Source organism: Quercus lobata, chromosome 1 (genome assembly GCF_001633185.2).
Source record: "Quercus lobata isolate SW786 chromosome 1, ValleyOak3.0 Primary Assembly, whole genome shotgun sequence".
In the NCBI taxonomy this organism is placed as follows: domain Eukaryota; kingdom Viridiplantae; phylum Streptophyta; class Magnoliopsida; order Fagales; family Fagaceae; genus Quercus; species Quercus lobata.
In genome coordinates, this window is record NC_044904.1 from 21,579,869 (window position 1) to 21,651,957 (window position 72,089).

The 72,089-nt window shown below is 35.2% G+C and overlaps 3 protein-coding genes across 3 annotated transcripts in view; all 3 read left to right on the plus strand.

Moving 5' to 3' along the window:
• The window catches only part of LOC115950774 (protein CNGC15b-like), a 15,135-nt gene extending 7,490 nt beyond the window's left edge, over positions 1–7,645 (plus strand). The window contains 6 exon segments of the mRNA XM_031068018.1: positions 1,379–1,898; positions 2,034–2,246; positions 5,431–5,732; positions 6,218–6,329; positions 6,486–6,722; positions 6,995–7,645. Of these exon segments, the coding sequence (XP_030923878.1) occupies positions 1,379–1,898; positions 2,034–2,246; positions 5,431–5,732; positions 6,218–6,329; positions 6,486–6,722; positions 6,995–7,645 (2,035 nt within the window).
• A 12,932-nt stretch (positions 7,646–20,577) lies between these two features.
• On the plus strand, positions 20,578–26,258 carry LOC115950792 (protein CNGC15b-like). The gene is made up of 7 exons (XM_031068040.1): positions 20,578–20,606; positions 20,721–21,270; positions 21,414–21,626; positions 23,903–24,192; positions 24,675–24,789; positions 24,946–25,182; positions 25,444–26,258. Exons 1-7 carry the CDS (start codon positions 20,578–20,580, stop codon positions 26,092–26,094), a joined length of 2,085 nt encoding a protein of 694 aa, XP_030923900.1. The 3' UTR covers positions 26,095–26,258.
• A 10,784-nt stretch (positions 26,259–37,042) lies between these two features.
• LOC115950800 (secreted RxLR effector protein 161-like) lies at positions 37,043–37,678 on the plus strand. Its single transcript, XM_031068049.1, has one exon. It carries the CDS (start codon positions 37,043–37,045, stop codon positions 37,676–37,678), a length of 636 nt encoding a protein of 211 aa, XP_030923909.1.
• Positions 37,679–72,089: the final 34,411 nt, after the last annotated feature.

Genomic DNA, 72,089 nt, shown 5'->3' on the forward strand with positions numbered 1-72,089 from the left:
TTAAAGTCACATAAAAAAAAAATATATATATATATATATATCATCTTCTAATTATTATACTAGATAATAATATTTTATCAAACCAGCTGTGACATTATTTACATATACGTACGAGCTACTCTTTTGTTTAGGATCTCTTTCTAGTTTCTTCTTAATAATATTCATTTACTATAAAATAAAATTAAAAAGAAAAATATATATTTACGTGTGTACGGTAATAATCACATTACCTGGTCTTAAAAAAACATAAAAGGTGACGTTGTCTGAAACATGGACAGAGACATCATTGGACGGGGAAATGGGGAATGGCCTCTCAATTTTTATTTTTATTTTTAAATATTATACATATTAATTTTAGTAATTTTATTTTATAAAATTATATTTTATTTTTCATAAGTAATATTTTTGATTTTTTTTAAAAATAATATGATTATAAATTTTTATATAAATTGTTTTGGTAGCAAATTTTTATTGGTTCGCATATAGACCCATTATTTATATATATATTTTTTTACTTACCAGTAATCACTTATCATATTATAATTTAATAAAAAAAAAATTTTAAAACTCTAGGCATTTTTCTCATTTTTGTGATCATAAAAAATTTATAAATCTAAAATCTAAAACAAAATATACAAGTCCAACAAAATAGCTTAACAATAAAAATTATCAATAATAAAATTAGAAAAATTAACTCAATTAATCAATTTTATCCAAAATAAACAACCTTACCTTTTAAAAAATTCTAAACAAAAATAATTTTGTTTCCGTCCATAAACTTTTCTTTTTTTCTTTTTTCAGCAGTTAAGTATTAACTGTGTTAGAGATTAAAGCTGCCCCGCATTAGTAAATCCATCTCCTAACTCAAACTTCTGGCACCGTACTAGATACGAAAAACATGGTTTTGGACCTTTTAGATTGGAGTTGACATTTTCATGCGTATGCACATGTAACATGTGTATACAGTACGTGTGAGCACGACATTAGTTACATGTTTTACCTTTGGCCTTTATATATTGGCGTAGTCTGAAAACTTTCATGGTCGAGTTGTCATCTTTATGTAAAAGACACTTACAAATTAAAGGGTTGAAATTAGAATTAAGAAGTCATTATCGATCTTTGATCTTTCTTCTAGATCACTGCAATCGAATCAAGGAGACAGCATTCTCTTCACAATTACTTATATGCTTTTTCTGATAAACTAAGCGATCGATCGAGTTCATCAATTGAACAAATGGGTCACAGTAATTCAAGACTCAACAGGTCTGTACTCTACTTAATTTCTTGCATGCAATTTTGATTTGTATATCAATGTTAGTAATGAATACTTCAGTCCCAGTTTTTTAATCAGATTATTTACTTCATACTTGTTATTCAGAGTTCAAGTTCTAGATGATCTTGAAGTAGCTGACCTCCCTAAAGCCAGTGAAAATCATGTGATTGAGAACTTCCCCAAGATAGCCACTGCTTTTTCTGAGAAGAGAACAAGTTTTAAAGACAAAGTCCTGAGAAGAGTATTTTCTGAGGACTATGAGAAGGAGAAGAAAAGGATACTGGATCCTCGAGGAAAAACCATTAGCAACTGGAACAAGATTTTCTCACTCTCATGCCTATTTGCTTTATTCTTGGATCCATTGTTTTTATTGTTGCCTGTAATCAATGGCCAAGGTTGCGTAGCTAGTGGAATGACTGCCCAAGTTGTCCTCACCATCCTAAGATCAGTGACTGATGTGTTTTATTTGATTCAGATCATTGTTCGGTTTCATACAGCTTATGTAGCACCCTCTTCTCGTGTTGTTGGAAGAGGTGAGCTTGTGATTGATCCTTCAAAGATTGCAATAAGGTACCTTAGAAAAGGTTTCATTATCGACCTCATGGCTTCCCTGCCACTCACTCAGGTATTTATGCCACTAAAACCTTGTGTATCATAGCTAGCTAGCCAGCCTTAATTTCCAGTTTCCATGGCATCAATGGAGTTTTGAGTTTTGACTTCTTTGTTGTTAATTATTTATTTTTAATGTACATTATTTCAGGTATTACTTTGGGTAGTTATACCCAGTGTTGAGGGTACTGTAGTGACTGTGAGAAAAAATGCCATGTGGTTTATCATGATAGTCCAATATATCCCAAGAGTGATTCTCACCTATCCTCTCTCATCGAAAATTATTGATGAAAGTGGCATTGTGGCAGACACAGCATGGACCGGAGCTGGTTATAACCTCATGCTTTACCTAATGGCTAGCCATGTGAGTAGAAACAAAACTCATTTCTCATTTGAGCTTCCTACTGTACATTTACAGCTCAAAAATTAATAGTTCTATCTCTTTCTAATTTTCATTAAAAAATAAGAGAGGAAAAATTACAAAAAACCTCTATGTAGTTTAAGCATGTTTCATTTTACCATTTTGATAAATTATTAATTGTTCCAAAAATTTAAATTGTTATAAAATTATTAATTTTATTTGATCATAATTTTAACATAATTCATATTAAACATTTTTCTTTTGCTAACTTTTTTAACATTTGAATTTATTTTCTAAGCAATTATAGTCTCTTTGACTAAACAAAAACTGCTATACTGATGACACTGTCTAATACAATGTTGAGTCACAATCTAGTCTTGTGTTAAAGAAAACCAGTTAAGAATTTGAATTAGTCATCAAAAAATATTATTACAGAATTTATCAAGCCAAGTTATCAATCACATATAAGAACACAAATATTTATATGGAAAACTCTTCCTTCATAAGACAAACTCTAAATAAATCCTCTATATAATATTAATTACATCATTTCTCAAGTTTATGACTAACTTGAGATTCACACCAAACACAAAAACTACTCTCCATGGTTGTAGTACTGTTTCTCTTCGCGGGGAAAACCTTAAACTTATCTTCCCTTGTGAATGTTTCGTGATTGAAGAAAAAACCTCTTACTTTTCTTTGCTCTCACACGTACGCACTATTTTGTTTTTTCTTTTTGTTACTTCACTTCATTAATCCAAGCCCCATGAATTCTCCATGATTTATTTGCAATCCAAAAGTTTTGTAGAGAAAACTTAAACCTTGTCTCTCTTCTTGCATTACCACTCAAGTGAAGGTTCCTCTTTTTTCTCCATCGGTTTTGTGCTTAATTTTATGATTATTTCCCTTGTTGCATAGGGAAGAGCCTCTAGTCCAAGGCCGTCAAAACCTTTGCAACACTTTCTATTTATAAAACTTCAATCTCTATTCCTAAATGGACAAAGAATATATTACTTTTTTATCAAGTAATACTAATTACTTCTTTAACAAGCCTTTCCTTCCACATCAAAGAATAGACTTTTCTTACACACCATCCAAATTAATTTTCCTTCTTCAATAAAGAAACTCAACTAGCTTTCCAAATCATAAAAGGATTGTTGGGCAATTTTTCCCAACATAAAAAAAAAAATATATATATATATATATATATTTTTTTTTTTACTTCTTTTCCCCAACAATAGAAGTCCTAAATCCTCAAATCCTCCTATTATACATCAAACCTTGGCCTCTTCATTGAAAAAGAAGGAAAGTAATTAACAAGTAATGGTTTGTTGTTGGTGGTACATAATAAAAGTGATGGATCTATGTGGAAACAATATTTCTTCAATCACAGCTTGCTATATTAAGTTGTGAAAATAATTATAAAATTTTTTTGTGTCACTTACATTACTCAAGTGTGCTTACATTAGTTTACAACTTTCATGTTCACTTGGTCATCTTTCTCTTATAGTGTACCTATTAGGTTCTAAAGATTTAGGTTAAAATGTTTAGAATCATATTTTTAATGTGTCGGCAAACCGAGAACAAAACATGTCTGGTCTAAGTGTTAGGCAATGCTTAAAAGTGTTTGTTTCAAGATTCAAGTCTAACTGACTGCAGAAAAAGGAAGTATGGTTCTGCCTTGCTTGACTGATCAACAATTAGGCTCGACCGATCGAAATTTGCAGGTCTAGTTTTTCTGTAAAATTTTTAAACAGGCCCAAGCTCGTGAAAATGTTTAGGGTTTCATCTAAATTTCTCCATATATAAAATAAAAACCCTAACCACATTTTGAAGACTTCTAAAAAGACCTGTGTGTTACTCTTTGTGAGATCTGAGTGGTTTTTGTACCTTCTAACTACATAAGAATCTACTGGAGCAAGAACTATAATCAAGTGTTGGTAGAACATGGTTGATGCATCAAGATCATTACTGATGGTGATCTAAAACCTTTGAGTGGGATCTCAAAGTCACAAGCAAGACAGCTTGTGTTGTTGTAAATCCATAAAGAGAAAGAGTCCATGGATTCAGAGCTTGCACGTGGTCGTGTCAGTAAGTTACTACTGGAGGTAGCAATTGATTTAGGATTAAATCTGATTGTAAAAACTTCAATTCTCTTATAGTGAGTTTAGTTTATCTTGAGGATGGTTATGTCAAATTCTCTCAAAGTTTTTACCTTGAAACGGTTCATTTCATTGGCTTTCTTGGGTTATCAAATCGTGAGATTATTTACTTTTCTGCATCCATGATATGATTTATTTTTGTTTAACCTAGATCTGAATAATTAATTTAAGTAATCACTTGGTTAATATATTAGGTTAAACAATCTTTTTATGGGGTCTAAACGAACAAACAGTACCCACACCCCTCTCCCAATTTTTTTTTTTGTTTTTGTTTTTGTTTTTTTTGGCGCTGAAATGAAACATGCGGTTCTAGATTATTCATGATTTGTGATTTTCCTTCTAGCTACCTTTTTATCTTTGTCTTTTTGTCAACTAAACAAGATTTAGTTTCAATTTCTTAAATATTATACCATAAAATTTTTAATTAAAATTATTAAATTCATACATGTTGCGTTAACTAATGCAATACAAATAAAGTTATATTTTTAAAAAACAATTAAATTCATTGCAACTTTGTATTTAAATTTAATTATGGAATCTAAAGTGAAATACATAAGAAAGTAAATCTAACTTTTGCCATTTTCAAGTACATGACCAAACCTTTTTACTGGAAAAATTTATTGGGTATTTCGGGAGCAATGCTCTCTCTTGTCACATGAGTTGTGGGTTTGGAGTACCCAATAAACAATAACTTCCCCTTTGTTGGTATGTTTTTATGTTCAGCTCAAAAAGTTACTGGAAATTTAAAAAACAAAGTAAGCAAAGAAAGAAATTTGTACTAATAAATTAAAAAAAGAAGATCAAAGTTATGGCCTTAATACACACATTCATTACCGCTACTGCAACAGAACTAAAGCTTACCCACCATATATAACTGGTGATTGATACTACGTTTTACTGATTTACTTTCAATGGATTAATTACGCCTCCATCTATTAAAAAAACTGATAAATTTTGCCTACTTTTATTCTTTGTGAGGTGAATAAATTAATTCCAAACCTATTATTTCTATTCTTCTTATGAAGATTTCAGGATCTTGGTGGTACCTTCTAGGAATTGAGCGACAAGAAGCATGTTGGAGAAGTGCGTGCAACCTTGAGTCGGCTTGTCGAAATGAATACTTTGATTGCCATACCGTTAATGACGATGCTAGGACCAATTGGTTCAGCTCGACAAATGTCACAACTCTATGCATTCCAAATGTAACAGGCGGTCCTAGCTTTTACCAGTACGGGATATTTGGGGATGCAGTGAACTCAAATGTTATAGGTTCTCCATTCTTCAACAAGTACTTTTACTGTTTATGGTGGGGCTTAAGGAACCTAAGGTATAAGATTGTCCTAGTTATCCTAATTACTTATTCAGTTATTCCAAGATTAAGATATCAAAACCACTCACAGAAACAACTTAGTGATAAGAAACCTTATGACCTATTATACTTGTTAGCTTAGGAATTATGGATTCGAATAGTGGCAAATCTCATTATTGTATGGATGGTCCCATACCATACCTTAGTCGGATTTAATTAAGTGGGGAGCAATGATCACACCTACAAAATCTTTTATTTTTATATATAAAAAATAAGAATAAAAATTATAATATCAAAATTTTGAGATCTCAATTACCATTATCTTGCAAACTTCTTTTTAAAATTCAACTTACAATTTCCTTCGATTTTCATAGCAACTAAATTGAGCACCTAATGATTAAACGTAAGAACATCATGTCATGTCAATTCACTGGACACTATCCTGTATTCATAGGAAGTCGAACAAATTTACTATATTTCTCATCTTTCAACGATTTGTGTAGTTCTACGGGACAAAATCTTAGTACAAGCACTTATATGGGAGAAGTTGTTTTCACCATCTTCGTTGCCACCCTTGGGCTGTTTCTGTTTGCACTGCTCATTGGAAATATGCAAGTAAGTCCTTATGACAATGTCTATATATAAACCATTATCAGAACTGCATGTAAATACTCAGAGAAATATGCCTGATTTTGCAAATAGATGTACAATTGCTACAATAATCTTCTTTAGATTTTCATAGTAATAATTTTCACCCATTTGAACGAGCAGAGATACCTTCAATCAGCAACACTGCGATTAGAAGAATGGAGGATCAGGAGAACTGATACAGAACAATGGATGCATCATAGGCAGCTACCTTCAGAACTAAAGCAGTCTGTTCGACAATATGATCAATTGAAGTGGTTGGCTACAAAAGGTGTCAATGAAGAAACACTTCTTGATGGCCTCCCTATGGATCTCCGGAGAGAGATCAAGCGCCATCTTTGCCTCTCTCTAGTCCGACGAGTAAGTTTTATCAATCTCCGTGTCCTTGTAAATTCATGACATTAACATACTTTTCGTTATTTAAACAATACAACACGTCATAATACTTTTTCATCTACACATATTTTAATACTTAAACAACGTTACTAGAACAACATTACCAAATGTACCCTATATAATTTGTTGTCAGATTACTGAAATACAATCTTAATAGTATAATAAACTCTTTCCATTTCTCTCTTTGAGAACCAGTATCAGAGCTGATGTGCTACATTGATGACTTAATTGAACAGGTCCCATTGTTCGATCAAATGGATGAAACACTGCTAGACGCAATATGTGAGAGGCTTAGACCTGCATTATGCACCAAGAAAATGTTCATTGTGCGCGAGGGTGACCCTCTCAATCAAATGATGTTCATAATTCGAGGTCACCTTGACTCTTACACCACTGATGGTGGGCGTTTTGGGTTCTTCAACTCATCAAGACTTGGCTCAGGTGACTTCTGTGGTGAGGAGCTACTGACATGGGCTTTGGATCCACGCCCAAATGTCATACTCCCAACTTCCACACGCACAGTGAAGGCTATAACTGAAGTGGAGGCGTTTGCTCTAGTAGCAGAGGACTTGAAATTTGTTGCATCACAATTCCGAAGGCTACATAGTAAACAACTTAGACACACGTTTAGGCACTACTCACACCAATGGCGAACATGGGCTGCATGTTTTATACAAGCTGCATGGCGTAGGCATAAAAAGCTAAAGGAAATGGCTAAAAATGGAATAAGTGAGAGTGCATTGCCTCTAAAGGAAACCTTTTGGTCAAAGTATGCAGAAGCATTAGTTGAGAAGACTAGAAGTAGAAGGTTTGTCCTTGAATCTGCAGAATCAATTTCCAGCACTATCAACTCGCTGCAAAAGCCCGTGGAGGTAGATTTTGATTGAATCTGATTCTGTATAGAACCCAAACTATATATGGAACTGATCTTCAAATGAAGAGTTGTTTGTGTATATCCTCTTTTTACTTGTTTTGGATATATAAATAATTTTACACGAACTGGACATGTAGATTGTGTTCTATATATGGTGCTTTTGAAGGACTTTAAGGGTGGGAGGGGTGGCGCTACATGTACTCTAGGAGGTTCAAATGAACCCATGACTTGGAAAAAAAATATAGCAGTTTAATTACTATAAAAGACATTTTTGCATACCCTGACTTAAATCTTATATACCCTAATCACTAATTATATATTTTATATTTCCAACAATGTATATGTCTTGACTGGTATAATAGTTGGAGCCTGCTATTACCATAGGGAGTGGACACATGGAGTTACCATCCTTTACCATATATTTGACCGTTATCCCCCTAAATCATTTTGAAACATAGTTTAAAATTTGTTAAGTTGATCATAGTTTAAAATTTGTTAAGTTGATTTATTTTATTACTTTAAGATTTTTTTGTGATAAAATTAGATTACTAAGACCTATTATGTAAATTGCAATCATTTGTTAAATAATGGATTTAAAATATTTAAATGAAAACCAATTTTTTTTGGAAGACTTAACAAAATGGCCCAATCTGACGATCAAACTCAACTCAACGTAACCCAATCCTTGTGAGTGAAGTTGGGTTGATTTTTAAAATTGTCCTGAGTTGGGTTGGGTTGGAGATTCTCAACCCAAATAAAGTTGATTGGATTAAAAAAAATCTCAAAATTAACCCAACCTGATCTATGCACAATTCATGAATCATGGCTTATAGAACTCTTCACAAGTTAGATGTTGGACTCATTTTAAATTGTGGTGTGCATTTTAAAGTGTTCTTCCATAGTTGTCTAGAGATCCTCTACTATATTGTTTAAGGGCCAAGGAAAAGTTTCAATTTGTCCGGTGAGTGTTCCAAATTATGGCTAGTTCTGCTGGGTTTAGGTCTTAGGGGAGACCAAGGCCGAATGACATGGCTTGGACTCTGGAGCTAAAACCTTCTTGTTTGTTTTTAGACCCCTTAAAATATATTTGGATTAACCTAGTTAATTAGCCAAGTGATTACTTAGTCCAAATTTCAAATCTAGGTTAACACAATCATATAATCATATCAATGTAAAGTGTGGAAAATAAAGAACATAAAGATATGATGACCTAGGAAACCAAACCGGTAAAAACCTGGGGAGGATTTAACCTAATTATCCTCAAAGTAAACCTAAATCCACTATGAAAGAATTGAAGTTTTACAATAGCGACTTAGACCACTAACATCCTATTGCTATTCACCAGTAGAAACTTACTGACACGACCACGTGCAAACTCCGAAACCATAGACTCCTTCTTTCTTAGATTCTCCAGCAAGTACAAGCACTCCCACTTGTGTATCTTTAAGCTTTTACAGCAGCAACTGAATGATCATCAAGTTTTTGAATCGAATTCTCCTTCTTGATAATCTTAAGTATATGTGAAGACAAATACCTCTAGATCTCACAAAAGATTCACACACACAGCAAAAAGAGCAACCTAAAACGTGGTTAGGGTTTTTCCTTTTATACTTAAGGCAAAGCATAAAATCCTACACATCATATGGGCTTAGGGTTGAGTTGGAAAATTCTGCAGAAAAACGTTCTGCCCGAATTTCGATCGGTCGAGCCTAATTCTCGATCGATCGAGCCAGGCAGAATCATACTATAACTTCTGCAGCAACTCAATTCCAACTTTACATAAAACACATTCACTTTGAGCAAGTCTAAACAAGACTGTAAAACCTATTTTGATCATGGTTTGCCAACAATACAAAATAGAGTTCTAATATATTAGTTCCTAAGTACTTAGAACCTAACAAACTCCCCCTTTAGCAATCTGTGACAAAACAAAAACTAAAATGCTCAAAATTTACAAAGAAAAGCCCTTTACAAAAATAATGCCCCTTACAAGAAATCCAACCTAACTACTATCTATCAGTTGCAAGAGTAGACAGCAGCACGACTGAATCAACCTGTATATTTCTTGAAATACTCAATAAACGCATAAACGCATGTGTGGAAAATACAAGTAAAACAAAAATAAATTCTTGACTTCACAATACACAAAGCAAAGACATATATCATGAATAACTCATAAATATAAATCAATAAGCAGTGAAACAAGAAACATATGAACAAAAAAACAATGTATCTCCCCTTATCAAAAATACATCAAGAGCCAAAACAAAATGTAAATACACAATGAAGCACCTAGATACAATCTAAATAACTCCACAAGATCCAAAACATAAAAAAACTCCCCCTAAAACAAAAATCTCCTCTACAAAGTACTCCTCAAATATACTCTCCCTTTTTGTGACGGAGTGCCAAAGGGCAATCAGAATCCATCATCAAAAGGAGGTGGTGAAGGCGAACGTCAAAGATGCTCCAGATCAGTTCTCAAAGCATGGATCGCATCAAGCAAATCCAACAAAAGCTGACCATGAGCCGCTTGAATGGTCATGACAGTCTCCAACGTACGATGAATGTCAAAGTCATCCGAAGTAGATGGTGGAGGAACAGCAGCAGCAGCAGCATCTATAGGATCAGCAGACGCCTCACCAGAAGTAGTACCTGTAGCAGAAGAAGGAGGTGGTGCAATACCAGAAGGCTCAACCCTAGGGCATTTAGAGCTCGGTCTCAATTAAGCAGCCTTCTGTCTAAGAAAGTTGGCACCTATGGGAGCTACTATGTAAACGGGCTTAGAAGTAGGGAAGTCATCTAAACCTAAAAACAACAAGATCCTATGAATGAAAACAGGATGAAAAAAAGCATGAGCGGTAGAGGAACTCCTATGAACTTCGTTCAAAGAAGGAAGAAAAAGATGAGGAAAATAAATAGGAGCATCCGTAATAAGAGCATCTGTAATAAGAGCATACAAAAATGCACATCGCTCCAAAGGAATGGTGTGCAAATGAGAGATAGGGCACAAGGAATGACACGCTATCCTAAAGAAAAGATAGGTAGTCTCAGTGAGCACAACAGAAGTGATCCGAGTATCAGAACCCCACCGGATAGAAAAACCAATGATGTAAGACATGATGTCATCTAGGAGAGGAGACTCATCATAAGGATAAACATGGTTTGGGACCACGGGTACCCCCAGAGCATCAGCCACTATACAAGAAGTAATGGTAAACTCTACACCTCGTATCCAACTCTTTACTAAAGTGTTGAAATCATAGACATGGATAGAGAGGTTTGAGTAGAACTCTCTAATCAGGGTAACAGGAGGATGATGGTCTATATCCAAAAGAGGAAACCAACCTCAACGCTCAAAATTAGCCCTAATGGCTGGATCTATCTCATCTAGCAAAACCTTCTCAGCCCAAATTTTTCTCTTAAGGTTTAGTGTCTCAAACAAGTCTTGGTTTTTCACGCTCGAAAACCTATCACTCTCAAAAGATGGATTAGAAGAAGTTGAGGCTTTCCTATTAGCTCTAGTCTTCTTAGTCATGGTGCTAGGGTAAGGACAAGGCACACAAAAAAAACCAAAAAGAACAAAAGAAAAACCAAGGGCAGACTGCAAGTTAGCACAAAAAAAATATAGAAATAACAATCTATATGATGCATGAACAGATAAATGTCATGATGCATGCTCTAATGCAGTTATAACAAGTTCAATTTAAGTTTAGAATCATAAAATTGGCTTGAGCATAGAGTTTATAACAAAAACCCCAAAATTTTGAAAAACTACTTGTTCAATTTGTAGTAAATTGACCAATTGATCATTACACAAGTTAGAAAACAGTTTATAATGATCAAATTAATCAATCCAACAAGCCAATTTAATCAATTAAACTCAATTTGAACAAAAACCCCAAATCAGGTAGATTCAAACCCTAGAAATTTCAATTTCTCACAATCCATCAAATTGATCAAATTAAACCATCAAAATCAGTTATATAACAACTTATAACAAAAACCCATTGACCAATTTCAAGAAATATGGCTTGTCAACAAAAAACCCAAAAACTAAGAGGTTCAAAATTTTCCCCAAAAAGCATGATTTAATGCATGAAAACATAAAATAAATGAAAAAGAATGGGCAAAATAGTCTTACCGGCCTTGTAGAAGGAAAACCTTGCAAAAATTATGGAGGAAAACGACAAAAAAAACTTGCTTGGAGCCTTAGACTGATCAAATAGAGAGAAAAAGAGTTTGAAAAGTTTTGAAAAAGTGTATGAACACGTGAAAAACTCAGGTTTTAATAAACTCTTCATATGATTTTCGATCGATCGAAAATTAGATTCGATCAGTCGAAAATGCTTTGATTGATCCAACACCAATCGAGCACCGATCGAAACAGACAGAGACTCATAGCAAATTTTAATCGCAATTTCAATCGATCAAAAAACAGGTTCGATCGGTCGAAATTCTGGAAAAATCAATTTTTTGAAAAACACAGCATTTTTACGCAGAAACTCCTCAAAGCATTGAATTATATGAAACACATGCATGAGTATGAGATAAAATGCTTTTCAAAAACACATGTTTTAAACCTAGTTCTCCCAAAATTAAGATTTTCAAACCATTCTCCTTAGATTCTCAAGCATCAAATATGTTTTGTATAAAACTTAAGGAATTTTTCAAACTTGGTTGGTCAAACCAAAAACACACACAATAACATTTACAAAGTTTAGTAAAGAGTAACTTGTGTAATATGTGCAACTAGTAAAAACTTGAGATATATGTAAGGTGATATGTGAATAGAAATCGAACACAAAGTCTACAAAATTCATCACATATAATTTGAAAGAGACTATCACCTAAAGAGTTACATCATATAACTCTCACATCTCCTAGATCATAAGCTTGCAATCATGTAAATTTCTTGATTTGCCTCATATTGTACACACCAATTTTAATTGAGCATAAACTTATTAAAATAGCCAAGATAATGTATACACCAATTTTATTTGATTGATTTAACTTTAAGTCCAATAATGTACACACTAATTTTAAGTATTTAACCGAGGCTACACCTTATGTTCTTTTTGTGCATGTGCTACACTTTCTCGAGCACAAAATCTTACGATATGCACTAAGGTGTTCATGATTAGTTAGTGAATAGTGGTGAGATGGTTGTTTATGCCTTTCTCAAAAGGTTCAAGTCTGACAGTCAAAGATATGTGACTTCAAGATTAAGACAAAGTGATCAAAGAATATAAACATCTTCCCACACAACATGCACTTCAAAACTTCAACTTGTAAAGTGCAATAAATAAGCTCATCCAAGTTAAATAAGGTACAAAGACATGTTATGTGAAAATAAATTGATTAACCTTGTTTTCAATAACCAAGAAAATAAATGCAAAACATAATTTGCTTTTTTTTTTTTTTTTTTTCATTACTCTACTCTTTGTGTCCATTGTTCTTTGGTTTTTGTTTTTTTTTTTCTTTGTTTCTAGGATTTTAATTGCATTACATTCATGCATTTCATTTTAGGTTTTTTTTTTTTTTTTTTTTTTTTTTTTTTTTATAATTAAAAAAAAAAAAAAACCTAAAATGAAATGCATGAATGTAATGCAATTAAAATCCTAGAAACAAAGAAAAAAAAAACAAAAACCAAAGAACAATGGTCACAAAGAGTAGAGTAATGAAGCACAAGGACCATGTCAGAAAGACTCACTTAGATTGAGCATTTTGCATCTAAAACTTTTTAGATGTACCTTGAGCATTGAAGTTCTTATTCACATGAGAATGATTAACAACTCCAAGATTTGAATAAAGGTTTAGAGCCTTTACCAATTCACCAATAAGTACCATAGGATCTTGTGTGCTTGAGGCACAAATACTTTTGGTTTGTTTGCTCGATTAACAGCTTGCAACTTGTAACAGTTTGGATGAATGTGTCCAGACTTTCCATAAAAATGACAAACCTATGCAAGCTTATTGTGTGTCTTGCCCTTAGGAGGGTTAGGAGCCTTAGGTTTAGACTCATGAAGATCAATCCTAATCTTCCTAGGAGGTGTAACTTCTACAGATTTAGCCCCACTCATAGAGGATTTGACAACTTCACTTACAAGGGGTTTAGAAGAAAAAGAAGGAACAAATTTTGTGGAATGAGGTGCAAGCACAGAGATGCTTTCTACAAAACCTAAGCCAGCTTTGTCACATGGAGACTTTTTAACACTTAGGATGTGATCAAATTTGGAGCTTGCAGACCAATCAGTTTGTTCTCTAGCAACAGATAATTCAAGTTCCAAATTTTTAACTTTATCAAGCAAAAGCATGTTCTCAGTCTTCACATTATTCAATAATTCATTAGCATCAAACAATTTTACAAGCAGATTATTCTTTTCAAGTTCAAGAGATGCAATTTTCTTTAAGCCTAATTCAATACTCATGGCATCCTTTGCAGCAACTTTGCAAAGTTTATTATAGGCTTCTTGTAAATCTGCATCCTTAGAGAGTTCCCCATCAGAAGGGTTCTCCTCAACAACAACACTTTCATCAACTACAGTAGTAGCAGTGAAAGTAATGAAGTTTCCATCCTCATTGCTACCAGACTCATTATTAGAAATTTTATCATCACTAAAGGTTATAGCTATAGCCTTACCCTTAGACCTCAAGTATGCAGGACATTCGGATTTCATGTGACTATACCCTTGACATCCAAAACATTGAGGACCTATAGAATTATTAGAAGATTGACCTACTTTTTCTCTAGGTTTTTTAGTGTTGTTAACCTTAGTGGGATCATTCTTTCTAAAATTTCTAGGTTCAGTAGTGTTCTTCCCTCTTCCCCTTCTGTTGTTGTTTTTAAGGAAATTCTTAAAGTTCTTGGCAAGGTAAACAATCTCTGTAGTAGAGAGCTCATCATCAAATCCACCAACATCAACATCATCAACAGAGTTAAAGGCCATTGATTTGGATTTGCTAGTTTTGGGTAGGTCCAACTCATAGGATTGAAGAGATCCTACAAGTTTATCAACAGGGATGATGTCCACATCCTTACTCTCAATGATGACAATTACTTTGGGTCTAAAGTCTTCAGTTAAAGATCTAAGAATCTTCCTAACAATTTTAGGTTGATCATAGATTTCAACCAAGTTGTATGCAGAATTAACAATGTCATTAAGTTTAGCATAAAATTCATCAAATAATTCATCATCAGACATCCTAATACTCTCAAATCTAGATGTTAATCGCTGCAACTTATTAATTTTGACAGCCTTTGTGCCTTCATGCACAGTTTAGAGAATATTCCAAGCAGTATGAGCAACCTCAACATTAGAGATTCTCTTAAATTCCTCCATAGAAATAGAATTAAAAATTGCATTCATAGCTTTGCTATTGAAGGCTGCTACTTCTTTCTGAAAAGGTTGCCACTCACTAACAGGAGTAGTGGGCTTCTCCCATCCGTATTTAACAAAGTTCCAAACTCTCTCATCAATTGATTTCAGAAATGCTTTCATCCTTACTTTCCAATAAGTATAATTATTCTCATCAAAGTGAGGAGGAATAACCAGAGAGTGTCCGTGTTCCATGACAACAGGGGTCAAGGATCAACTCAGAGATCAAAAGATCTTCAACAAAAGAGCAACTGGCTCTGATACCACCCCTTAAAACACAATTGAATTAACCTAGTTAATTAGCCAAGTGATTACTTAGTCCAAATTTCAAATCTAAGTTAACACAATTATATAATCATATCAATGTAAAGTACGGAAAATAAAGAACACAAAGATATGATGACCTAGGAAACTAAACCGATAAAAATCTGAGGAGGATTTAACCTAACTATCCTCATGGTAAACCTGAATCCACTATGAAAGAATTGAAGTTTTACAATAGTAACTTAGACCACTAACATCCTATTGCTACCTACCAGTAGAAACTTACTGACACGACCACATGTAAACTCCGAGACCACGAACTCCTTCTTTCTTGGATTCTCCAGCAAGTATAAGTACTCCCACTTGTGTATCTTTAAGCTTTTATTGTAGCAACTGAATGATCATCAAGTTTTTGAATCGAATTCTCCTTCTTGATAATCCTAAGTATGTGTGAAGGCAAATACCTCTAGATCTCACAAAAAATTTACACATACAGCAAAAGGAGCAACCTAAAACGTGGCTAGAGTTTTCCCTTTTATACTTAGGGCTAAACATAAAACCCTATACGTCATATGGGCTTAGGGCTGAGTTGGAAAATTTTGCAGAAAAACGTTCTGCCTGAATTTCGATCAGTCGAGCCTAATTCTAGATTGATCGAGCCAGGTAGAATCATACTATAACTTCTACAGCAACTAGATTCCAACTTTACATAAAATGCATTCACTTTGAGCAAGTCTAAACAGGATTATAAAACCTGTCTTGATCATGGTTTGCCAACAATACAAAATAGAGTTCTAATACATTAGTTCCTAAGTACTTAGAACCTAACACTTCTCCTCTGGCAAGAATGGGTTTGGGGTTCAACTTTCAAGTTGGCAGGTTTTCACAACTTGGTCTCTGCTTGTTGAGTCGGACTGATCTAGGTCTAAAGCTCACTCTATTATATAAGCTCAGCATTAGAATAAGACTTGTTATGGTTAGAATTACAAACCTAGCGCACTGGGCTGGTCTAGTTCCTACAAATTTGGAATCCACGTTCATTTCGGACTTGGACCCTATTTGATTATCAATCCCACACAAAGTTCACAATGTTTTCACTCTGACACAGTAACCAATATTACCAATGGTTTCATACTACCATGCATTTAAACATATAGACCTCTGTATTAGTGTCTATATAAGCTCAAGAAAAAGTAAATGAAAAAATAAAAATAAAAAGGAATGCTAGTATATCAATCTTCTATGAATGCGTATTTTAAATGGGTTTTAAGTTCTACGGAAAATGGTTCAAATATGTAAGATCCTTGTTATAATTTGAAAGATATGATAAAGATATGATTCTTCAATTCCTCGATATTGCGTGCATTTTTTATTTTAGTGGTTTTACAGTGGTGGAAAAAAAGGATATCTTGTAATCACCACATGTAACACCCTTCTTATATGGGGTGGATCTCATAAGCGCGTGACCACTCTATATAAGAGGGGTGTTACATATACCTATTTACACTATATCGGCATATACCCTTTTTGAAATTGTGCGACTACTCCCACAAGATCAAATAGACAATGCTCCTTTTTATATCCTTTTGCACGGATCATACACATGACAAAAACGTCCCATCTCACCTGCCTTGTCTTGTTTCATCCTAGGTGAATTGTTTCGCTCCTTAAAGAGGTGAGGAGGCGGGGACAGATTTTTTTTGCCTCAATCTGTATTGAAAAACTCACCCTCTTTGAAATTCATTTTAGTGTTCTAATTTTATTTTCATTTATTTCAGTTCTCTAAATTTCAAATTTATTCAATTAAAGTTTCATCATCAACTTTTGTTAAATGTTGTGGTTAATTTTTTGAATTTTTAATTTTTTTTCTTCAAATTTTATAAATTAAAAAAAAAATCAATTAATGATAGAAAATATTTTCCATTTTAAAAAAAATTAACGGAAGTTATTGGAAGACTTTTTTTTTTTTTTTTTTTTTTTGAGAAGCCAGATCAAAGACCTGGGAACTTTAGTCCACAAAACAAAACTTAATGAACATCGTACAGTAGCAATGAGGCAATATCAGCTGGCAAATCAGATAGCCAAACCTGAACCCCCCTAACTGACTTTGCTTTCTTAGCAAGCGCATCTGCCACAACATTACAACTACGATTAACAGAAGCAAATTCTACGAATTGAAAAACATCAGAGTGCATCCGAATATCGCCTAAAGTATTGCCGAAACTAGCCATACAATCCGCACCATGAAGGAGAGCATTAATGATAACTGTAGAATCCCCTTCAACCACAACACGAGTGAGACCAAGCTCTAGTGCAAACTGAACAGCCTTCAAACAAGCTAAGGCTTCCAAATCCGCCACTGAATGGGCCAAAGGAATGGACACAGACAGAGCACCCACAGCCTCCCCTCTGTTGTTATGAACAATGACACCTAAACCCACCAAACGTGAGGCACGAAACACCGCGGCATCGAAGTTTACCTTAAAACAATGAGGTTCAGAAGGGCGCCACTGGTGCCTAGGAGGAGGATGAAGTGGAGCGGGCTCCTTTGTTTGTGCTTGAAGAAACTCTTGCAGGTAGCTCCCTGCTCTACTACAAATGCTCTGGACAGGAAGGGCTGGGCGGCCAAAGTGGATCGCATTACGTCTATTCCACAAGAACCACGCAATGGTAACAAAAATCTCAGCTCTGAACTCTTCACGACAAAACAAGAACCTGGAAAGTAAATCATTGAAGGAGCTTGGTTCTGCCGGCACAGATTGGTTGAACCAGTCCAGCGTATTCCACACACCCGAGATAACTTCACAAGCCCAAATTGCATGGATGGAGTATTCAGGATGATCCTTGCACAGTGCACAGTTTGCATTTGGAACGATGTTACGCCGATGAAGGTTCACCATTGTTGGCAAGGCATTATTGCATATTCGCCACACAAAGTGCTTTATTTTGTTAGGGACCTGTAACTGCCAAATACCCTTCCAAAATTTTTTCTGAGCTTCCGGGTTTGAGCTACCTGCACTAGAAGATGAATCACAGGAAACTAGCAATTTGTAAGCACTACAAGTAGTGAACATACCAGACGGCGTGAACGCCCATGTAATTCGATCATCGGGACGTCGAATGCTCAAAGGAATTCCCAAGATAGTCTCGGCTTCATGGGGTAGAAACAGTTGCTGCACAACCTCCATTTTCCATGCCACTCTTTCTTGATCAATCAAAGAGGAAACTTTCGCATCAGGAGCCAAAGATGGAAGGGGAGACTTTAATTGAATAAACTTGAAATTTAGATAATTGAAATGAATAAAAAAAAAAAAAAAATTAGAAGAATTGAATGAATTTTGATAAAACTTAAAGCGTTGGTTTTACATTTTAACCTAAAAATTATTTTGTTTTCATATCTTAGTTATAATTACTTTTTTTTTATATACATATTCTATTATTAAACCAGCTAGAGACTTTTGAATGCGATCTGTGAGGCGTACTAGATGGGCCAAGACCAAACCAATCCGGTCTGTTGTTCACTTGTTCCTAATTAATTGGGACCTCTCGGAATTATGATTAATGCTATCACGAGGGTTGTCCAATTGCTATGGTAGTAATATTGAAGATAATAGAGCTGGCTTGATTATGCCCATCAATTTCTACCTCTTTTCACGTGCTGTTTGTTTTCATTGAGCTTATTTGCTCCATTTTTAACTTTTAGTTTTTAAGTGCAAATTTAAAATATTAATATTTTTTATTTTATCAAAGTACAAGTATATTTTAACACATTTTCAATCAATTTTTATCTTTTAATAAAAAATTAAATTAGTTGTTTCGGACATAAATGCCTTTCTTCCCTCTAATATTAACTTCCTTTCCAATGATATCACACTTTTGACTTTACCTTTTATTTCTCTTTTAAATTAATTTGGATCTAGTTTATATAATAGAAATATTATAGAAGAATACGCAAACAGTGGGTATATAAATATATTAAATTAGGTTAAAGTCACATCAATATATATACGTGCGAGCAACTCTTTTGTTTTGGATCTCTTTCTAGTTTCTTCTTAGTGATATTAAAATAAAATTAAGAAGAAAAACATATATTTACGTGTGTACGGTAATAATCACACGTATTTGGTCTTTAAAAAAAATAAAAGGTGACGTGGTCTGAAACATGGACGGAGCATCATTTTTTTTTTTTTTGGTTAAAAGGACATAGATAAAACAAACTAGGAAGCCAAAATGACTAGGTTCACGGCAGACAGCCTACAAAAATTAACCCCATTAACATCAGAGCATAACAACTCCTTAACATAGTTTGGGGCTGAATCAAAAATACAAAATTCTTCCTCCATTGTGCTACCATTGAACAGGGGGTAATGGTTCCCAAGTTTTTAAATATATATATATATATATCAATTTTAACAATTTTTTTCTATAAAATTACATTTTATTTTTTTTAAACAATATTATTGATTCTTTTAAAAGTAATACTATACTCACAAACTTTTTTATAAATTGTTTTGGTAGCAAATTCTTATTGATTCGCATATGAGCGTACTACTCACATCATTGTTTTACTTATAAGTAACCACTTATCATATTAGTAATTTATAATAAATTTTTTTGAAACTTTAGCATTTTCCTCATTTTAGTGACTATAAGAAAAATTTATAGATCTAAAATCTAAAACAAAATATACAAGCCCAAAAATATAGCTCAATAACAAAAATTACCAGTAGTAAAACTAAAAAAATTAAGCTCAATTAATCAATTTTATAAAAAATAACCAACTCTATCCTTTAAAAAATTCTAAATAAAAATAATTTTGCCCTTGCCCATTAAAAAAAAACTCTCATCAACTAAGTTGTACCTGTGCAAGTGGTTGAAACCGTCCCACATAAACAATAATAAAGCTCCTAACTTAAAGTTTTGGCTGGTCTGAAAAACTTGGTTTTGAACCTTTTGGTTTGGAGTTGACATTTTCATGCGTATGCACATGTAACATGTGTATACACGTGTGTGCACGACATTGGTTACATGTTTTACCTTTGGCCTTTATAAATTGGCGCTGTCTGAAAACTTTCATGGTCGAGTTAACATCTTTATGATTCTCAAAAAAAAAAAAAAGAGTTAACATCTTTATGTAAAAGACACTTACAAAGGGTTGAAATTAGAATTAAGAACTCATTATCGATCTTTGATCTTTCTTCTACATCATTGCAATCGAATCAAGGAGACGGCATTCTCTTCACAATTACTTATATGCTTTTCTGATAAATTAAGAGTTCGATCGAGTTCATCAATTGAACAAATGGGTCACAGTAATTCAAGACTCAAAAGGTCTGTCCTCTACTTAATTTCTTACATGCAATTTGATTTGTATATCAATGTTAGTAATGAATACTTTAGTCCCAGTTTTTTAATCAGATTATTTATTTCATACTTGTTATTCAGAGTTCAAGTTCTAGACGATCTTGAAGTAATTGATCTCCCTAAAGCCAGTGAAAATCATATAAAAGAGAACTTCTCTATTGATGGGAATATGACACCTAAATCAAACTCCAAGAAAGCCACTGCTTTTACTAAGAAAAGAAGTTTTAAAGATGAAATCCTGCGAGGAGTATTTTCTGAGGACTATGAGAAGGAGAAGAAAAGGATAATGGATCCTGAAGGAAAAACCATTAAAACCTGGAACAAGATTTTCTCACTCTCATGCCTATTTGCTTTATTCTTGGATCCATTGTTTTTATTGTTGCCTGTAATCGATGGCCAAGGTTGCGTAGCTAATGGAATGACAGCCCAAGTTGTCCTCACCATCCTAAGATCAGTGACTGATGTGTTGTATTTGATTCAGATCATTGTTCGGTTCCATACAGCTTATGTAGCACCCTCTTCTCGTGTTGTTGGAAGAGGAGAGCTTGTGATTGATCCTTCAAAGATTGCAATGAGGTACCTTAGAAAAGGTTTCATTATCGACCTCATGGCTTCCCTGCCACTTACTCAGGTATTTTATGCCACTAAAACCTTGTGTATCATAGCTAGCTAGCTAGCCTTAATTGCCAGTTTCTATGACATCAATGGAGTTTTAAGTTTTGAGTTTTGACTTCTTTGTTGTTAATTATTTATTTTTAATGTACATTATTTCAGGTGTTACTTTGGGTAGTTATACCCAATGTTGAGGGTACTGTAGTGACTGTGAGAAAAAATGCCATGTGGTTTATCATGATAGTCCAATATATCCCGAGAGTGATTCTCACCTACCCTCTCTCATCGAAAATTATTGATGAAAGTGGCATTGTGGCAGACACAGCATGGACAGGAGCTGGTTATAACCTCATGCTTTACCTAATGGCTAGCCATGTGAGTAGAAACAAAACTCATTTCTCATTTGAGCTTCCTATTGTACCTTTACGGCTCAAAAATTAGTACCTCTTATCTCTTTCTAATTTTCATTAAAAAATAAGAGAGAGGAAAAATTACACAAAACCTCTATATAGTTAAAGCATGTTTCATTTTACCATTTTGATAAATTATTAAATGTCCCAAAAATTTGAAAAGTTATAAAATTATTAATTTAATTATTTGATCATAATTTTAACATAATTTATATCAAACATTTTTCTTTTGTTAGCTTTTTTAACATTTGAATTTCTTTTCTAAGCAATTATAATCTCTTTGACTAAACAAAAATTGATATACAGATGACACTACCCAATACAATTCTAAGTCACAATCTAGTCTTGTGTTAATGAAAATTAGTTAAGAATTTGAATTGGTCATCAAAAAATATTATTACCGAATTTATCAAGCCAAGATATCAATTACATATAAGAACAGAGATACTTACATGGAAATTCCTTCTTTCATGGGACAAAGTCCAAATAAATCCTCTATATAATATCAATTACATCATTTTCTCATGTTTATGACTAACTTGAGATTCACATCAAACACAAAAACTACTCTCCATGGTTGTAGCATCGTTTCTCTTCACTAGAAAACCTCAAACTTATCTTCCCTTGTGAATGTCTCATGATTGAAGAAAAAACCTCATATTTTTCTTTGCTCTCACACGCACGCACTATTTTGTTTCTTTTTTTTGTCAGTTCACTTCATTTATCCAAGCCTCACGAATTCTCATTGATTTGTTTGCTTTCCAAAAGTTTTGTAGAGAAAACTCAAACCTTGTCTCTCTTCCTGCATTACCTCTCAAGTGAAAGTTCCTCTTTTTTCTCTATCAGTTTCATGCTCAATTTTATGATTGTTTCCCTTGTTGCATACGGACGAGCCTCTAGTCCAAGGCCGTCAAAACCTTTACAACACTTTCTATTTATAAAACTTCAATTTCTATTCCTAAATGGAAAAAGAATATATTACTTTTTTATCAAGTAATACTAATTACTTATTTAACAAGCCTTTCCATCTTCGTCAAAGAATAGACTTTTCTTACACACTACCCAAATTAATTTTCCTTCTTCAATAAGGAAACTCAACTAGATTTCCAAGTCATAATAGGATTTTGGGGCAATTTCCCAACATACAAATATTTTCTTTTTCTTTTTTTACTTCTTTTTTTTCCCAACAATAGAAGTCCTAAATCTCACAAATCCTCCTATTATACATCAAACCTTGATCACATCATTGAAAAAAAAGGAAAGTAATTAACAATTGATGGTTTGTTGTTGGTGTTACATAATAAAAATGGTATTAGTAGTGGATCTATGTGGAAACAATGTTTCCTCAATCACAACTTGCTATATTAAGTTGTGAAAGTAATTATAAAATTTTTTTGTCACTTACATTACTCAAGTGTGCTTAGGTTAATTAGTTTGCAACTTTCATATTCACTTGATCATCTTTCTCTTATAGTGTACCCCCCCCCCCCCCACCCTTCCCTTTTTTTTTTTTTTTTTTTTTTTTTCTGCTGAAATGAAATATGCGGTTCTAGATTATTCATGCATTGTGATTTTTCTTCTAGCTTCCTTTTATCTTTGTCTTTCTTTGAACTAGACAAGATTTAGTAACATTTTCTTAAATATTATAGCATAAATTTTTTAATTAAAATTATTAAATTCATACATGTTCGTTAAACAATGCAATGCAAATAATGCTATTTTTTAAAAATTCATTGCAACTTTGTATTAAATTTAATTATGGAATCTAAAGTGAAATACATAGGAAAGTATACCTAACTTTTGTCATTTTCAAAAACAAGGCCAAACCTCTTTACTGGGAAAACTTATTGGTTATTCTGGGAGTAATGCTTTCCCTTGTCACATGAGTTATGGGTTTGGAGTACCCAATAACTTTCCCTTTGTTGGTATGTTTTTATGTTCAACTCAAAAAGTTACTGGAAATTCAAAAAACAAAACAAGCAAAGAAAGAAATTTGAAATAAATTAGAAAAGAAGATCAAAGTTTTGGCCTTAATACACACATTCTAATACTGCTACTACAATAGAACTAAAGCTTACCCGCCATATATAACTGGTGACTGATACTACGTTTTACTGATTTACTTTCAATGGAATAATTACGCCTCCATCTATTAAAAAAATGATTAATTTTACCTACTTTTATTCTTTGTGAGCTGAATAAATTAATTCCAAACCCATTTTTTCTATTCTTCTTATGAAGGTTTCAGGATCTTGGTGGTATCTTCTAGGTATTGGGCGACAAGAAGCATGTTGGAGAAGTGCGTGCAACCTTGAGTCCGCTTGTCGAAATGAATACTTTGATTGCCATACCGTTAATGACGATGCTAGGTCCAATTGGTTCAGCTCGACAAATGTTACCAATCTATGCACTCCAACTTCTAACTTTTACCAATACGGTATATTTGGAGATGCATTGAACTCAAATGTTATAGCTTCACCATTCTTCAACAAGTACTTTTACTGTTTATGGTGGGGTTTAAGGAACGTAAGGTATAAGATTGTCCTAGTTTTCCTAATTACTTAATTCAGTTATAACTTAAGATATCAAAACCACTCACATAAATAACTTAGTGATAAGAAACCCTTAGAACCCATTACACTTGCTAGCTTAGGAATTATGAGTTTGAATAATGGCAAATCTCATTATTGCACGGATGGTCCCATGCCATGCTTGGGTCGGGTTTAATTAAGTGGGGAGCAATTATCACACCTACAAACCCTTTCATTTTTATATAGAAAAATAAGAATAAAGATTATAATATCAAAATTTTGAGATCTCAATTACCATTATCTTGCAAACTTCATTTTAAAATTCAACTTACAATTTCCTTCGATTTTCATAGCAACTAAATTGAGCACCTAATGATAAAACGTAAGAACATCATGTCATGTCAATTCACTAGACACTATCCTATATTCACAGGAAGTCGAACAAATTTACTGTAGTTCTTATCTTTCATTGATTTGTGCAGTTCTACAGGACAAAATCTTGTTACAAGCACTTATATGGGAGAAGTTCTTTTCACCATCGTCTTCGTTGGCACACTAGGGCTGTTTCTGCTTGCACTGCTCATTGGAAATATGCAAGTAAGTCCTCATTACAATGTCTATATATAAACCATTATCAGAACCGCATGTAAATACTCAGAGAAATATGCCTGATTTTGCAAATAGATGTACAATCGCTACAATAAATTTCTTTAGATTTTCATAGTAATAATTATCACCCATTTGAGCAAGTAGAGATACCTTCAATCAGCAACACTGCGATTAGAAGAGCGGAGGATTAGGAGAACTGATACAGAACAATGGATGCATCATAGGCAACTACCTTCAGAACTAAAGCAGTCTGTTCGACAATATGATCAATCGAAGTGGTTCGCTACTAAAGGTGTCAATGAAGAAACACTTCTCGATGGCCTCCCTGTGGATCTCCGGAGAGAGATCAAGCGCCATCTTTGCCTTTCTCTAGTTCGACGAGTAAGTTTTCTCAATCTACATGTCCTCGTAAATTCATAACATTAACACATTTATAGTTCGGATTAAATATTATAAATCTAAAGGTATACTGTCATGTTCTTTAAAATTTTAAATGGTTCATTGTCAGATTATTGAAATACAATCTTAAAAGTTCTCGTTGAGAACTAGTATCAGTTATTAATGACGAAATGTAATTTTTGTTATAATATATGATGTGATTCAGAACTGATGTACTATATCGATGATTTAATCGATGAATAGGTCCCATTGTTCGATCAAATGGATGAAACACTGCTAGACGCAATATGTGAGAGGCTTAGACCTGCACTATGCACCAACAACATGTTCATTGTGCGAGAGGGTGACCCTCTCAATCAAATGATGTTCATAGTACGAGGTCACCTTGACTCTTACACCACTGATGGTGGGCGTTTTGGGTTCTTCAACTCATCAAGACTTGGCTCAGGTGACTTCTGTGGTGAGGAGCTACTGACATGGGCTTTGGATCCATGCCCAAATGTCATACTCCCAACTTCCACACGCACAGTGAAGGCTACAACTGAAGTGGAGGGGTTTGCTCTAGTAGCAGAGGACTTAAAATTTGTTGCGTCACAATTCCGAAGGCTACATAGTAAACAACTTAGACACACGTTTAGGCACTACTCACACCAATGGCGAACATGGGCTGCATGTTTTATACAAGTTGCATGGCGTAGGCATAAAAAGCTAAAGGAAATGGCTAAAAATGGAATCAGTGAGAGTGGACGGCCTCTAAAGGAAACCTTCTGGTCAAAGTATGCAGAAGCATTTGTTGAGAAGACTAGAAGTAGAAGGTTTGTCCTTGAATCTGCAGAATCAGTTTCCAGCACTGTCAACCCGCTGCAAAAGCCCGTAGAGGTAGATTTTGATTGAATCTGATTCTGTATAGAACCCAAACTATATATGGAACTGATCTTTAAATGAAGAGTTGTTTGTGTATATCCTCTTTTTACTTGTTTTGGATAAATAATTTTACACAAACTGGACATGTAGATTGTGTTCTATGGTGCTTCGAAGGACTTTAAGGGTGGCAGGGGCGGTGCTACATGTACTCTAGGAGGTTCAAATGAACCCATGGCTTGGAAAAAAAAATTATATAAGTTTAATTTAACATAGGACATTTTTGCATACTCTGACTTAAATCTTAGATACCTAATTTGTCACGCCCCAAACCCCAAAGGGTCCAAAACATGAGAGAGACGTCTCAAGTACTTGTAAATTTTTCCTTTTTGACAATTCAATCCACATAATTATTATCAAGTGCCAACAACAAGAATTATCATAATCATCCCATAAAATATACTTTCAGAGTAAGTCAGAGCTCTAAGCATTAATTACAAGGACCATAGGCCACAAAAGAATAGAGGTCTAAAAACAACAATTACATAACAACAGCTTGTCCCAACAGTGGAAATACAGTCATAACCACTATAATATACAAAAGAATGAGTCAATCCTAGTCTAAGATGTACACCATCTAATATATCCATTACACAAAAATTCAGCCTCCATCAGTAGTTAGTCTAACTACTATTAGCCACCAAAAAGCTGTGTCAAAAGATTGTTGCCTACTTTGAAAAGTTATAAAAATAATGGAATGAGACAAAACCCAGTAAGTAGCATAATTAAAGGGGGTGGGGGAAATGCAAGTTTCATGATGGTAACAATTTACAAATCATGCTTTTAATTCGGGAGTTTCCAAATAGTTTCAACAAAACCATTTCCCAAAAATAATATGACAAGAATGAATAAATTGACACAGCACAAAACTTCTCAAAATGTTCTCATGAGATTACATACTAAATATTCCTCAAAATATCTCAACATGAAACTACTTACTATACTGTGAGCAATAACAACACCGTTCCAAACCAGAAAATCTAACCCAAGACCACATGATAATCGCCGACACAAAGCCGGAACTCATTGCCGACACAAAGCTGGAACTAAACTGCCGACACAAAGCCGGAACTCATCGCCGACACAAAGCCGGAACTAATAACCATCACAAAGACGGGTGCTAAGATACTAATGTCACACAGACTATAGTATCTAGTTAGGTAATCACTGAGTAATCACATGTCACAGCACAATGGTAGAACATAAAGAACTCACATAACTTTAATTCAAAATACATAATTTCACTTCTAAGTAGTTTCATAAAACATTTGAATGCCCAAGATATTCACAAGGTTCTCAATGCCTTCAACTTATTTCTTGCCAAAGAGATTTTGTATTAACTTCCCAAATAACATAGGCCAAGATAAAGCATCTTTATATTTTTGCAAATAATGCAATAAATCCATAATACGCATTTTCTAGAATTTAATCAAAGATGCTAGTCTTTTATTTGCTAACAAATCATGCAAATCCCCCATATGCAATAAGAATATGCATTTTCATATATAATCATATATATAGTAGGGTCATAACACAACACCTTTTAGAAAAACATAGTTCCACCATTAATTTTCCAAAATGTGTTTGACCCAAAAACAATATTTATAAGATATGGTTATTTTTCAAAAATACCCATTAAAAAGCTACTTACCTAGCAACCGCAAAATCCTAATTCTCCAAGCTCCAAGGGGAGATTAGCTAGAACCTAAACAATGTCAAGCAAATCTATCACAATGAGCACAAAGCTTGAAATTGTATCTAGCTACATATTAGGAATTGCCAAATAAGCACTAAATTAGGCAAGCCTAGATTTAGCCTCACAAATAATATTTTCCATCTCCAAAGTTTCTCAACCAATTACTTTACAAGACATAGACTCCCATTATACTTATGAATCATACAAGGTATTATTTCTAACATCAAAACCTCAATAATTTATAAATAGTTTCCACATGGTTTTCACAACATCATCAAGAGACCCATGACACCAAAATCACAATATCCTTTCAAACAAACAATTTAGATCTTAAACTAGCTCCAAATAAACCATAAAATTATATTCACAATTTATTTCACAAAATATACCTCAAAACCCCTAAATTTTCACCATAACAAGCCTTAGATACCCAACATTGTAAAAATCATGAACACACTCATCAAATACATCCACCAAGACCAAAACCCATATGTATAACACATGAATATCATTTCCAAAGCTCTTAAATCACATGAAAATCAATATTAAAGCTTAGGTAAAATAACCTCAAACAAGAACATAATACTCATCAAAAGAGATTAAAAATTCTACCTCAATTAACTTGTGTGAAGATGTGATGTTCTTGAGGATTTTCTAGTGATTTTGCTAGAAAAAATGGTAGGGGTGATGATGAGGAATGTACCGGTGGGAGGGTGAGGGAGAGGAGTGTGTGTATGTGTGTTGTGTTGACTGAAAAAGAAAAAGAAAAGGAGAACAAGAGTGGGAGTGACCGGCCAAAGAGAGAAAAGAGGGAGTGGATTGTGTGATGGGTAGTGGGGTTAGGTGGGGGCACATTTGGTCCACAAAAATTTTGACTTACCTTTTTTTTTTTTTTTTTTTTTTTTTTTTTTTTTTTTTTTTTTTAAACTCATGGGATGTTACATAATCACTAATTATATATTATATATTTCCAACAATGTATATGTCTCGACTGGTACAATAGTTGGAGCCTGCTATTACCATGGGGAGTGGGCACGTGGAGTTATTATCATTTACCATATATTTGACCATTATCCCTTAAATCATTTTGAAACATAGTTTAAATTTGTTAATTTGATTTATTTTATTGCTTTAAGATTTTTTGTGATAAAATTAGAATATTAAGACCTATTATGAAAATTGCAATTGTTCATCAAAAATGAATTTAAAATATTTAAATGAAAACCGTATCGCTGCCTGGGGAAGAAATCCCCGAAGACTCAACAATCGGGGACCCTGAGTAGATTGTCGGTGATATGTAGGAGAAACGTGAGGATGACGTCAAGTCATCATGCCCCTTATGCCCTGGGCAACACATGTGCTACAATGGCCAAGGCAAAGGGTCGTGATCCCGTGAGGGTGAGCTAACCCCAAAAACCCATCCTCAATTCAGATTGTAGGCTCCAACTCGCCTGCATGATGCTGGAATCACTAATAATTGCCAGTCAGCCATACGGTGGTGAATTCGCTCCCGGGCCTTGTACACACCGCCCATCACACTATGGGAGCTAGCCTTATAAGGCGCTTAGGCTTTGCTCATCAAACAAGTGCGCCAAAAGTCGGACTTCTCCTGTCAACAAACAAGAAAATGGATACCGTGTAGGGGCTTTTGCGTTAGGTTCAACCTAGTTTGATTATACACGCTATTAATGAGCCTAAACTAGAGGTTACTCAGTGTAACCCAATCCTTGTGAGTGAAGTTGGGTTGATTTTTAAAATTGTCTTGAGTTGGGTTGGGTTGGAGATTCTCAACCCAAATAAAGGTTGATTGGATTAAAAATATCTCAAAATTAACCCTACGCGATCTATGCACAATTCATGAATCATGGCTTATAAAGCTCTTCACAAGTTAGATGTTTGTACTCGTTTTAAATTGTGGTGTGCATTTTAAAGAGTTCTTCCATAGTTGTCTAGAGATCCTCTACGATACTGTTTAAGAGCTAAGGACGAGTTTCAATTTACCCGGTGAGTGTTCCAAATTACGGCGAGCTCTGCTGGGTTTAGGCCTTGGGGGAGACCAATGCCAATTGACATGGCCTGGACTCTAGAGCTAAAACCTTCTCCACTGGCCAGAATGGGTTTGGGGTTCAACTTTCAAGTAGCAGGCTTTTCACAACTTGGTCTCTGCTTGTTGAGTCGGACTGATCTGGGTCTAAAGCTCACTCTATTATATAAGCCCAGCATTAAAATAAGACTTGTTATGGTTAGAATTCCAAACCTTTAGTACCTAGCGCACTGGGCTGGTCTAGTTCCAAAAAATTTGGAATCCACGTTCATTTCGGACTTGGACCCTATTTGATTATCTAGTCCCACATAATGTTCACAATGTTTTCACTTTGACACAGTAGCCAATATTACTAATAGTTTCATACTATTATGCATTTAAAAATATAGACCTCTGTATTAGTGTCTATATAACCTCAAGAAAAATTAAATGAAAAAAAAAGAAAGAAAAGAAAAGGAATACTAGTGTAAGGACACGTTTTGCTCCACAACCCAAATGGATGGACAATGGCCCAATGAGCCAAAAAACAATGAATTTGTTAGAGAGTGGGCTTGAGACTGAACGTTCAATGAATTAGGCAGATATTGATCACAATGGGCTAGTTATTATTGAAACGAACAAAACAAACAATTTGAACAAGAAAAGTTCTCCCCGGTAAAGTCCAAGGAAGGTATGTTTATATAGGTTTCTCACAGACTTATAAAAAAAATTACAATTCTTGGTTACACAGTGATTTTTCTTTGGTTTTTCTGATTATCCCCTCTGTAAGGGAGCTCCTCCCTTTTATATTTCCTCTCTTTATTTCATCTCAACATTCCATGTGTAGGTCAAATTGCTAATCTTCTTGATACTTGTCCCATTAGCACCTTCTTGAAGTCTTTGGGAGTAGCTGTAAATCTGAAAGTTATTGTTTAGGTATTACTTCCACATTAATGTGTCCAAGGGGTTAGATGCAGAGCATTCAATGCGGTAGTAGCAGCTTTCTTCTCAAATATTTCTCAATTCTCTTTTGTCTCATCTTTTTCTGATGTTTATCCTTCCAAGCACGATTGCCTGCTACCCAGTTCTTGATGGGTGGTCATATTTTAGGCCTCCACTCTATTAGTTGAGTAGGGATTGCTCCTCCTGACAACGTCTCCTGCTCATCGTGATTAGACCTCTTTTGCGGCCCATTAATCTATCTGCCTTCACTATTACTTATCTTTCCTCGGGCTATTTGACACCCTCAGCCGCAGCCCACGGCCCAATATCTATATCTAGGCCCTTCATCCCTACAACTAGTATATCAATCTTCTATGAATGCATATTTTAAACGGGTTTTAAATTTTATGGAAAATGGTTCAGATATGTTTGATCATTGTTATAATCTACTATATCTATAAGAGGATTTCCTTCTTTGGATTGAACTTTTATGTGGTTCAGAAGTATTCCTAAACCTTAGATTTAATAGGGAAAAAACTTAAGGACAACTTGGTAAAAATATATAATTCATGTCTTCAAACCAAACTTATCCAAAAAAAAAACCCTAATCCCACGCGCAATGTGCGTGTAATAAGGCTAGTTTGAAAGATATGGTTCTTCAATTCCTTGATATTGCTTGCATTTTTAATTTTAGCAATTTACAATGGTGGAAAAATGATATCTTGTAATCACCGCATGTAACGCCCCTCTTATATGGGTTGGATCTCATAAGTGCATGACTACTCTATATACCCCTCTTATATGGGTTGGATCTCATAAGTGCATGACTACTCTATATAAGAGGGGTGTTATATATACCTTACACCATATACCCTTTCTGAAATTGTGCGACTACCCCCTCAAGATCAAATAGACAACTCTTCTTTTTTATATCCTTTTGCATAAATCATACACACGACAAAAACATCTCATCTCACCTACCTTGCCTTGTTTCATCTTAGGTGAATTTTTTCGCTCCTTAAAGAGGTGAGGAGGCAAAGATGGATTTTGTTCACCTGTCTTGAAAAACTCACTCCTTATGAAATTCATTTTGGTCCTCTAATTTTATTTTACGTTCATTTTGATTTTCTAAGTTTCAAATTTATTCAATTAAGGTTTTGTCATCAACTTTTGTTAAATGTTTTGGTATACTGTCTAAATTTCTAATTTTTTTTCTTCAAATTTTATAAATTAAAAAAAATCAATTAATTTTAGAAAATATTTTCCTTTAAAAAAAAAGTTTAACAGAAGTTGACGAGGAGACCTTAATTGAATAAACTTGAAACTTAGATAATTAAAATGAACAAAAACAAAATTAGAGAATTTTAGTAAAACTCGAAGGTTTGGTTTTACATTTTAACTTAAAAATTAATTTTTTTTTTATACATATCCTAGTTATTATTACTTTTTTTCTTTTATATACATATTCTATTATTAAACCAGCAAGAGACTTTTGAATGCGATCTGTGAGGCATACTAAATGGGCCAAGACCAAACCAATCCGATCTGTTGTTCACTTGTTCCTAATTAATTGGGACCTTTCGGAATTATTATTAATGCTAGCACAAGGGTTGTCCAATTGCTATGGTAATCGTATTGAAGATAATAGAGCTGGCTTGATTATGCCCATCAATTTCTACCTCTTTTCACGTTGTGTCTGTTTTGCTTAAGTTTATTCGCTAATTTTTAACTTTTAGTTTTTATGCATAGTTTTTTAAAATTTTAATTTTTCTCACTTTATTAAAGTATAAATATACTTTAACATACTTTCAGCCAAATATTTTTAATAGAGAGCTAAATAAGTTGTTTCTAAACAAACATATAATATATCAGTTTATTTTTTTGGATATACAAGAGTTAGACTCTTTTAGATATATACCATTATAAGTTTCTTTAAAACTTTTTCCCCTTCTCCTTGTGTGCGTATTAAAAAATTTAGTATTTGAAATAAGTAAATAAATAAACAAACATATAATATCTTTCTTCCCTCTTGTAAAGTTGTGATTTACAACTATTTTGTGTTAGATTTAATTTCATGCCAAATTTCATTATAAATTTCTTCAATCATTTTTCCCTGTATGTAAGTGGTTTTCAAATTGTAAGGGATGAGTGTGAGAAAGTGCGAAGACTCAAGCTTCAAAGGATGAACAAGTGGTTTTCACGAGTGTCTCGTGAGAAGCTTACCTGCGAAAAAGCCACGTGTTGAGCACATGATTGGAAGATGAAGAGTCATGCCAGGCTGGAGATTTTCATGAGTAAGGCTAACCCGCAAAGGACTCGCGAAACTCTCTGTTTGGCAAAAAGTGAGATTTTGCTTTATCAAGTCTTTACCCACACTATATATACCTTTATTATCCACAAATTATAAGGAGTGCTTTTCAGAGAGAAAACCCTAGAAAATACACTTGAAATTTAGAGATTTTTATACCCACAATCATCTACACATTTCCTTGTGGTTTTCCTCAACTCCTACCTCTCCAACTCTACATCCTTGAGAGGTTGATAGCCCAAACACTTATCACACCCATTCTAAGTGTAAAGTGAGATTTTGGTGCTGTTGGGAAGCATTGGAAGGAGCCATTCATTGGCAGATGCAATCGGGCTGAATTGTAGGATTCGGAAAGCTAGAGAAGACAAGGCTCCCTACTCTTAAGCTTTTCTTTTATTGTAGATAATGGATGAATATGGCTTAGGGTAGTGATAACAGTTGTTTGCCCTTCTTTACTCTTGTTCTACACTTACTATAAATTAGAGTAAAAGCTATCTAGCCGAAATTTTAATTTGGGGGTCTAAACGAGCTTTTGTGTATTTACACAAATCCAAACTTTCAATTGGTATCAGAGTGGGTACAGTGGTACACTTACATGATTTCATTATCCTAATGTGATCCTAGGCCCCTTGTCTTGCTATGGATATAGCTATGGCAAAGGCCAACATGAAGTGTAGTTCATGTATTTGTGATAATGACTTTATGAGCATCTTTGGAGATTATCCTAGCAATGACCTCCTAGAGTTATTCAAGTCTAAGAAACATGCTAGAATTTTTGTACACATGCTGAAATGTTTAAAGCATAGAAATCATGAGCTTCCTAATAGCTTGTGTGAGTCTAATTCCTTAATTGCAAAATATAAGAGAAGGAATAAACATTTTTGTAATAAAACTGATGGTTTGAAAAGAAAGCTTCACTCTTCCATGAATAGTGTAAAGGAAGATGAGTCTTGCTTTGATAATCAAGAATGTTTGTCTCATGCTTGTCTTTTTGTTCATACCGCATTGAAAGTGTTTAATTCATGTTTGTGGTATCTTGACAATGGGTGTTCAAGGCACATGACTAGAGATAAATTACTCTTCAAAAGTCTTAAGAAGAAGGAGGATGGTCATGTGGCGTTTGGAGATGGTAGCCACTCACAAGTCCTAGGAAAGGGAACTATTGATATTCTGGGACTTCCTTTATTGACCGATGTTCTTTATATCAAAGGGTTGAAAGCAAACTTGCTGAGTATCACCCAAATATGTGATAAAGACTTTCTAGTCCAATTTTCAAAGAAAGGGTGTCTAATTCTCAATGAAGAAGGTGTGCAAGTCTTGAAGGGACTTAGGACTACCGACAATTGCTATGGCGTAGTTCCCAAGCCAAATGTATCATGCCGGAGTGCACAAGTAAATCTGTTGGATTTATGGCTCCAACATTTTGGACATGCAAATTACAAGCAAGTGAGTTTCAAAGCTTGAAGTTGTGATTGGTTTGTCGAAATTTGGAAAGATCGAGAAAAATATTTGTGGTCCATGTTGTAAAATTGTAATTTATAACTATGTTTTATGTTGGCTTTATTCTATGACAAAAAGTGTTGTAATTGTTTTAATTTTATTCCTTGTATTTTGTGGGATTTTATTGTATTAGTTTTAGTATTAAGTAGGTGAAGACTCAAGCTTAATTGAAGATCAGTGCATTTCGCGACTAGCTCGCGAGAAGTTCGCGAGAAGGGTTCCCGTGAAAAGGGCATGTGAGAAGCACATGACTGGAAGCTGAAGAGTCGTGTTAGGTTGTCCATTTCGCGAGTATTTCACGGGTAAGGCCTTCTCGCGAGATACTCGCGAGACTCTCTGCCTGGAGGATTTTTATGTGTGACTTTCTTACCCTTCACTCATACTATATATACCCTCATTACCCACAAATGTAAAGTAGGTCATTTAGAGAGAAAAACCCTAGATAGGTTTTTTACAACACACACACCCATCTTTTAGAGAGAGAGTTACTCATCCTTAGTGATAAATCATTCTAATCTCTTCTCCTTCCCTCTCCCATTGTCATACCTTGAGAGGAGATTTATACCTAAACACAACCCACACCTTTTTAGAGTGTAGAGAGTGTTTTGGAGTTTGGGAAGCTTTGGAGATTTGCCAAAAGAAGCCGGTGAGGCTTGGCGGATGCAATCGGGTGTATTGCGGGATTCGAAAAGCTAGACAAGACATGGTTCCGAAAAGCCTTGTTAGAGTAGGAACTTGGAGGGCTTAGGTACATTGGGTAGATTAGGCTTAGAGGGACTCTTGCTATTCATATATCCCAACTTATTGTCTAGTGGATCGATTTACCACTTGGAGGGCGGCAAAGAGGTTTTTTGCCGAGTTCTTCGGTTTCCTCTTTGATAACACATCGCCATGTTATCTTGTGTTTGCACCTCTCTTCCCTTACTCTAGTACTTTACTTTTATTGTTTGTTGTTCATGTTTATACACTAGAGTAGTATCGGTTGATTGCGCTTCATTTACTCTTATTTCCGCACTTAGATAAGTTATAGTAAAAGCAATCTAGTTGTAATTTTAATTAGGGGTCTAAACAGCTCTTGTGTTTTTAAACACAAATTCCGAGCTTTCACATGTTAATTGGGAAAAAAAACTAAATCAACCCATCCTAAAGTAAATGTTGTTGCTACATCTCGTCCATTAGAGTTGCTTCATGTGGATCTAATGGGTCCAACAAGAACGGAAAGCATGGATGGGAAAAGATACATCATGGTTGTGGTTGATGATTTCTCAAGGTACTCTTAGGTGTAATTCCTTAGAGAAAAGTCGGAGGCAAGCGACAAGATGGAAAGACTATGCAAAAAGCTCCAAAATAAAAAGGGAGTTCCCATAGTCAAAATCAGGAGTGATCATAGGAAGGAGTTTGAGAATGCCAAATTTGAAGCATTTTGCAATGAGCATGGAATCAAAAATAAATTCTCAGCCCCAAAGACTCCACAACAAAATGGGGTTGTTGAAAGGAAGAATCGAGTGATCCAAGAGATGGTGAGAGTGATGCTTCTTAACAAAGACATTCCACAGAAATTTTAAGCTAAAGTGGTGAACACATCATGCCACATTGGGAATAGGATTTTCTTCCGAGCAAGAACAAAGAAATCCTCATATGAGATTTGGAAGGAAAAGAAGCCTAAGGTGAAATACTTTCGAGTATTTGAAAGTAAATGCTTCATTCTCAATGACAGGGAGAGTCTTGGGAAGTTTGATGCCAAGAGTGACGAAGGGATTTTCCTAGGATACTCCATAAATAGCTGAGCATATAGAGTGTACAACAAGCACATGAAGACGGTGGAAGAAACTTTGAAAGATAAAAATTGGGTAGAATCCATGCACCAAGAGTTACGTCAATTTGTTAGAAATGATGTATGGGAGTTGGTTTCGAGGCCCAAAGACACACATGTAATCGGCACCAAGTGGATCTTCAAGAGCAAGATCAATGAAGATGGTGAAGTTGTTCAAAACAAGTCCAGACTGGTGGCTCAAGGATATACTCAAGTTGAAGGTGTAGACTTTGATGATTCATTTGCTTTGGTAGCAAGACTTAAGTCAATTCGAATTCTTCTCTCCATAGTGTGTATTATGAATTTCAAGCTATATCAAATGGATGTGAAAGTGCCTTTTTGAATGAACTTTTACACAAAGAAGTGTTTGTTGAACAACCGAAAGGGTTCCAAGATCCACATTTTCTAAACCATGTACTAAGATTGAAGAAAGCGTTATATGGGCTGAAGCAAGCACCAAGAGCATGATATGATCGTCTCACCTCATATCTTTTAGATCATGGCTTCAAGAGAGGTAAAGCTGATCGAACACTCTTTGTCAAACGAGATGAGAAATCTTTCCTTGTTGCTTAAGTATATGTGGATGATATTGTATTCGGGTTAACGATTGACAACCTTGCTTAAGAGTTTTTGGAAGAAATGAAGAAGGAATTTGAAATGAGCATGGTGGGGGAGTTAAACTACTTCTTAGGTCTTCAGGTAAAACAATGGAAAGATGAGATATTCATATCTCAAGAAAAGTATGCCGAAAATCTCGTAAAAAGATTCGGTTTAGACTCCAAGAAACATGCATCCACTCCAATGAGTTCCTTGGTAAAACTGAGCTCCGATCTAGCCGGTGTGGAAGTAGATCCAACACTCTACAAGAGCATGATTGGGAGTCTCCTTTACCTCACTGCGAGTAGGCTGGATATAGCCTTTAGTGTTGGGGTATGTGCACATTTTCAAGCAGCACCCAAAGAGTCCCATATGACAGCGGTCAAAAGAATCATCCGCTATGTCAATGGAACATCTGACTGTGGAATTTGGTACTCAAGAGATTCAAATGACTACCTATTCGAATACTCGGATGCTGATTGGATCAGGTGTGTTAATGATAGAAAAAGCACCTCGGGAGGCTACTTCTACCTCGAAAATAATTTGGTGTCTTGGATGAGCAAAAAGCAAAATTCAGTGTCTCTATCAATGGCTAAAGCATGGTATATTGCGGTGGAGAGTTGTTATGCTCAACTATTGTGGATGAAAAAGCTTCTTCATGATTATGGAATTTCTTAAGACACCATGTACGTTTTCTGTGACAAAACTAGTACCATAAATCTATCTAAGAACCCTATTCAACATTCAAAGTCAAAACATATCAAAACTTGATATCATTTCATTCGAGACTTGGTAGAGGAGAAAATTGTATGGCTAGAATTTATCAACACTGACAATCAAAAGGCAAACACTTTTACTAAACCCCTTGATGGTCCATGGTTTGAATCTCTTCATAAGACCATTGGTGTCAGTATCATTCCTTGACTCATATCTCTCATGTGACTTACTTTTGTTTATTGGTGCATCCTTGTTATATAGGTCTCACATGTTAATGTTTCTTTTTCAAGTCTTTGTTTGTTGTTTTTGTTGATCTTACTTTATTTTTTCTGTTTTTAAGTGTGTTGAAAAAATTCAAAAACCCATAAAAAGTGAAAAATCTCAAAAAGTTTGATCGCTTGTGTTGTGTATATCACATGTGAGTTTGGCCTAGTACCTTCGTACTAATGGCGTAGTGCATTTACGAGCTTAGCTTGTTATGTATGCACATTTTCTAAGTGTGAGCAACACCTAGAAATCTACGTTTGATTGTTGTAAATAGATCTTCAAGCTTGTCATGAATAATTGGTCAATAGTCTTATTTGATCTTGATACTTATGCCTATATATCTCCTCACATTTTTTTTCAAAGAGCTCTACACATGTCAATCTCTAAAAAGAGAAAGAGCTGAAAAAGCTTTGCTTCAAAAACTAGTTTGACTAAGAAACGGTGGAGCAAATTTGAATTAAAATGTATGGTGTCAAAGCGAAAGGCTTATTCATCAAAAGGTTCATGGCATCTTTTCTTAAGAATTTGAGTTATATTTTATCAAAAGTATGAAAAATAGAAGCTAAATGAAAAACTTTCAATCTATAGTAAACACATTGGTAGGGGTCATATATGTTCATTTTTACAAGTGAAAAAGGTCACTTGCCCTCATACTAGTTGTGTATGACTTAATTGAATTGATCATTGAAGCTTCATACTAGACTATGGACTAGTTCATACTTGATTAACACAAACAACATACAAGTCTAACGTTCAATGAATGCTTATTCCATTTGTGTGATTGTACGTGGTCAAATGTGATGTGTATACTCAATTGCTTGTTGATCAAACCTAAAAAGATTTTTGAGTATTTTATATGTTTTTGAAAGTATTTTTATGAATTTTGTGTGTTTAGAGTTTTGTCCAAACAATCTATTTCATTTTTGTTCAAAAACTCTTTCAGAGGCATTTTAGCGAGTAAGTTGCGACTAAGTCTTACTCGCGAAAATGAGAAAGGCAAATTTCAGAAAACTCTGAAATTCAGACAAAGAGTTTCGCAACTGGCTCACGAGTAAAAGTTACCCGCGAAATCTATCAAAGTGCTTCAGTGGCCATTTCGCGAGTAACTTCGCGAGAAGCTTACGCGCGAAAGTGAGCGGTTTTGCAGTTTTTAAAACCAAACAGTGATAGTTTTTCAAACACACTCATTTTTCCTCCTTTGTGCCTCTCTCAACCCAAAACACATTTTCTCTCAAAATCTCACCCAAAACTTAAGATCAATCACTCCTAAGACTCATCCAAGGTATGTTTTAACACTTTTTCACTCTTATTTCCTTAGATTAAGTCTTAGATTCTAGGATTTCTAGGGTTGGGTTATTTTTGAAAGGGTTAGGAAAACTTATCTTTCTTGCAATTTTTTTTTTTAAATTTTCTTGTTTGGGCTGTGTCCCGTTGTATTTGTTTGTGTTTATGTTGGCCCAAGTGGCATTTTAACATGTATTTAGCAAGATTTCAACATGCTCATGCATTGTTTTACATGTTAGTGGTTTGTATGCACTCTAAGTATTTGATGAAATGCCCAAATGGCATTTTATCGTTTTTTTGGACTCCGATGAGTATCAATTTTTGGGGTTTAGTATGTTTTTACATTCTTAACATGTTTTAAACATTGGTTGTGTTTTACACAATTTTCCCCATGAGTGCTTTGTCATGCATTGCTCATGCATTTCACATGCACACTTGATGCACACACTTGATCACTTGACATGTTTTTGCATTTCACTCATGCTAGATAAGTCTTGTTACATGTTTGGCACCTAAAACATGATCTTGTGACTTTAGTTATTTATTTATTTTTATGTTCTTTTTAGAATTTTTGTTCATTTGATGGACTAACTTGTATTGAATCAAGTTTGTTTCCTTGTTTGTATTTGTCTTTGTTTCTTTGTGTTTGTATCTATTTTGCAGATGTCTCCTCGGATTCATTTCCAAACGATGATGCTGATATGGCCTTTAATGATCACTACAAAAGGGCCCCAATCATCTTAGAGAGGACTGTGGACTTGGAGTCCTTAGAGGGCACTTTCATTCTGGAAGTGTTCAATGAAAGGACGTGAAGAAAGCTGTTGAATCCAATTGGAAACGTTTATGAAGATGTCATTCGGGAATTCTATGCCAATGCCTTTATGGAAGGGGATCACATCAATTGTTGGCTACGAGGGAAAGAGTTTTTAATCACAAGGGAATCGATTCAAGAAATCTTAGAGGTTCGTCCAACAACTCCACACACATCCCTACAATATGATGAGAGAATGGAGAAAATAGAACCCCTTGTGGAAATCCTTGGTGGCCAAATCAATAGGAAGGCCTTGCACACCATTACGTTCACCTTGGAGGTGCGAACGTTGGCCTACATCATGATCTTCAACCTCTACCCGATGAGGAACTTGACAAACTTGTCAGCACCAAGGTCCTTGGTCCTATTTGACCTCTTCACCCACAAGGAGATCGACATCTGCAATCACATTTACCACCCCTTCACAAAATGCATCACAAAAAGGAATTCGAGGCTAACTCTACCATTTCCAAGCCTTGTCATGTCTCTTATCATAAGGGCAAGGGTGAAGATTCCTAGTGGACTACAAGTGTTGCAAAGAGAAGATCCAATAAGTGCATAAACCATGACCCGAAGTAAAGCTCATATCCCTGGACCATCTGTTAGTGTCTCCCAAATTCCAAGAGATGGAGAAGGAGGAGACACTAAGCATTTCACTTCAGTTCCGGAGGACATTGCACAACCCTCTTCCCAAGTGCGTGCATGAGCACCCGATCGTCTTGATCATCTAATCGAAAGGGTTGAACAGTTGCATGGTGTTGAGGTCCAAAATTTCATAAGAAAGCCCATTCCATGAAAAGTAAAGAAGGCCCAATTCGTGCAACAAGAAGAATCAACATCAAGGTCCTATGTATGTTCAGATTTCCAGTAAAAAAGGCCATTAAAAAATCTAGTAAAATCCAATGAAAGAACTGAGCCGGGATACCCAGAGGCTGCCAGAGGCTCAAGATCCTCGAGACATGCAGCATAGTTAACATGGGATTGAGACAGCTCAAGATGGGTACCACGAAATACAAGAAACGAAGAACATGTATGTCTTTCTCAAGCACCTAGTGGTGCAGCAAAGAACCAGAAAGCTTGGAGAGTGACAATTCATGAACAAAAAGCTGGTACATCGGAAAACCCAGAATGAAGAACTATAAAGGGAAGTGGCTGGGAAAATCTTTAACACAGCAGGAATGGATTCTGCTCACTTGGGAAAAATGACAGCAAGGAAAGACAACCAAAAGCTGAGTCTGAAAAGTAAAAAGTCTTGAAAGAAGAGAGGGTGAAGGTTAGCTCTCCAAGGACACCCCAGAATGGAAGGTCAACAAATGGCTTTTAGGAAAATAGAACTAAAAGAAGAAAACTATGAGAAATAGAGAAAGAATCAGCTGTCAGAAATGGCTGGCATAACAGGGGTTTTGGTACACAAGGAGCCAAAGAGAGGGAATCAATGGTATCCTGAACCCTAAAATGACACTATAAAAGAGGAAGGCAGCCAACATTGAAAGGGAGATTCAGGAATAGGGAATCAGAACAAGAATCGTTGAGAAAACTCTGTCAAAAACTTAAAGAAAGTATAAAACAACGCCCGGTATCCCAGAAACAGCCACTATAGAACATATTTGGATTCAAAGGGATTCAAACTTTGCAAGTCTTAGAGGCTTAGATAGCCATCTAAGTCTGTAATTTTTGATCTTATTTGGATCTTGTAACACGTCTTAGTGAGCACATTGTAATCCATAATCAAGAAAAATAATGAAATATCTCATATTGATTTGAGGATCTCTAACAATTATTTTGCGTATTTCTTTATTACATTGTCTTCCTTTACTGTTTCTTGCTGCTCAATACATATATTCTTGCTTGTTAGTTTTTCCTTTTACTCAGCCAAATGCTGAGTCTTTTACCGGGGTCCTCACTTCAACTTAGGCCTTGGACACACTTAGCCTCCAAAGAAACATATGCCAAAACATGCACACATCAGATATCACTCTTTCCCACAAAAATCCTTCTCACCTAACTATCTTGGAAGGTAATGCCTAAGCAAAGACACTTGGACTTGAGTTCCAAATCCCACAAGTCTTATGCAAAGGCACTAAGTCTGTGAGAATTGGGGCCAAGATCCTCGTGACTGAATCATTCTCATGAAATTCATTTACATATATGTATATGTATTAAAATGTATATCCTAATCTACGAAACTAATAATTATTTGAAGATATGTGTATTGTATAGTGTGTTTTTTATGCAGGACCTATAGAGGTAAAGGGAAATGACAAAGCTCTATTGCAAAATAAGCATGGAAAAAGATCATATAGTTCAAAGAATCAGCATTCTGGGTTCTTACAGGCCTAGTACGTCTTGGGCTCCCACGACAGTATCCCCGGGATCCCACAATAGTATGCCCGGGGTTCCAAGTGAAGGAACTCTTTTAAATGTTTATACAATAAAAGATAAGCCTTAAATATTTTATTTCAATCTCTTTCTCATTGTGAATATTATGAATACTTATTTTACTTATTTTGTAAGAGTAAAGGGTCATTTTATGACACTAAAACACTTATAATGGTATTTTTTATTACTTAGGAGGAATCGCATTTTCATCTTGAGGAGCTTTATGTGATTTGCGCACAACTTGGTTTGTAATTAGTCCTATTTAGTTGCGGTGAACCAAGTCCAGTCCACCAAAACAACAAGTAAAGGGCCCAAGATCCTTGTTTCTACATGGGCCTGTGTACTAAGAAAAAAGCACCCTTACACATGGCATGCTAGATTCCCACATGAGACACTCCACATCTCAATTCACCTACCAAAAAGGCTAGATCACTGCCCTCTCGTCTCAGATTGATGGCATGATGAGGAACCAGCAGCAGAACTCAAAGTCGAAGTCCCAGACATTCTAGTCTATTTGGCCATTCTGGTAAAAAATGGGGAGTAGTTTGAGGGGGAGTATAGCTTGAGGGGGAGCAAAGCTTAGCACATCTTAGAATACATTGGTTTATTTTGGTGGTTTTTAGTTTACTTTAAGTTTTTATAGTTTTTGGATATTTACAATACTTTCATTTAAAGTTTTTAAGTACTTTAGTTTAAAACTTAGTTTTCTTTAGTACTTATTTGTATCTTGGTTTTTATAACCATTTTGATACTTATTGCTTTCTATTGCTCTTAGCTTTAGTTTCTTTAATGCATCATGCTTGTTGGACATGCACTTAATTTTAGCATTGCTCTTAATTGCATTGCGTGTCCGGATGATCATTTACTAGATAAATGTTCATTGTAGTCATTTCTTAATGACTATTCATGTTTGATCAAGTTATACTTCATAGCTTACATTTCTTTTGGTATCTTGATCGCATTTTACTTTGTTGGGTTAAAATGAATTGACCCCTTTACAAATTAATTAATTACCCAAGTTAATTAATTAATCAAATTATATGCAATAGCGTGGTAGCATAAACAAATCACCAAATAACTAAATGCAGCAGAAATTAAATTTGACACAGGTGACTTGTTTATGAATGGGGAAAACCACCGAGGCAAAACCCCACCGAGTGAATTTAGGGTCACCACTTCCGAGAATCCATTATTATCAATCATAAGCGGTTACAAGTATAAGGAATCCCAGTACCCAATACCAACCTAAAGTTGAACCCTTACCCCAATACCCAATTGGACTTGTATTGTAGCGGCAATCTCTCTGTTCAATGCACGAATCCCAATACGTGACTAACACACCAACTTGAGGAAGATGTTGGCTGCAAAGTTTTTCAGTTCATCAACAATGAAGATTAGGAAACTCCTTGGTCACAAAACTCTTGGCGTAAAGATGCAAAAGCTTCTACAAAGAGAATAATGAACTAGAGCAATTTCTACCTCCGGTTACAATATGCATGTATAATAATTGCAACACCTTGTATCACCTTGTGATGACTCTTGAAATAATCCTTATATATGTCTAGGGTTGTGAGAAAAACCCTACACAATTACTCAAGAATATGCATGTAATCAGATCTGGAAAACCTGATTTTGTAATTCTCGACAGATACAGCTTGTGTCAAGCTTGTGTTGGGCTTCAACAGTAATTCTCGATAGAAAGGATTCTGTTGAGTTTTAATGAACAACACTTCCTTTACTTTTTTCTTGGTCAGACTTGCATGACTTCAATACTTAACTTGAACATTTGTTTCTTGAAATACTAAACCCATCCTAGATCTACCCAATTACAAGTAACGTGTATTTTGTCAAATGATTAGCCAATTACATAAATATGTCCCTGACAACCTCCTCCTTTGGCAATCTGTGACAAAACAACAACAAACAAATAAATCATGAGAGAAGTCTTAAAATCAATAAACTCATAACTACTTGTTGAATTACAAAATAAATCTAACCCTAACATAAACTCTTGAAAAACTTTGTAAGAAGAGAGTTCATAGCATGAAAGATTTTCACAACCTGTCTTTCTGAAACACTTAAACAAAACTCAAGGCATCATGTGTGAAACAAGAATAAAGATTGCATACATAAAGAAACATGTGCATAAAAAGAAAAAAGAAAAACACATGTAAAAGAAGGTGAAGAAAAACATACATCATCATATATATGAAAGGTAAAGTACAATGTATGTTATAAATAAATGGTCACATGACCGGTATACAAGAAGCTACTGTAAAGAAAGAAAAGAAAAGTACAAGTAAACCTCACTACATCCCTCAAAAAGTATACACATTCCCCCTATAAAAAAAAATCCTATACTAACTTATCATCATCACCAGCATCATCATCCTCATCCGCCGAAGCCTCTAGAGAAGGAGATGGGGAAGGAGCGAAATCACCAAGGTGAGCCTGTCGACGGGCGATGCAATTGATGCGGGTGTTTATTTGACATTTTTCATTAGTGAGATAGTCAAGATGACCACCAAAGTCAGCCTCCATCCGCTGAAGCTATGCCATGATGGCCTCTAGGGTCACACCAACTGCCGAAGAAGAAGGAGCAAAGATGGAAGGAGCCAAAGAAAAGGGAGGAATAGCAAAAGCCGCAAGATCATCCGTCTCCACACGTGGCCGCTTCAATCGAAGTTGGGCCTCGCTCCGCCGAACAGATCCGGTGCTAATGGCATCTATGGTGGTGAAGAAAGGAGAGTTAGGAATGAGGATGGAGAAGTGTCGAAGGATACGTGTGATAGCCGAAGGAAAGATGGGCTTATCACATATAGCCGTATCCAGATACAAATCTAGAATAGATGTGATGAAGTGAAAAAAGGAAGTCTATAGAGAGGTCCTCTAGAAGAAACAAAAGAAAGTGAGCGCGAGGCTCAGTAATGGAGTTATAGTGAGACAAAGGAGTAAGAGTAAATGTTATCACCATGTTAAGAAACCTCGGGCCTTTTGCAATGCCCGAGCATAGGGTGTTTAGCTTACCACCCCATGTGGAAGGAGTCTAACAGAAGTGAGAGAGAAGCTCGTCTCCAGACACAGTTCGAAGATGCTCACAGTTGGGGTAGTCAGGATGCACTACCCTTAGAACGTGTAGTATCTCGGATATAAGATCCAGGGTAACTACAATACGTGTACCTTAGAATGTCATGGCAAACAAGGTACAAAGGTATCAATACTGTGTATATTGGAGTAAAACTCCTATATAAACACGATGGGACACCACATGGGTCTCTCAAGTAGAGATTCCCAACCCTAAGTCCGAATGACAACAGGGAAAGGAGTGTCAGCAAAGTCCGACAGGATAACCTTGCGCTCCGAATGAATGCTGTTAGGATATATGTGATTCACATGTTAAGAACATATGTCATGATTTTATGTAATTGGCTAATCCTTTGACAAAACGCACTTTACTTGTAATTGGGTAGTTCAAGGATATGTTCAAATACTTCAAGAAACAAGGTTTCAAGATCAAGTGTTGAAGTCATCAAGTCTGTCTAAGAAACAAGCTGAGAAGTGCAAATTCATTAAGTCTCGACAGCTGGCTCGACAACTGCATCTATCGAGACTTAAGGAAGCTGTTTAGCCCGTGGCTGGACACCTGCTCGACAGCTTATCTGTCGAGATTTAAGAAATTCAGAATTCTGATCTGATTTCTTGGAATCCATGATTATGTGTTTAGGTCTTCTTTTCTCCTAACCCTAAACATATAAAAGGGTTATTTAAGGGCCATCAAATAGTTCACAAGTTGCACAAGCATTGAGCAAACTCTGTTCAAACAAATTGTGGCCGGAGACGAAGTTCTTGCCCTTAGTTTATCTCTTTCTCTTGAAGAAGTTGTTGTGTATGTGCACCGTAGGATTTTGTAACCAAGCATCTTCTTGATCTTCATCATGTGGATGAACTAAAAAACTTTGCAGCCAACAACCTTCTTAGTTGGTGATTGAAGTCGCGTATTGGGATCCACGTAATTTGTTAGTTATGTACTTGGGAGTCGTGCATCAAAAGGGGGAAACTGTCATTATAGAACAAGTTCAATTGGGTATTGGGGTAAGGGTTCAACTGTAGGTTGGTAAGGTACTTGGGATTCCTTTACTTGTAACCACTTGTTGTGATAATAGTGGAGTTTCGGGAGTGGTGACCTGAAAATCACCCGGTGGGGTTTTTGCCGTAGGTTTTCCCCATTCGAAAACAAATCACCGTGTCATTTATTTTCCGCTACATAATTAATTTATTGATGATTTGTTTGTGCTACCATGTCTTTGTATGTTAATTTGATTAATTAATAACTTGGCTAATTAATTAATTACTTCAATCACAAAGGGTCAATTCGTTTTTGGCCTATCAAACACCACGTTTTTGGAAGTTCTCTCAGAAGTCCTTTCGAGCCTTCTCATCACAGAACTAAATGTGGAGGGGAGGAATAGGATCAGAGGAAGAAGACCAAGAACCTTAAAATGGATTTTGAGTCGGAGTGGATTCACGCACTTTGGATGCCATGGCGCAATCTATCCGAGAGAGAGAGAGAGAGAAAGAGAACATAACACATCATAACTAGAAACAAAGAATAGAAAAGAAAAGATACGCATGCATGAAAAATGCATGAACATGTGACATTCAAAATTTAAAAACTTCATAGGTAAAAACCCAATCCAAACATATCAGCACACAATCAATAATAATCAATCACACATTTAAAATGCATGAAATATTGTTATAATACAATGAGAATGTAATGCATGAGCATATAACATCAAAACAACATAACCCAACCCAACCCAAAAATTTCACAAAAAATATCAAAAACCCCAAATTTTTTTCAAAAACCCAAAACCTAGGTCTAAAATGCATGAATGCATGAAAGATGAGGGTATAAGAGCACTTACTAGAGGATTAAGGCTTGATCTAGGCCGAAATATGAGTGGGTGAGGAGATTTGAGTGAGAGATAGAGGTTTAGGGCAAGAGAGAATCAGATCTGTCAAGAGAAAGGGAGAAAAGTGAAGTCTGAATCGCACCTCAACTTTAAATATAAAACGCAACTCGATGGATCAAGGTATCTATTGAGATCTGTCAAGCACTAAATCTCGACAGAAATGAATCTGTCGAGGTACTGTTGAGGATCTGTCGACGACAAAAAATCACCTCAATGGATCGAGTACCTATCAAGAAGCTATCGGCTAGATAGAGAGCTTAGAAATTTAGCTCGATGAATCGAAGAAGCTGTCGAGAATCTATCGAGGAGAAACCCAGAAATCTCGATGGATCAAGAATCTGTCAAGATCTATCGAGAAAAGAGAAAGAAGGATTTGATAAAAAAATCTATCGAGGATCTGTTGAGAAGCTGTCGAGCTTGAAGAAAGAAGGTTTTTCAAGAAGGGAAAAACACAAAGAGATGAAAGCAACAAGCAAGCTACTCAAACAAAGATCCAATCAACATGTTAAGCTCTTAAAACATCTCTCAACATATATGCAAAGCATTCATAGATCCAATCACACACATACACACAAAAAACAAGTCTAACCAATTTTATATTTCAAAAACAAGTTAAGATAGTTTAGTGAGCATATGTTAACACATGTATTTCTTGTGATGGCCAAATCACATTGTACCTGCACATGTATCAAAAGTAGCAAAGAGTTTCCGTGTTGTGTGAAAACATAGCAAAAGTGCATAAGTGTCTCATATTATGAAGATTTGAGACTAGAGAGAGTCAAATACACTCACACATAATCATAACAACTTAATGGGGACTATCACCTATGAGGTACATCTTATAACTCCCACATCTCCTAGAAACTCACTTGCAATCATATTTAAAAGCATTTTGATTCTTTTTGCTTTTGTTTTTCTTTGCATATTTGTTTTTTCTTTTTGAACATATCATGCATAGGCAAATAAGAAAGAGAAGAAATACCCAATTATGTAAGCCAAAACATCACAATTTTGCTATGCCGAAGCATACAGATGTTATTCATGATTGGCGGGTTTTAGTGGTGAGATGGTTATTTATGCCTTTCTCTTAGGATTTCTTTAGTCCTTCCCATCATAAAGAGTGATATGAATGTTAAGTATTAAAGATTACTTAATCATACTCATCACAAACGTGAGCCACAATGCTCGCTTGCTTAGTTGTGTATTGAGATGCTCATCTAAGTTACAAGAGATACAAAGTTTAGAAAACTTTGTTTTAATGGCTTTCCAAAGTACACAAGTACCAATATACACATACTACACTATTTCTGTATTTTTTTTTTCAATTTTTTTATTATTTTTATGAAAGAAAAATAAAGTAAAACTAAACACAACCAAAACAAAAACATGAAAGAAAAACACACAAAGCATAAAACTAGACTGACTCAAAACGAGAAAACAAAAAAAAACAAGTATTGTATAACCATAAGGGGAGAGAGAGAGAAAAAGTGACTGAATCACTTTAAGTCTTTTTCCTTCCACACATTGGAAAAATTTTTCCTTTGTCCGAACCTTTGATCTTGAGGATAGGGGGAAGAATTGAAACCGTTCAAGTTTGAAAGGAACATGAGAGCCTTGAGAAGATCTCTAAGAGGAGCAAGAGAGGATGGAAACTGATTCTGGTTTCCAGATGAGACCATACTATTGCTTTATTGAGTGGCTAACCACTTATAGCAATTTGGACGAGTATGCCCTGAAGCTCCACAATGATGACAGAAATGTGGTTTCTTCAGTTGAGACTTTTTGTTGTCTACCTTCTTAGTCCTAGGGTTTCTAGTCTCTTTCTTTTCAACCTTAGGGGGTGCTCCTAGAATAGATTTGGATTTATCTATGTTCTCACTAGCTATTTCAATTTTAGATTCATTGTTCTCAGAATTAACATTATCAGCAAGTGAGACAAACATAATTGTATTAGAAGAGGCAATATTAGGAGAAAAGAAATCATACCCCAAATCGGTTTTGTTAGAAGCAGCTTTCAGAAAGCTTAGCATCTCATCGAGCTTTACACTAGAAGTCCTCTCCAATTGAGCTCTGACTTGAAACAGCTCTGCTTCAAACTTCTTGGTCCTTTCAGCCAAGGAATTGTTCTCAAATCGTAGTGCTCTAATGGTTTGATTTGCTTTATCAACCTTTGTTGAAACCAAAAAAAAAAAAAAAATACACATTATAACAAATGTACCTCACCCGAAAATAAGGGTTGACACGTTAAGAAAATAATAATAATCATATGAGTCAAAAAAACTAGTAAAACAAACTACCTATAAGCTAGTCTACCATTACCTCTAAGAAAGAACTAAAGTGAGAAAAATAAGGGCTAAAGAAAAGGGGAATAGCATTATCAAAAAGCAAGTCTGCCATTGTCCATAAAAAAAGGGAGATAAAGAGTGAAAAGATGGCCATGGAAGGAGCAAATAAAATATTAAAAAATTAAAAAGCTGAAAGTGGGTGATGGCATGAACGTGAAAGAAGTTAATGGCCCGGAAAAAAATACTGCACTTCCCTTGCAGTTTTGGCCATGATTCGATCAGTTAACAGAAAAAATAGGGGAAAGCGGTTTCCCAATTCCTCTACAAATTAAAGGGACCTTCAGCAAGGGAAAAAAGGGTAGATAGACACACAAAAAGAGAGCAAGTACACATACACAACAAAGACATAGAGAGAAAAAAAAAAAAGAGAGGCACGAACAGATAGAGTGACATCAAGCACAAGAAGAATGCACAGCATAGGTTTGTGTATGGGATTTCATCAGTCCTTTTCTTCTCAAAATCTCTCTCTCCCTCATTCTCAAATCTGAATTTTTGTTTGGTAATGCAAATAGGATCGGGTTTCATGGAGAGTTCCTAACTCCATACATGAAGCTTTAAATACGAGTCCTTGACTCATAACTCCTATTTGTACATTACCAAATAAAAATTCTCTCAAGTTGTGGTGTAATGTTCTTCCTAATTGGAATCTTTGATTCTACTAAACTAATGGAGTCCTGAACTCTACCCCATCAATGGAGTCCTTGACTCTACCAAATTAATTGGAGTCCTTAACTCTACCCCATCAATGGAGTCCAAATTAATTGGAGTCCTTAACTCTACCCCATCAATGGAGTCCTTGACTCTACCAAATTAATTGGAGTCCTTAACTCTATCCTATTAATGGAGTCCTTGACTCTACCCATCAATGAGGTTCTTGACTCTACCCCATCAATGGAATCCTTGACTCTACCCCAATGGAATCCTTGACTCTACCCCATCAATGGAGTCCTTGACTCTACTAAATTTATGGAGTCCTTGACTCTACCATTTTAATGGAGTCCTTGATTCCCTTGAATAAAATGAGAATTCTAATTCCAATATGACTAATTCTTTGGAATTCGTAATCTCTTAATCAAGATTGGAATTAATTATTCTCAAAATAAAATGATCATAAAATTGATTTAAGGAAATTTTATAATTCTTAATGTTCATAAAAAAAAAAAAAAAAAAAAAAATTGCTTCAAAGGAGTTTTCTTTCCCTTAATTAAATTTGGAAACCTCAATCAAAATATCATTAAAATTCCTACAAAGAAGCAAATGAAAGAAAGGGAAAATTGCTTGGAACTTTAACTTCTCAAAAAGAGAAATTCTTGTTTCAATTTCCATAAAAACATGGTCCTTGACTTATCCTTGAGATTAAAACCAATTATCTCACCCAAGAGCAAAATTAAGTCGATGCTTAATTAAATACAAAGTATTTGACTTAAATATCCATCATTTAAATTGGGCAAAATCAATTTGAGGATTTTGAATCTAAGACCTCAAATTAAGAACTACGAAGTGGCTTGATCCCCGCCAAGGGTATGCACGCAACCTAAACAAATCATTAGGTGCAGCCATAAATAAATAAAAACACATATCCCCTTAAACATAAAAATAAATAAACTCATGTACAAAGACAACATGGTTGGAATCAAAAGGTCTTCTCTTGAAACAAGGGATTGTAATTAAGAGATACATTATCTTGAATGGGCATTACTCACATCAATAAAACTCATACGCCAAAAGGCCTATGAGTGAAATTATGTTTGACGAATTTGACTAATTTGACAATGTTTGTTAAACATAATTTAACAATATTTGTTAAACATAATTTGACGACGTTTGTTAAACATAAATTGACAATTATTGTTAAACATTGGTTAACAATTTTCGTCAACAACCTTGGTAGAGAGCTCCTCTCGATCTAGCTCCACATCACTTAGCTTCATGGTGGCCAACCTATAGAGTTTCTCATGCTTCCGGAAACCTTATACAACTTAGCATAGGCTGTATGGATGTCAACATGTTCATCCATTTTCTCAAACTTAGATTCCACCAAGTCCTCTTCGTCATCCACTACTTCTACGATCCCTTCAATAGGATTCATTGTGGCAGTGAAAGCATTCAAGATTCCCTTGTCATCTGACTCAGTCTCAGGCTCGGTATCACTCAAGGTAGCAGCAAGAGCCTTACTTTTTCTAATCGACTTGAAATATGTTGGACATTCTTGTTTTATTTGTCCAAAACCTTGACATCCAAAGCACTTTGGTCTGAAGGGAATAGTATACTGACCGCCATCCTTAGCATCCTTCTTCCCTCTATCTTGACTTTTGAATTATGAAGAATTGGATTGCTTACGGTCCTTATCAAAGCCTTTCACATTGGCATTCTTCATGAACTTCTTGAACTGCCTAGTGATGTAGGACTTCATCTTGGAATTTTCATCATCTGAAGACTCATTAGTCTCATTACTTTTGACTTTCAGTGTCATGCTCTTACTTTTGGTTCCTCTCCTAACTCTAGTCAAACCCAATTCATAGGTTTGCAAATTGCCAACCAGCTTTGTCAAAGGAATTTTGTCAATGTCTTTTGATTTTTCAATGGTAGTGATCTTGGCATGGAATCTCTCAGGCAGAGATCTGAGCACCTTTCTCACAATCTTGGGTTCAAGAATCCATTCTCCAAGATTGAATGCTGAGTTAACTATGTCCTTCAGCTTGGCATAGAACTCATCAAACGTCTCATCCTCCTCCATTTTTATCTCTTCAAAGCTAGTCGTAAGCCTTTGGAGGTTTGAATCCTTAACAGCCTTAGTCCCTTCATAGATTGTCTAGAGAATGGTCCATGCTTCCTCAGCAGTTTTAGTTGAGGATATCTTCTTGAACTCCTCATTTGTGATTGCACTAAATATGGCATTTAATGCTCTGCTGTTGAAGTTTGTCGCTTTGATCTTTGCATCATCCCAATCAGCCGACACTTCCTTTGGCTTAGTCCAGCCAATCTCCATAGCTTGCCACACTTTCTCACCTAAAGACTGCAAGAAAGCTCTCATGCGTACTTTCCAGTATGCATAGTTAGTGCCATCAAATAAAGGAGGTATAATAAGAGACTATCCTCTATCCATGACAAACAGGAGTCAATGGATCACATAGCAAAGGTTAAACCTAATTAGATTGTGCCTGCTCTGATACCACTTGTTGGGTTAAAATGAATTGACCCCTTTGCAAATTAATTAATTACCCAAGTTAATTAATTAGTCAAATTATATGCAATAGTGTGATAGCACAAACAAATCACCGAATAAATAAATGCAGCGGAAATTAAATTTGACACAAGTGATTTGTTTAAGAATGGGGAAAACCACCAAGATAAAACCCCACTAGGTGAATTTAAGGTCACCATTCCCGAGAATTCACTATTGTCAATCACAAGCAGTTACAAGTATAATGAATCCCAGTACCCAATACCAACCTATAGTTAAACCCTTACCCCAATACCCAATTAGTCTTGTATTGTAGCGGCAATGTTTTCGTTCAATGCACGAATCCTAATACGTGACTAACATACCAACTTGAGGAAGATTGGCTGCAAAATTCTTCAATTCATTAATAATGAAGATCAGGAAGCTCCTCAGTTACAAAACCCTTGGCATAAAGACACAGAAGCTTCTACAAAGAGAATAATGAACTAGAGCAATTTCTGCCTCTGGTCACAATATGCATGTATAATAATTGCAACACCTTGCATCACCTTATAATGGATCTTGAAATAATCCTTATATATGTCTAAGGTTGTGAGAAAAGAAACCCTACATAAATACTCATAGATATGCGTGTAATCATATCTGAAAAACCTGATTTCGTAATTATCGATAGATACAGCTTGTGTCAAACTTCTGTTTAGTTTCAACAGTAATTCTCGATAGAAAGGATTCTGTCGAGACTTCTGTCGAGCTTTGATGAACAACACTTCCTTTACTTGTTTCTTGGTTAGACTTGCATGACTTCAATACTTTACTTGAACACTTGTTTCTTGAAGTACTAAACTCATCCTATATCTATCCAAATACAAGTAAAATGCATTTTGTCAAAGGATTATCCAATTACATAAATATGTCCCTAACATACTTGTTCTTATACATACCTTGTGTTCTACTTATTGTGAGCTTAATGAAAGTTTGTTGTATATGCAAGTGTTTCAAGATACAGGTGTGTACGGTACAAGTGCTTCACAACTTCTAGAATTAGGTGTGAGTGAGTTTTGCCTATGTTCTCAAACTCACATTTAAGTCTAGAGTCTGTTTCAAGGTTTTGTCATAGAATAGCCAGATGGGGAGATTGTAAAATTGTGATTTACAACTATTTTGTGTTAGCTTTAATTCCATGCCAAATTTAATTGTAAATTTCTTCAATCATTTTTCCCTGTATGTATGTGGGTTTCAAATTGTAAGGGATGAGTGTGAGAGTGTGAAGACTCAAGCTTCAAAGGATGAACAAGTGGTTTATGCGAGTGTCTCTCGAGAAGCTTACCCGCAAAAGAGCCACGTGTAGAGCACATGACTAGAAGATGAAGAGTCATACCAGGCTGGAGATTTTCTCGAGTGTCTTGCAGGTAAGGCCAACCCACGAAGGACTCGCAAAACTCTCTGTTTGGCAAAAAGTGAGATTTTGTTTTACCACGTCTTTATCCACACTATATATACCCTTATTACCCACAAATTGTAAAGAGTGTTTTTAGAGAGAAAACTGTTAGGACATGGTGGATCATGTTAAGAACATAGGTCATTTAGAATTGGCTAATCCTTTAACAAAATGCACTTTACTTGTAATTGGGTAGATCTAGGATGTGTTTAATACTATAAGGAATAAGAGTTCAAGTCCAAGTATTGAAGCCATGCAAATCTATCTAAGAATCAAGTGAAAAAGTGCTGTTCTTTAAAGTTCGACAGATAGCTCGACAGATAGCTCGACAAATGTATCTATCGAGATTTAAAATGTGAAGCTTGACAAATAAGCTCGACAGCTGTATCTATCAAGAATTATGAAAATCAGTTTTTCAAATATGATTTTCACGTATATTCAAGTTATGTGTTTAGGTTTTCTTTTCTCACAACCCTAGACATATATAAGAATTATTTTAGGGGCTGTCTCACTGGATGCAAAGGTTGTTGCACTTGTTGTTGCACTTGTTGTTGCAAGCATATTGTAACTGGAGACAATTTGCCCTAGTTCATCTTTCTCTTGAAAAAGCTGCTGCGTTTGTACACCGTAGGGTTTTGTGACCAAGGAACTTCTTGATCTTCATTGTGTGGATGAACTGAAGAACTTTACAGCTGACATCCTTTTCAAGTTGGTGTATTAGTCACATACTTGGATCCGTGCATCGATTGGTTAGTCACGTAGTTGGAGCCGTGCATTGAAAGGAGAGATTGTCACTACATTACAAGTCTAATTGTGTATTGGGGTAAGGGTTCAACTGTAAGTTGGTATAAGGTATTGGGATTCCTTTACTTGTAACCGTTTGTTTTGATAATAGTGGATTCTCGGAAGGGGTGACCTTAAATTCACCTGGTGGGGTTTTTGCCTTGGAGGTTTTCCCCATTCGTAAACAAATCACTGTGTCAACTTTATTTTCCGTTGCATTTTATTTAGTTGGTGATTTGTTTGTGCTATCACGCGTATTGCATGTTAGTTGACTTAATTAATTAATTTGGCTAATTAATTTGATTAATTTACCATAAGGAGTTAATATATTCTTGGCCTATTAAGTGGTATCAGAGCAGGCACACTCTGATTAGGGTTAATCTTTGTTGTGTGACCCATTGACTATTATTATCATGGATAGAGGATTATACCTCCTTTATTTGATGGCACTAACTATGCATACTGGAAAGTATGTATGAGAGCTTTCTTGCAGTCATTAGATGAAAAAATGTGGCAAGCTGTGGAGATTGGCTGGACCAAGCCAAAGGAAGCACCTGCTGATTAGGATGATGCAAAAATCAAGGCAGCTAACTTCAACAGTAGGGCATTGAATGCTTTATTCAGTGCGGTCGCGAATGAAGAGTTAAAGAAGACATCCTCTACTGAAACTGCGAAGGAAGCATGGACCATCTTCCAGACAACTTATGAAGGAACCAAGGTTGTCAAGGATTCAAAACTTCAAAGGCTTACTACAAGCTTTGAAGAGATTAAGGTGGTGAAGGATGAATGAGTCATTCTATGAGTTCTATGCCAAGCTCAAGGACATAGTGAACTCTGCCTTTAATATTGGGGAAACCATTCCCGAACCCAAGATTGTTAGAAAGGTGCTCAGATCTCTACTTGAGAGATTCCATGCCAAGATCACCATAATTGAGGAATCAAAGGACATTGACAAAATTCCTTTGATAGAGTTGGTTGGCAATTTGCAAACCTATGAATTGGGTTTAACTAGGATTGGGAAATCGAGCAAGGGTAAGAGCATGGCATTGAAGGTCAAAAGCAATGACACAGATGAGTCCTCAGACGATGAAGATTTTAAAATGAAATCCTACATCACTAAGCAGTTCAAAAAGTTCATGAAGAATGACAATGCTAATGAATTTGACAAGGATCGAAAGCAATCCAATTCTTCACAGTTCAAGAGCCAAGATAAAGGAAAGAAGGATGCTAAGGATGGCGGTCAGTACACTGTTCCCTCCGAACCAAAGTGCTTCGGATGTCAAGATTTTGGACACATGAAACAAGAATATCCAACTTATCTCAAGACCATTGGGAAAAGCAAGGCCCTTGTTGCTACCTTGAGTAACACCGAGCTTGAAGATGATTCGAATAATGATGATAATGGAATCTCAAATGCCTTCACTGCCACTGTGAATCCTACTGAGGGGATTGTTGAAAAATTGGATGAAGAAGAGGACTTGGTGGAGTCTAAGTTTGAGAAGATGGATGAACAGGATGACATCCATACAGCCTATGCAAAATTATAAAAGGTCTCTGAAAAGCATGAGAAATTGTATAGGCTGGCAACCAAGAAGCTCAGTGATGTGGAACTTGAATGAGAAGAAATCTCCACAAAGTTTGATGAAGCTAATCAGAGCATTGGAGCATTGCGGTTTGAGAACAATTTCTTGGCTTAGAGAACCAAGAAGCTTGAAGCAAAGATATTCTAAGTTAGAACTCAGTTGGAGAGGACTTCAAGTGCAAAACTTGATGAGATGCTTAACTTTCAAAAATCTGCTTCTGATCAAATCGGTTTGGGATATGATTTCTCTTCCTCTAATATTGCCTCTTCTAGTACTACTGTGTTTGTTTCACCTGCTAATAATGTTGAATCTGAGAATAATGATGTGAAAACTGTTTTAGCTAGCAAGAATATAGACAAGGGTAAATCTATCTTAGGAGCAACCCCTAAGCTTGATAAGGAAGAGACTAAAAACTCTAGGGCTAAGAAAAGCAACAACCAAAAGTCTAAATAGAAGAAGTAGCATCTTTGTCATCACTATGGAGCTACTGGACACAGGGACGGACCCACGTTGAGCCCAAAGGGCCTGGGCCCCCCTAGGCCCCAAAAAAAAAAAAAAAATTGAGCAGGTAAAATTTTCAAAAAAAAAAAAAAAAAAAAGGGCTTGGGCCCCCCTTAGTTTTTAGCTCGGGCCCCCCTCCCAAAAATCATGAACCCCCCTAGCCCATCATCTGGTAGTCCAGGAGCCCATGACCCAAGCAAATCTATTAAAAAAAAAAAAAACACTTAGCTCTCAGTAGTTAGTAGTCTAACACCAAACGGAGAAAGCAAAAAAAATCAAGGAAAAAAAAGAAAAAAAGAAAAAAAGAAAGGAAAGTGAGAGTGAGAGGCGAGACAGAGGATAGAGAGGTGAGATAGAGAGTGAGAGAGACCCACTCACCCACGCCCACGCCGTGTCGCCATGAGTCCATGACGCCGTGTCGCCATGAGTCCATGACGCCGTGACGCTTGCGAGCCCATCTTGATCTTGCTAGTTGCTACCTAGTACCCATGCCGGCGAGACCCACTTACCGCTGCCACCGCCAGTTGCTTGATCTGCCCAGCCCAGCTTCGTTGCTCTAGCCTTCACAGTTCACAGGTATTTACTCTTATCTTTTTCTTCAAAACCTAATAAAATGTTTGTGACTTTGTGATCTGAGAATCTGAGATTCATAAAAAGTAGAAACTGTGCTTGTGTTGTGCCTTGTGGACTTGTGGCGTTTCATGTTTGTGTTTTTACTGATGAGTGATGAACTAAATTGATGTTGGTGATTGTGAATTGACTTTATGCTGCTGCTTGTGGTTTTTTTTTTTTTTTTTGGATTTTTGGCTTTGTGACTCTGTCACTTTGTGTTTGTGACTCTCTCTCTTGTTTATATAGATAAGAGAGATAGAGAGAGAGAGACAGAGAGTAGAGTTTGTAGAGATTAGTTTTTTCTTTGTTGACTGGTAGTTGGGCATAATAGGGACAAGTGGAGTTGGGCAACGGGCAAGTGACAGAAAAAACAAAGGGTAAAGTTAAGAAAAGTTTTTGTTAGTAGTGCAGGGAATAAATTTATAGTGTCGGTAGTGGGATTCATTAGGTTAGTGGGTTAGTGTCAAAAAGATGGAGACAATCCAAAGACATAAATAAAGGCAGACCAAATACAAAAAGAAAAAAAAAATCATATATTATAGAAAATTGTTACACAAATTTAAGAAAATAATGGTGATTCTTATTTTATTTGTAGATCATGTAAAAATCAACTACAATGCTTAATTTTTTCAAAAGAAAATGTTCAAATTCTTCCAAAGTCAACGAGGGATTGCCAACAACTAATGTTGCTATTCCAATTCTAGAAAATGTGGATGCTCCAATTCTAGAAAATGTGCATTTCCCAATTTCGGAAAATGTTGATGTTCCAATTTCTCAAAAACAATTTCAAAGAGTCGATTTTGATTCTTTGGATTATGATCTCGGAACACACAAACAAATATGATAATATCATGTTAATCAACATGATGAAATTCGATGGGCTTACATTAAAAAAGGTCTGCACCAACTTCCTCTAAAGACATACAAAAAAAGTGGAAAGCGCATTCGTAGCTTTCAAGCTTCTTAGTATGGATATTATTCAACATGGCTTGAATATTCTCCTACGACAAATGCAGCTTATTGTCTACCCTGCTTTGTCTTTAATAATCCAAATGGGGTTGTGGGACAAAATACATTCACTGTTGGTGGATTTAGAAATTGGAAAAAGGTTAGGGGCAAAGATTGTTATTTTCAAAGTCATATAGGAAAAGATCCTAACTCAGCTCATAGAGTTGCCAAGCAAAAGTGTAAGGATTTGATGAACCAATGGCAGCATTTACAAAGGGTAATTGATCATTTCACTACTGAACAAATTGCAAATAATCGGTTGCAATTGAAGGCCATAGTTTTTATTGTTAGATATCTTGCCTTTCAAGCTATAGCTTTTAGAGGTCGAGATGAAAGTTGTAGTTCATTAAATCGTGGGAACTTTTTTGAATCATTGGGTATTGTGACTTTTTGGAATGAGAAGATTGTTGAAATAATAGAAAAAGCTCCCAAAAATGCAACCTACACATCACCAAGGATTCAAAAGGAAATTCTACATGTTTTCTTAGCCAAAGTGAAGAAGGCCATTCGGGAAGAAATTGGTGATGCAAATTTTTGCATAATGGTTGATGAAGCTCGTGATGAGTCCATGAAAGAGCAAATGACTTTGGTTTTTAGATATGTTGATGCAGAAGGCTTTGTCAAAGAACGTTTTTTTGGGCTTATTCATGTTGCTGACACTACAGCTTTGACTCTAAAGAAGGGGATATATTCTTTGTTATCTCAACATTGCTTAGATATACAAAATATTCGAGGGCAAGGATATGATGGAGCAACCAACATGCGAGGTATGTGGAATGGATTACAAGCTTTGATTTTGAATGATTGCCCATATGCTTATTACATCCATTGTTTTGCACATTGCTTACAATTGACATTAGTAAAAGCATCAAAATAAGTTAATACCATTAGTCTTTTTTTTCTTGCATTGCTTTTTCTTATCAAAACTGTTAATGCTTCATGCAAGCGCAATGAGCAATTGAAAGTTGTCAATGCTAATGAAATAGCACATTTGATTGATCTTGAAGAGCTTGAGACTAGAAATGGACTTAATCAAATTGGCACTTTACAACGACCTGTAGAAACACGTTGGAGTTCACATTTTAGATCAGTTTCTATCTTATTAAGGATGTTTACTTCAACTGTTGAAGTTTTACAAAATATAATTGATGATGCAATTGATGGAGAACATCAGGCAAAAGCAGAGTTAGCTTATGAGGGTTTAACTTCATTTGAATTTGTCTTCATCTTGCATCTTGAGAAGGTAACTATGGAGATCACTGATAAACTTTGTCAAGCATTGCAAAGCCAATCTCAAGACATTTTAAATGTCATGCATTTAGTTTCATCTACTAAAGCACTTATCCAAAATTTTAGAGATGATGGATGGAATGGCTTACTCACCACTGTGATATCATTTTGTGAGAAGCATTGCATTGATGTCCTAGATATGAATCCTCGTTATGTTTCGAGGCGAGGTCGAGCTCGTAATTAGCAAGATAACGTTACAATTGAGCATCATCGAGTAAATATTTTTTATGCTACAATAGATTCTCAACTACAAGAACTAAATTATCGGTTTAATGAAGATGCAATGGAGTTGCTTAGGCTTAGCTTAGCTTTAGAACCTCGAGAGGCATTAAAATCTTTCAGAAGTAATGATCTTTGTTTGTTGGTAGAGAATTTCTATCTACAAGTTTTCACAGATTATTACAAACAAGTGTTGAAGAAGGAACTTTATCATTTTGAGCATAATGTAGTCCAGGATCCAGAGTTCAAAGAATTGAAAAGTTTATCTGGGTTGTCTTAATGGTTAGTGAGAATTAGAAATTTAGAACACTACAAACTTGTTTATAGAATGGTGAGACTTGTGCTTACTCTTCCAGTTTCTACTGCTACTACAAAGCGAGCATTTTTAGCTATGAAAGTTGTCAAAACTAACATTCGAAACAAAATGGAAAATGATTTTTTGACGGACTCTTTAATGTTATACATTGAAAAGGATATAGTTTCGACATTTAGTTTGGATTCAATCATAGATGATTTTGAAGACTTGAAAGAGCGTCGAGTTCCCTTTTTATAGATGATTGTATAAAGAAACAATAGTGTTTCATATCTTTTGTTTTTGTTAGTAGATGATTGTATCTTAATATATTAAGAAACAATGATTTTTGGGTATTTGTCTTGATTGATAGTTTATTAATGCTATATGGATGCATATTTGAATTATTTTTTTTCCGCTTATCTCCACCCCCCCTAACTTAAAATCCTGGGTCCGTCCCTAACTGGACATACTTGACCTAATTGCTATAAGTGGTTAGCCACTCAACAGAGCAACAATATGATCTCATCCGGGATTCAAAATCAGTTTCCATCCTCTTTTGCTCCTCTTGGAGATCTTCTCAAAACCCTCATGTTCCTTTCGAACTTGAACGGTTTCAATTCTTCCCCCTCACCGCCGGATCAAGTGTTTGCTAAACGGAAAGGTTCTTCCAAGGTGTGGAAAGAAAAAGGCTCTAAGTGATCTAGTCTCTTTTTCTCTCTCCTTCTTTTTTTTTTTTGGCATTACTTGTGTGTTTTGCTTTTTTGTTTTTGAGTCAGTCTAGTTTTTATGCTATGCTTTGTTCAATATGTTTTTGTTTGTTTGTTTTCAGTTTTGCTTTATTTTGTTTTTCATAAAAATAAAAAATAAATAAAACAAAAAAATTGAAAAAAAAAAAACCAGAAAAATACAAAAACAGTGTATGTTTTGTGTATATTGGTACTTGTGTACCTTGGATGGCCATTGAAACAAAGTTTTCTAAACCTTGTATCTTTTGTAGCTTAGATGAGCATCTCTATGCACAACTAAGCAAGTGAGGTTTGTGACTCTTGTTTGTGATGAGTAAGATTAGGTAATCTCTTGTACTTAACACTCATATCAATATTTTTTATGAGAAGGTCCAGAAAATCCTAAGAGAAAGGCATAAATAACCATCTCACCTTTGTTGCTCGCTAATCATGAAATGACATCTATATGCTTCGGCATAACAAAAATGCAATGTCAAAAACTTAACATAATTGGGTATTTCTTTTCTCTCTCTTATATGCCAATGCATGATATGCTTAACATAAGAAAAATATGCAAAGAAAAATAAAAAGCAAAAAGAATCAAAATGCTTTATATATGATTGCAAGCGTGTCTTCTAGGAAATATGAGAGTTATAGGATGTACCTCAAATGTGATAGTCCTCATCAAGCAATTATGATTGTGTGTGAGTTAAATTGATTTTCTCATATCTCAAATCGTCATAACATGTAGACACTCATGTAATCTTGCGATGTTTCCACACACAACACGCAAAATTCTTTGTTACTTTTGATACATGTGCAAGTACGATGTGATTTAGCCATCATAAGGAATACATGTGTTAATGTATACTCTCTAAACTGTCTTAACTAGTTTTTGAAATATAAAATTGGTTAGACTTGTTTAATGTGTATATGTGTGTGTGTGTGTGTGTGTGTGTGTGTGTGTGTGTATGTGTGTGTGTTTTGGATCTAAATGCTTGACTTTTTTCTTGTTGAGAGATGATTTTGAAAGCTTAAAATATTGTTTGAATCTTTGGTTGGGTAGCATGCTTGATTGCATTCATGTTTGTGTTTTTCTATTCTTTGAGAAATTGTTTTTGCCCATCTCGACAGCTTCTCGATAGCTCTCGACAGATAGCTATCTATCGAGACCCTTGGACTGCTTTCTCGGCAAATCTTATTGCATTTTCAATCCATCGAAGCTTTCTAAAATTTGTCTCGATAGCTTCTCAACGGCTTCTCGATCCATCGAGAAAGTTTCTATCTGCTTGATAGCTTCTCGATAGCTGTTCGGTCCATCATGGTTCTTGGCCGTCGATAGATTCTTGACAGCACCTCGACAGATTTTATCTATCAAGAATTAGTGCTTAACAAATTCTCGATAGCTCTCGATCCATCGAGCTACATTTTTTTATATATAGCTTCAACACGATTTTTCTTTCATTTCTCTCCGATCTTTCTCAATAGAAACTGTCTCTTCACCTCCCCAAACACTTTTCCCTCAACCTCTTCACCTTCCCCATTTGATTTTCAGTCTAATCCTTGGTTTCTACCTCTGGTATGATCTATTTTCTCTCTTTTATCATGCATTTCATACTTTTGTCCTAAGTTTTTGGGTTTTGAAATTTTTTTGGGGTTTTTCAAAATTGTTGAGTTATTTGTAAAATTTTTGGGTTAGGTTATGTTTAAATGATCCTTTTGCTCATGCATTGCATCACATTTGCATTTTCACAATGTTTCATGCATTTGGATGTGTGTTTTATATGTTGAAGTCTTGTGTGCTGATAGGTTTGGATTGGGCTAAGCCCATGGTGTTTTTATTGTTGCATGTCATACGTTTATGCATTTTTCATGCATACGTACCATTCTTTTCTTTCTCTTTGATATTATTGTTGATTGGTACTCTTCTGCGTGTCTCTCTTTCTCTTTCTTTCGGATAGTCTGCGCGTGGCACCTAAGCACAAGTCTGCTCCGTCCCGAAACCCTCTTCATTTCGGGGCATCTTCTTCTTCTAATCCTACTCCTTCTCATGTCAGGTTCCATGATGATAAAGCCCATCAAGACTTTTAGGAGAACTTTCCTAGACGTGGCATTCATTCGGAATGCCAAGTCGTCCTTTCGAATTTCTCCAATACTAACTTACCCACTGTCATTAACAGTAGGGGTTGGGAATCCCTTTGTGATATCCCGGTCAGCTGTCCCTTTGTGATCATACAAGAGTTTTACTCCAATATGCACAAATTTAATTACTCCATACCTCGCTTTCTCACTTTTGTTCAAGGTATCTGTATAGTAGTCACTCTGGAGCTTATCTCCAAGGTGCTACACATCCCAAGGGTATCGCATCTTGATTACCCCGATTGTCCTCATCTTAAGATTGTGTTTAAAGACGAACTCATGTCTCTCTTCTGTGAGACACCTTCATCTTAGGGTGAACGTCAAAACACCCATTGCTCGGGCTTTGCAAAAGGTTCGAGGTTCCTAAATATGGTGATAACATTTGTCTCAGGTGAACACCTATGTCGGTCGTATTGCAAGATGACAGGCTCACCTTGGTGGCTTCATAGCGTCTCCCTCTCCTTCTCTAGAGGCATTTGAGGACGAGGATGATGATGGTGACTCCGATGGTGATGATGATGATGAGGATGAGGATGCTAGCTCTTCCGGTGATGAGGATATGACTGCTTGAGTGACTTGTCCTTTGTCATTTGTGACAAAAAGAGGGAGCAGTTTTGGGTATAAGAGTAGTCATGTACTTAGGGGGAGAGTTAGTATAGGAGATTTTTGTTAAGGGGAGTGGTTATCTTTTTGAGAGATGTAGTGAGGACTTTTGTATCTTTTTCTTTTCTTTATCTTTTAGATTCCTTGTTCTTGTACATTGGTCTTGTGACCACCTAGTGATAGCAAACCTTGTATTCATTTGATCTATATATATGTATACATATATATTTGATAAGGTTGTTATTACTTTTTCACTTATCTCTCCATGTGTTGTTTCTTTTCTCTCTTTATACACATGCTTCTTATCTTATTGTATGTAATCTTTTATTTCTGTTTCACACTATGATGCCTTGATGAGTTTTGTTTAAAGTGTTTCAGAAATACAGCTTGTCTAAATCTTCCATGCCATGAACTCTCTTCTTGCAAAAATTTTCAAGAGTTTGTGTTAGGGTAGATTTTATTGTATTTAACAAGTGAGTATGAGTTGAGTGTTTTATAACTTCTCTCATATTTTATTTGTTTGTTGTGGTTTTATCATGGATTGCCAAAGGGGGAGATTGTTAGGACATATGTGGATCATGTTAAGAACATATGTCATATAGAATTGGCTAATCTTTTGACAAAATGCACTTTACTTGTAATTGGATAGATTTAGGATGTGTTTAATACTTCAAGGAACAAGAGTTCAAGTCCAAGTATTGAAGCCATGCGAATCTGTCCAAGAATCAAGTGAAGAAGTGCTGTTCTTTAAAGCTCAACAGATAGCTCGACATATGTATCTATCGAGATTTAAAATGTGAAGCTCGACAGATAAGCTTGACAGCTGTATCTATCGAGAATTACAAAATCAGTTTTTCAGATATGATTTTCACGTATATCCAAGCTATGCGTTTAGGTTTTCTTTTCTCACAACTCTAGACATATATAAGGATTATTTTAAGGGTCGTCTCACTGGATGCAAAGGTTGTTGCACTTGTAGTTGTAAGCATATTGTGACTGGAGACAATTTGCCCTAGTTTATCTTTCTCTTGAAGAAGCTGCTGCATTGTATGACGTAGGGTTTTGTGACCAAGGAGCTTCTTTATCTTCATCGTGTGGATGAACTGAAAAACTTTGCAGCCTACATCCTTCTCAAGCTGGTGTGTTAGTCACGTATTTAGATCCGTGCATCTATTGGTTAGTCACATACTTGGAGCTGTGCATTGAAAGGAGAGATTGTCACTACATTACAAGTCCAATTGTGTATTGGGGTAAGGGTTCAACTGTAGGTCGGTATAAGGTATTTGGATTCCTTTACTTGTAACCGTTTGTTTTGATAATAATGGATTCTCGGGAGTGGTGACCTTAAATTCACCTGGTGGGGTTTTTGCCTTGGAGGTTTTCCCCATTCATAAACAAATCACTGTGTCAACTTTATTTTCTGCTACATTTTACTTAGTTGGTGATTTGTTTGTACTACCACGCGTATTGCACGTTAATTGACTTAATTAATTAATTTGGCTAATTGATTTGGTTAATTTACCATAAGGGGTCAATATATTCTTCACCTATCAAAAACCCTAAAAAATACACTTGAGAGTTAGAGATTGTTATACCCACAATCATCTACATAGGGTTTCCTCAACTTCTACTCTCCAACTCTACATCCTTGAGAGATTGATAGCCCAAACACTTACCACACTCATTCTGACTGTAAAGTGAGATTTCGGTGCTGTTCGGAAGCATTGGAAGGAGCCATTCATTAGCAGATGCAATCGGGATAAATTACGGGATCCGGAAAGTTAGAGAAGACAAGGTTCCGAGAAGTTAGGTGATAGCAAGAGCTTGGAGGGCTCAAGTACATAGGGTAGACTAGGCTTGGAGGATCTTTTGTTATTCATGTACTCTAACTTTATTCTCTAGTGGATCGATTTCAACTTGGAGGGTCATGGAGAGATTTTTCGCCTAGTTCTTCGATTTCCTCTTAGATAACACGTCTCGGTGTTATCTTGTGTTTGCATCTCTCTTCCCTACTCTTAAACTTTCTTTTATTGTTGGTAATGGAGGAATATGGCTTAGGGTAGTGATAACGGTTGTTTACGCTTCTTTACTCTTGTTCCGCACTTAGTATAAGTTAGAGTAAAAGTTATCTACCCGTAATTTTAATTTAGAGGTCTAAACAAGCTCTTGTGTATTTACACAAATCCGAGCTTTCACCTCTAATATTAACTTCGTTCCCAATGATATCACACTTTTGACTTTACTTCAATTACCTTTTATTTCTCTCTTAGTTTCAAATTTAAAGATATTATTTTTCTTTTTTCTCTTTTTTCTTTTTCTTTTTTAAAAGTGAAAGCATCATATTATATACTATATAATAAAATTTGAGTAAAATTCTACTAAATGAGTATACTATCTCTACGTTACATAGCTAACATTCATTTAAAATTTTTATTAAATTTGATAATTTCCTTATAATTTGTAATAGTTTCAAATCAAACGTTAAATTTCAAAAGATTTTAATTAAAATTGTGAAAATTTTAGATCTCTTTGATTGACAATATTAACTAATCCTTAAAACATTAGTTAGCTTTTAAGCTCTTGTCAAAACAGTTATTAATTCGATCAATTATGAATTGTCTCTAGTTAATGAAACAATCACCAATATCAAAACACAATGAAATTTAAATGTACAAATGAATATGTTAACCCAGGGAAAACCAATAGAATAGAAATTCCACAGTAAAAACCCTAGAGGCACTTGACCTTATCAATCCCAAAGTGAACAAATTCACTACCTTATTAGAAGTTTTTACAATAACTAAATAACCCTATTCCTAGTTAAACTTACTAATGTGACCAAATGCAGCTCTAAGTCCACAGGCTTCCTCAGTTATAGAGATGTAGCAACATGAACCTCTAGTCCACAAGTTCAAGAGTCCTCTTGAAGATTCAGATCTAGTACTTATGATGACTAGTTTGCAGCAATTTCAACACCACTGGTTTAAATTGTGTTTAGAATGATCTCTAGTACAAGCTTTTGAAAGAAAAAGGCACAAAATTTTTAGAACTATATGAGAGTAGCTCAAAAAATCTTTTGGACGTGTATTAGGGTTTACTTTGATACATTTGACTTGTTAACACGAAAGCCTAATCACTTAATGAGCTAACACTAAATCAATAAATTTGTAATCCTAAGTTTCAATTTGTCATTATTACTTCTTAATTGATCAAGTAGGGGTCGAGCAACAAAGTTTTGTACAGTGAATTTTAGCCTCGAGCAGCAATCTTGATAGCACTTAGACACTCTAAAACTTAAAACCTAACAATATTTATACTAATAAATGTGTCAAATTATACCATATCATATACTATATAATAAAAATCTATGTCATACACTATATAAGATCAAGTTTAGCCCTCTCTTTTGTTTTTTAATATACATTGAAATAATTTGTATAAAAAAAAATATATACATTGAAATAATTAATATAACTGTTTGAAATATCTATTGCCAAAATTTCAATAAGTTTTGAAAAATACTATAATAAAAATAGGGTTCGATTTTGTACCAATTGACTTATTGCTACAAAAATTTTAGTTTGGAATGAACAAAATTAACAACTTCGTTGGCTCCTCCTTTTTTTTGGGTCAGGTGCTGTTGAAGGAGGTTAACTTTGTACTGTCTTTCTTTTAGTGCTTTTGAAATAAATTATTTCTTCAAAAAAAAAAAGAAAAAAAAAAGGGGGATTTGAGATAAACTATATGGCTTATAGTGATAAAGTGTGATAGGAATAATCTCAGCAATAAAATTTAAAAAAAAAAAAAAGGGTGCGATAGGAATAAAGTAAAATTTAGCTTTAATTATTTTTTAGAAAAAAAGAATATAATATAATGAATATGAGTCATATAACACAAAGTTGTTAGATCTCATCTAACATGTCCATGTTCGGTGGTGAGGTGCAAGGCTGCAACCTATTATTTTGAAACAAGTTAGCACGGCGAGATCTCGTCGACTTGTCTGATTAGCTTTTATTAAGTCCAATTTTTCTTGTTAACGCCAGTGAATATTATAAAAGAAATGTGATGCTTATAATATTTTTACAACACTTTTACAACTAATCGTAATTATTAAATTATTATTGGTTCTAATTTGAATTCACAACTTAAATTACTTTTTTGCATACTCGTAACAACCAAAAACAAATTGTCACTTAAGATTTGTTATGAATATATTATGGACATATCATTTCTCTTATTATAAAAAGTAGGGACTATAAATTTTATTATATTAAACTTACAAATTAATATGTCACTAATCATAAAGAGGTAAATATTCAATTATGATTTTTTCTTTTTCTTTTAGAAACACAGTTACGAGGTGGTCAACATTTATTACCACATGTATGCTTTTATTTTTTTTCGGAGAAACACCACATGTAAGCTTTATGTAGTAATACTTATAGTAATTTTATTGTTTTCCTATTATAAAATATAAGAGTATACTAAGATAAGCTCACAACATTTTCATAACAATTTTATAATAAATTCTAATGCTTTATTTGTTTTGGCAATGATGTTTTCTAGAAAATCAGTTATTTTCCATAAAATATTTTCCATAAAACTATCTTATATTCTTATGTTTAATAGCAACCTTAAATAAGTTGAAAAATAATCTCATAACTTCTCTTATTTAGCTTATTGTGAGATAGAGTTGTTTTCCACCAAAAAAAAAAAAAAAAAAAAGTGAAAAACAATCTCTTAAAATAAGCCATACTTTTTATGTTGACTAAATATAATTTTCCTTTAACTCATTTATTCTAATGCTATCAAACATTAGAAAATACGGAAAACTATCTTTACACAATGTTTTCCATAAAAACAAACAGAGCGTAAGTGACAATTTATTACTTAGTGCTCATCACTAATATCATTTTTTTAATCATCAATAACAAGTTATCGCTATAAATTTGTTCCAAAAATATTATGTATACACTATACAACATTACTAATAAAACAATGACACACAACCCCCAGGGGTTGGCTCGCTTAGTAGTTATTAAGTTCTCATGATATTAATAAGATCATGAATTTAAAATCACATACCAATATCTTGGGGGCCACTTTTACGCAATTCCTCCCTATAATAATTCAATATGTGTAGGATGGGAGACTTGTTTGTTAAAAAAAAATAAATAAATAGTGATACTTATTAGTTTTCATTTGGCATTTTCCAGCTTATAAAAGAAATGAATCAACGTCATGTACAAAACCATGGGACAGGACGACAATGTCACGTTGGAGACCAACTCTTTACATCGCAATCTATCTTCTTCTATTCTATAGTGTGATTGAGATTGACTACTACTTCAAGATCAAAATGGTATGGAGACCCTTTGCCTTTATGAACTTCATTCTCAATCCCACAAGATAGAGGGTACGTACGTTGGATGTGAACCTGTCTCGGCCAAGTACAAGCACGTGGTTATGTAATGCAATTAATGAATGGTACAAGAGGTTTTAATTGTGTGATCTATGTGCAAGGGTTGGTTTCCAATCTCCATCGGACACTTTCTTTTTTTTTTTTTTTTAGGGAAAAATATTTTTTTTGTATTTTTTTTATATGAATTTTGCTCATATGTGTCCTTAAAGCATTTGTTAATGAACTATTTAAAAAAAATTTAATACCACTTTTATGAAAAATATAAAAAGCTATCAAAAAAGTTAGTTACTTTTCTTTTTTTTACAAGATAAAAATTTTACTCTAACCTAATCTAAGTGTATATTTGTGTGAAGTTCCCTCTGGAGACTTGAACCCAGCCCGATCCTTACCTCTCACACCCCACAAGCACTTATACTTGTGAAGTGACTATCATCGCACCAAAGGTGTGAGGTTGGTGACTTTTTATCTTCCTATAAAAAGTTTCTAAAAATATTCCTAATTAATGCAGACAAAAATGTCTTATGCCCTTTTCACCCAAATTATATAGCCTTATGCCCCCCTTCCCAAACTAATTAGGGAAATGCTCCTCTTTTGTAACTCGATGTGAGAGTGCATTTTTTGTGACACTCAGGCCCAAGGATCCCGAGCCGAGTAGTTTGTGGTTTGATGGACCGGGCTTTGATTCACCGCAGCTAACAGGCTGTTTAAGAATCAAGTATTGCACATGACATGCTTCCTACAGTACATGTAAACTGACAAGTAAGGATATTTGTATCGAAAGACAAATCAAAACAACAAAGTAAATGCAAAAATCAGAATAACAAAGGCATAAAATAACATTATAAGGATCCTTAAATCAGTGAGAAATATTTCATTGAAATTTTCTTTGTTATGGTTACAGTACACTCACCAAGACATGATACAAGGTTCAAGCAAGCTCAAAAATTACAGTCTTGAATGGCTATTCTAACCTTCAAGACTTACAAAGTTTGATTCTTTTTTAATCCGAGTAAGTGCAATAGTGGCTTTTATAAGATACCAGGAAGTAATGTTATTAACTCTCCCTGAGTTTTCTCTCATTTCTCATAATTTTATCAATAGCTCTTTCACCTCTAAAATCTCTGCCTTCTTCACAACCTTTCCCTCCCTTTTACAGTGATATTTTGGAGTCCCAGGGGAACCATTGGTTCCCCTGTTTTGTCCTCTGGTTAACAGGGCATGTATTGTGCCCATCACTCAGCAGGTTCTATTCCCTATTTTCATCATTCTCTTCTTTTTAGCTTCGACTTCTTTGAAAGTCCATGGCTGGTTACCTATTTCGGGATATGCTGAGGTCACGCCTTTCTCGATCCCTCCGTTTGGCAGTTCTTCCTTTTTGCCTTTTTTCCCAGCCGAGTGGAATCCCATTCTGCTGGTTTGAAAGTCGTCCATTGCCATTCCCTTTTTCGTATTTCTCCATTCTGGTTCCCCGAGGCACTTCCCACTTACACCATGAGAGGTCGTTGATTCTTTCTTCTTTTCTTGTTGGGTCGCCTAGCGCTTGTGGCTTCTACTCTGTTTCTTATTTTTCTTTTTGTCCTTTTCTTTCGAACTGTCTTAATCTTTCTTTGACTTTACTTATGCGCCTAGGAGGATCCGCGCCTCTTGGTGGTCGCTGAGGATCCTATCTATTTTTTCTTCAATCTCTTGACGTGGGCTTCTCTTCCTTCTTGATGCTTCTTTTAGGCTTCAAGCCTCTTGGGCCTGCCACTTCTTCTCTTTCGTGGTCCCCTTGCACCTGCTTCCTTGGGCTTGGCTTATTTTCTTTTGGGCTTGGCTCACTTCTTTGGGCTTGGGCACTGTGATCTTTTTAGACCTCAACACTGGATTTTCTCAAAATCGAGTTAAATAAAATAAAATAAAATTCTGGAGCCCTATAGTGATATTTTTAAGGAGTTGAAAAAAAAATAAAATAAAATTCTGAAGCCCTATAGTGACGTTTTTAAGGACTAATAGTGACGTTTTAAGGACCTATAGTGACGTTTTGTAACTCGATTTCATGGAGCTCGAGTTACAAAACACCATTATAGGTCCTTAAAAACGTCACTATAAGGTTTAACTCGATTTTGAGAAAGTCGAGTTTCAAAAGAGGTGCATTTCCCTAATTAGTTTGGGAAGGGGGGCATAAGGCTATATAATTTGGGTGAAAATGACATAAGACAATTTTGTCCTAATTAATGCCATTATAGCATCTGTTAACTTTTCCTTTTTCTATATTTGAGATTTTGGAAAAACACAAATTATAGTAAATTTTTTTTCATAAACAATGGAAAACAATTCTGACAGAGCGAAAAATGTTTTCAGTAACATTACATACTCAAGAGATAGGAATATTATAAGTTACAGAAATAGGAATGTGTTAGATACCCATTTTGTCCAATTCGTTGCTCGATCTTGAAAAATTGATGACAGCAAACTTGTTATACACCAGATTAACTCAATATGTTATGATGCGCAATAAGCATGTAC

Excerpts from the sequence above, each read along its gene's own strand:
- LOC115950800 (XM_031068049.1), top strand. The coding sequence starts at position 37,043 with ATGAAGAAGGAATTTGAAATGAGCATGGTGGGGGAGTTAAACTACTTC.
- LOC115950792 (XM_031068040.1), top strand. The coding sequence starts at position 20,578 with ATGGGTCACAGTAATTCAAGACTCAAAAG. Across the intron at positions 21,271-21,413 it reads CTTCCCTGCCACTTACTCAG|GTGTTACTTTGGGTAGTTAT; the intron begins GTATTTTATGCC and ends ACATTATTTCAG. Across the intron at positions 24,790-24,945 it reads TGCTCATTGGAAATATGCAA|AGATACCTTCAATCAGCAAC; the intron begins GTAAGTCCTCAT and ends TTGAGCAAGTAG.